General features: G+C 39.3%; 1 protein-coding gene across 2 annotated transcripts; it reads right to left on the reverse strand.

Annotated features, from left to right (window-relative positions):
• Window positions 1-20,678: 20,678 nt before the first annotated feature.
• KLHL4 (kelch like family member 4) lies at window positions 20,679-56,036 on the reverse strand. 2 transcript variants are annotated; one of them, XM_041485219.1, is made up of 12 exons: window positions 55,615-56,036; window positions 37,791-37,808; window positions 37,343-37,498; window positions 36,329-36,465; window positions 35,603-35,799; window positions 32,502-32,714; window positions 31,273-31,459; window positions 27,689-27,913; window positions 25,683-25,845; window positions 22,955-23,167; window positions 21,650-21,821; window positions 20,679-20,955 (listed from the first exon to the last, which is right to left on the reverse strand). In XM_041485219.1, the coding sequence occupies exons 1-12, from the start codon at window positions 56,034-56,036 to the stop codon at window positions 20,896-20,898; spliced, it is 2,163 nt and encodes a 720-aa protein (XP_041341153.1). In that variant the 3' UTR covers window positions 20,679-20,895. The 2 variants fall into 2 exon arrangements, with proteins under 2 accessions (XP_041341153.1, XP_041341152.1); XM_041485218.1 differs by lacking the exon at window positions 37,791-37,808 and having other exon boundaries at window positions 37,343-37,513.
• Window positions 56,037-60,948: the final 4,912 nt, after the last annotated feature.

Consider the following 60,948-nt stretch of genomic DNA (forward strand, 5'->3'; position numbering starts at 1 on the left):
GTTTCATGTCACTAAAATCGCCATGATTACAGCTCTTACCTACTGACTGCATGTTTGGCAAATTACCTATTTGTGAAATTTGACTAAAATTAGCATCAAATCCTGACACATTCAGTATAAAGGGAAAGCTGCTTCTCAGGGAGGTTCTCACATGCCAACTTGTATTTCATCTGCAAGTTCTGCACTTAATGTTTAAGTCTTGTGCAGTGCAGCTTCAATAACTTGTGTTCACTGTGGAGCTGATCTGGATTTACCAGAGGTAAAAATCTGGTGAATCTGGTAAATCTGGTATGTCCCACAGAACTCCTGCTTGTCATGGTCCCAACACTGCTGACTTTGCATCAATTGTGCAAAAGGAGATTTCAGTTATTTTAAAGATTTTTTTATCTCAGGGTGCTAAAAGAGAAAGCAGGGAAATCCAGTCCCTTATACAATATTGCAAGGTGATTTGATGTGATAAAGGAAAACAGGAAAAGAGTTGTTGGCAGGGAGATTTTCTGCCGGGGCACAGGAATGGGAATGGGCATTTGAGATTAAGATAATTCAAGATTTTTGAAAATTATAGTATTAATTTCCTGCTCTTAAAACTCTCTGAGATTCTTGCCACAGAGCCCACTAGCAAAAATTGTCTGGAATCATTAATTCTCTGTTTATCACTTGTTAACAAAATATGCATTTAAATAATTAGAGAACACTGTCTCAAAGGAAAATATAGACACCAGATATCAGTTAAATTTGTTGAGGGAAAAGCAATATGATACAAAAGCAAGATGATACAAAGCAAGAGTCTATTGCAAGTATTACATTTTCTAGATATTCCTACTGCTAGAATTTCAGAGAACTTAGAGCTTTATCAGAAGAGGATGTGGTGAAGAGTTGGCACACTTGGTAATGTTATATCAGAGAACTTTCCACGCTGAAATAAAGCTGGATTCCCATGTTTTATTGTCACTGAAACCATATATAAATCTGTACATGGGAGCAAGAGATAAACTGTCCAGGAAAGTACCCCCTTTTAATATGGCTGTTCTGTCCAAGTGAGAGTGAGTTATGGTGTAACCAGGGGATTTCAGCTAAAAGCATGAAGTCACTGTGTATGCTAAAGCACATTAAAGTTCTTCATGGTATAAGGGCAAGCAGTAATCCCCAAAGAGTGCTTCCACAGAACTGCAACATCCATTACTTTACAGCAGTCTCACTTCCATAAAATCAGATTCATAAAGTGAAATGTCATTTCTTTAGGTAATTCTTTTAAAATATATTTTAAAAGACTCAACTCTTAACAAGTCATGCTTTCAGCATAATTAAAAAGGAACCTTATTTAGCACCTGACTATTGCAGACCTGCTGCATTAAATCCAGACTAGTTATGTGATTTTCTGGCACCAAAAGTGGAAATGTAGGGGTTGCATAGCCATCAAATGTAGGGGCTGAGGGAAATCTCATCAATCACTAATGCCTGAACTCTTAGAGTCCAATGGAGACCTCCAATATTTTCCCAGCCTCATTGCAGAACTCCTCACAGGTTCTGCCACAGCCAACCTGTAGATCCTTTAGAACAGAGAGAGCTGGATCTGCAAAGCATCTCAGAATCATTGGTGGATACATTTCTGGAGGGACTCTTTGTCATAATGCTTAAAACAATTCTTCTTTTTCATCTGGGTCATATATTAACCAAAGCACGGTGGAACTATTAAATCAGGCATTTACTAAAAGGCCCTCAGAATTAGTTTAAAAATTGAGTAATTAGACCCATGCTGCTCTGGCATTACTTTTGTGATATTGCTTCCCACTGAAGCCCAGTTTCACTGCAGCACTTTCATTAGCTGCTCCATGGAAATTAGCTGGGAAAGAATGCCGTATGTTTTCAATTATATTTTAATAGTAAGGAACAAGTTATTTTCTTCCAGACTCTGAGAGTTAGCAGTAGAATGTGTAGCATGCATAAAATCAGCTTTGCAATCATTTTCATCCGCAGGAGATTGGTTTGCAATAGTTTGTCTTTGTGAAGGGCTTATAATCAACTGGAATTTAGATTTACATGAGATTGGAGTTATTTTTAAAAATACCTGGAATACAAAGTAAGGCCTAGCACCTTTTGATGAGCTCTATTAGGATTCTGTGACTTGAATGGAAGTTGCAAAAAGTCTAATGAGAAAGGTACTATAAAACCAAATTAGCTGATCTTAATGACTGACAGAAGCTAAAAGAGCTTCCATCTTACATCCGTTCACTTTGGTACCACATGAAGTACTGAAAAATGTAGCAGTTAAATTGTGTTAATGTTCAAATTTAAAAATAATAAAGGTAATAAAAAAGCATAAGGAAAAAATAACTAAATAGCAGAAATACTTGTGAGTATACAGCTGTCTAAGGGGGGGTTGAATAAAGAAAATTAAATTATACTGCAGGTCAGAAACAGTGATTAGTTTATCTGAATTTTCTTTATTTATATGCCCTAAGTACCTCTTTTGTGGATTTTCTTGATTAGATTGTGGATTTTTCCATTTCTAATGTGATTTACTCTCAGTGAACATATAGAACTTTGAATCATTGCTCCATTCCTTTTCTATACCCACAGTCTGTTTGCAGTACAGGAGCTGGATGAGGTTTGAAGTCAGACAACAACTGACAAACAGTTCTCATCCAGCCTATATCTGCATTAATTTTGATAGATCTCCAACATTTCTCAGTGAGCTCATGAAATTTACTGTCAGCACTGGAATGCACAAGATCCCTACAAGGAGGAGGTGGCAGCTGAGCCTGTAAAATTTTGTAGCATTGCATGCACAGGTTCCCATCCTGCAGCTGCATCAGCTTTCACATGGTCACATATTTTTATTGCTGACTCAACAAACACAGCGATCGGCGCAGCTTTCAAATTTACATGTGGCTTTTAACACAACACTCTCCCTCCAAAGTCACTGGATTATCTTCTATCTTCATATATAGCACAAATGCAATTGGGGATCACAAAGAGTTCGCTGGATAACTGAGGGGAACCACCTTTGTGCTGCCTCATTTCCCACAGTTATCACCTCTTGTTTCCCTATTCCTCTGCATTAACAATTTCTGTAATCCTTTCCAGCAGGCAGCTTCAAAAGATTAGAAATGTTTTTTCACTCTAAAGTAGTCAAATGAAAATATTGCCATTTAAAATGAATTCTGCAGTCTCTGTCCAGCAACTGTTTTGTACCACTTGAATTAATGGTGAAGAGTGGTTGCTGTGATTATCCCACAGCTAACAAAGGAAAAAAAGAGAAAATTGCAGCACTCACTTAGGAGGAATCACTGTAATATTTTGGGATATGAAGCCACCTTTTATTTCACTGTAGCCCTTGTGTCAAAACATGAGGTGATAATAAACTACCAGCATTTAAGTAAAGTTGACAGATTCCAAAGTTTGGTGGCACTGACACAGAGCCCACACTGGCCTGGGACAAAGGGCATCACCCCAGTGCGTGTGGGGAAACAGCATCCCCAGCAAAATTCTGTGGGGAGGGCAGAGTTTAACAGCTGCAGCATCAGAAAAGACAAAGATGATATTTGTTGTAACCTGAAGAAATATTAAATGTCAAAAAGAAGTATTAGATTGGTCATTCACTGGAGAAAGGAGTCTGGTTGTTTTAAGAGGAAGGTAGCAAGGCTCACTTGCTCAAAATATATGTGGGCAAAATATTCTGATTTCAGGACAAAAATAAATAAATCCAAGTATAACAGAGCTTTAAAACTGAAGACACTTACAAATAACATTTCACTTTTGAATTTTTTTTGATAACTTCAGTGGTTTGGGAGTTACTGGGAAGGTCCTACAGCTCCCAAGTATTCTCACTGTTTCACTTTGAGAGACATGTTTGAGTAATGCCCAATGAAAAACTTTTAAAAAGCTGGTTTTTACAGTGGCAAAATTAAAATATAGATGTTCATTTGCAGGTGTGCATGCTTAAACAGACACTCATAATTAAAAATAATGTCTTATAATTTCTCTTCTACAGTGGCTGTTGCTACTGGACAAATTATTTCTTTACTGTGGATTTGTATTTTGACTACATGTGATTATTATGAATGTGCTTGCTGTAAATTTGCCTCTCTTGCATGGCTTTATCAGAGAAACAAAGGCACATTTGGGTTTTTCTGGCTACCCCATGAGTTTCTGCTCCTGGATTTGTGGGCTTCTGGGAGTCCACCACCCCACAGTGGCACAAAACTCGAATAGCATTGAAATCTCATAAGAACAGCTTTTATAACCTATTCCACTTCTACTTTTAAATTAATCTGTAAAATAAGCAGCTATTAAATCATTTAATTCTGTCATCATACAGTAACTACCTTAGAGAAAATGTCATTCCCTAAAGTTATACAAAGTGAATATCTGCAAAAAAGGATGTGCTGAAATTTTGGGGATGGAAAAAGATGATTACTGATAATACCTTTGTCTGGTTGCCTGTCAACACACAAGTACTTCATCAGAAAGCTGCCAGGGTTTTGTTGCATCTCACTGTAAATAACTCAATGAATCGTTTTCCCTCATGGATTGCTAAGGAAGAATTCCACCCCACAGGGAGCTGAATATACTCTTTTTGTTTAATGTCATTCAGTACATGAACTACAGGCTGTAAATATGTCCCAGCTTGGAAAGTCTTTAAAACACTTTCACTGTTGTCATTCCACTCTTTATTCATTGTCATCTGAGCATTTTGGAGGGGTTCAGTATTTTCATTTACAATGATCTTTCCTGCTCTGCCTGGGTTTTTTGTTTGTTTGTTTTTGCCGTTGTTGTTTTTTGTTTGGTTGGGGTTTTTTTCAGTTCTTCACAGTGTAGGGTTTGGGATTTTTCTTCAATTTGTATAATTCTTAGTTGTTTAAATACATCATACACATTTCCTTTACATTTATTGAAAAAATTCCACCACAACCATTCTCTGTAAGCACTGACATTATAATTAATTGTCTCAAGGCTGTTAATCAGAATAGAAGTGCAAATTTGTATTTATTTTCATGTATATATGGGTAAATGGGGGTGCTTGGAAGAAATTTGAAGAATTAGTGAAATATCACTGATTTGGCCCCTTCTAAGGGACATACCTTTCCTTTCATATTTTTATTACATAGTAATAAACAATGCTTAGGGCTCAGCCCTGCTAATAGAAGAAATTTGGGGAAAGTCTTAGTGAAACTAATTTTCTTAAAGACCATGGCATCAAAGCCTGTTTCTCTAGCTGTGCAAGAACCTGTTTGCAGAGAAAGGAAACAGAACTGCAGCAGAAGGGCAAACCTGAAACTTTTGTGTGTGCATCAGCTTTATTGCATGAACCACCCGAGAACAATAACAATGACGGGTCAGGTTTAGATTTTATATCCTGAAAAACATCATAATGCTCTTTTAGGATTATTTTGTGGCACTGTAAAGGTGTCCTGCCTTTAGGGATTTTTGTTTATGTTTGTGAGCATGTGTATAATATCTTAATCTGTGTATAGAGGCACAATTCAGCAAAGACTTTTATTTTAAATTTGAACAGTTCTGCAGTGGTCACTTCCTGTGGAAGCGAATTATGAACTGTAAGTCTGACAGTAAAACTTCTTTCTTTCATGATTGCAGCAAATATTTGCAGATAATTCTGTGTTAGTGAGATCTGGTGCTGTTCGAAACTCTGGAGATATTGCTTTTCAAGGACTGCTGAACTAAATACTGTTTGAGGGAGCTCTGCCTGTGTGCTTGCACAGTGCCTCGCCTTGCTGAGCCCGCCAGGTATTTTAGTGCCTGCTCAGAGCAGGTTTTGCTGCAGTGTTCTTTACAGTGAAGCATGAGCAGGTTTTGCTCTGAGTGACAGAGGCAATGGATGGGCTCTGTTCCCTCTCCCAGGACGCAGGAGAGAGCACAGAGGTGCCCTGCAGTTATTGCATCCCTCTGCAGCTTTCTGACAGATGCCCTGACAAACGCTGGGGAGCTCTGAAAGCTCATTTTATCTCCACTTACATCTCGCCTTGATCCACCTAGGCAGCACTTATTTAATTCAAGAGCCAATTTTTCCTTGATATTGGGAAAAGCTGCGTGCTCTTTAGCTGATTCTGGGACGGATGGTGACGGAGCTTTGCTTTTGCTCCAGTCCCACCAAATCCATCAGTTCCTTCCCAATTGCTGTGAGTCCAAAATAAAAAACAGCAAATCGCTTTTGTTTCTCTCCCTGTTCCTTGGTATTGAAACAGGAATGATTTATGAACTGCAGGGTGGAACACTGTGGAGCAAATACCTGCAGAAAAGTCCTTTGGGTGCTGCTGTTGTTGCTCCTCTGGCCTGTGCCAAGGCAAAGCTGGTGCTGCCCCATCCTGCTAGTGCTTAACTGTGGCTGAACAAAACTACAGTGGTATTGCCCTTTTTAAATTATTATTCCTGCATTAAATGCTATAAATAAATAACAAACTGATTAATCAGGAGTCTTGAATGTGAAGGCTTTTTTATTCAATAGAATTGCAGTGTAAATATTAGACCAAAGAACATGAAAATTAATATTTGATGGAAGACAATAAAATACACCTTTCTCTCCAACTTTAAACAAATTGAACCAAGACAGAAATTGCAATAAGGAGAACAAAGCAGAAAAAAATCCTGGTATCAGATAAAAGATCTGAAGTCTCAGGAAAAACAAAAGCTGTCATTTTATCACAGTTGCCATCTTTTTATCAAATATTTCAGTCTTTTAGCTTATGCCACCATCTACTGGTCACCAGCTCAAAGTGTTCAGCTCACTCCCCAGTGCATGCCCTAAGGTTTTCACATAGATGTCTGCTCTTGACCTGATAGGAATAGATTTATTTTTTTTTAAATGCCTTTTTGCATTGGCATAAAAATGAAAATTGGATAGAGTGGCAAAAATTGCTTCTTGATTAGACACGTGCTTTTGAAAACTTGAGCAGCTTATATTTCTGTGTGCAGTGTGGGAGCTGGTGAGAGTCACCTGTTGCTAGAAACTTTGGTGGAAATGTTAAATTTTAATTAATGTCTTGCATGTGCATTGAAGGTTCCCATGGCACTTGCTTCATTTATAATTCATAGGATTTTTATCCTTTGGCATGATTTAATGTATTGCATGTGCCACATCTAAAGAACAGGGTTCTGGTGTTAACAATCTGTTTTACCCTCACCTTCTGCTTTTTCAATAAGCCGAAACAGAGAAATGCCACAACATAGATCTTAAAATGTCAGGCCTTTAGATACATTTCTGCAGAATTTACAATCCCTTACTGTGAATTTGGGGTCTTGGCAAGTGTTTTCACTCACTGCATGTGAGAAATTGGATGATGCAGCACCGAGTTCTGCATGACTGGGGAGGGAATTAGGTAATTCTGGTGATGTATGGATGTATTTTGTGTAAGCCATGAAGTTTACATACACACAAAACAAATAGAAGAGATGTGATGTCACTTCATCCTTTTGGCTGGTGGCCTAGAGACGCTTCCTCAGCTCTGGCTGTTCCTGCTTTCCTTTTCCTCCGTGTCCCAGAGACAAGCCTTCCTTTCCAGCAGGAGAAGCAGGAGCAGTAATCAGCCTTCTGGAAAGCCTCCACCAGCAAAGCAGTTTGACGCTTTTGGATGTTAGCCAGAGTGAGGCAGGAATTGTGGCAGAAATCTCCCTCCTGCTCTACCTTTTGGTGGCTTCAGCATGATCAAAAGATGTTCTTTGTCCCAGCACAAGTCCTGGGTGCTGTTTCTGTGCACAGCCTGGGACATTTGCCCTGAAGGCCCCGAGTTTCAGCACTGGGCTTGAGCTGGAGTTCCTTTCACCTGGGAGGATGTGAAACACTTCACAGCCCTCACTGAGTTCAGGAGTGGGTTAAATCCCCACCACTGACAAAACCACTTTCACTTCAGAAGACCCCTGTGAACTTAAGCCAGTAATTCATTAATGGAAATAGAAGCCTTTATTACAGACTTTAATTTCCATGCAGCTATAACCACAAATGAGTGTGTGAGAGTCCATCCACGACTACGCCTGAGTGGCTCATCCACCTCCATCCCCTGGCCTGTGCCCTGGCAATTTCTGAGGTGACAGCAGCACCCGAGCCTGCTCTCACACTCCCCATCACAGTTTCTATAGTGATAACTTCAGGGCTTCGTGGTAATGGACACAGCCAATTAATTTCCTGTCTGTCCTTTTTGCCTTGCTTAGCTTTACTAATGCCAAAACTAAATGTCAAGTTGGAAAATCTGTTTTGTCCTTCTAGCTTAGAAACAGTAGATAAGGATAAAATCTAAGCCAAACATTGCATCTCTTGAGATTTCACATATGACTAATTGCAATTTGGAAGCATATATGCTTTTAATTAAGCTCTATATTTTACAGGCAGCACATAGTCAGGACTGCAGTGGTGAGCACCCTTAGGGTTGTCAGGCTGTGAATTCCACTCTAAAAATTGATCTGATAGGAGAGTGGGGCATACTTCCTCCGTGCTGTCTTTTCCAGGCTTTACCTGAGGGAGAAAATAATCTGATGTCAGGTCTTTAAAAAGCTGGAGGATATCCCTGCAGTCACAGCCCTCACTGGCAATTTGTCCTGAGGTGAATCACCAAGGTTTGGCATGATAATGTCCTGTCCAGTAGCAGCTCTGGGATTGTACAGCAGGAAATGGAGGCAGCCTAATGCTGAGCCAGATTTGTGGCTAAATTGTTATTCCTTGTGAAAAGTGCTCCTGCCTCCTCTCTGTCACTGCAGCGGGCTGGTGCATGCATCACTCTGACAGGTGATCCTTACAGCAGCAAGGTTGATGCGTAATTTGTGCTTGGAAGGCCAGAAAGCAGGATAATGGGAAGGGAGGTGATTTTGAGTGGTTCTGTCCAAGAGTTCATTGATCTGCTGGTGTGGATTATGATGCAACACTTGCACAGGCTCAAAGCTGCCAGCCCCACTTAGACTTTTTTTTTGAGAAAGAACAACCCCGATTCATGACTTGAAAATAATGTCTTGTTTTTTAAACTTCCTTTCTAAGAAAATTCAATACTGATTGGCTCTGGGTTGTTTTTGAATCACTACGCTAAGTCCAAGAATTTTTTTCTGAAAAAATGTCATCAGGATATATTGAATTAAAAAAAACAACTTTGGTTCATTATTATGAATTTAAGCATTCATTATGGCTACAATAATAGCAGGGAGATCACAGAGTACATGGAAATGGCATTAATGACCCTTAGCAGGAAACTGCTCTAAAGTTGATCGGGCCCTGTAAGTGATTTGCCTATAATTGACAATCAGTAAGATGATAATTGTTCGCTAGCAATTTTGGAATGAAATGAGTAGTATTCACACAACTAAAGCTTTAAGTGTGCAGTTGATTAAGGAGGATCAGTTTGCAAAGCCCTCCTGTTTAAAGCGATCGGGTTTGAAGAATGAAGTCTTTCATCAAATGATTAGTTGGATCATTTGGAATGGCAGCAGAGGTGGCTGGAATTTGCTGTTAAAAGCACTGAAATGTGTGGGAGGTTTAAAAGTTGATGGATACTCTCAGCCTTGCCTTGCCTGCAGGGCTGCCCTTGCTGGCTTTGTGTCCATAACACTTCCCTCGTGTCACCTTGGCCCCAGTCCAAGGAATCCTTGGGTAAATACACCCGGCTCTCCTACAGCTTCAGGAATTGATCTCCAGCCCTCAGAGATGACAATCATGACCGCCTGCAGTTAAATATGGGCCCACAAGGAGCCATGCTCACATCCTGCTCCAGCATCAGCTGATCCTGCTCATTCCTGGGCAGTCACTGAAGCAGAAATTCACTGCCCTGTCACTTCTCGAGGGCTGGGCCCCAGCACAGGCAGGGTTCAGCTGCTCACGAGAAACTCCTCTCATTTCTATTTCCCTTTCCTTTCTCAGCCCCCAGTATAGGCTGTGAATTAAAAATGCTACAGCTCAGAAGATGGTCTTACATGTGGACCAATGTCTTTTACTGAGAGTGATTAATATTCAGAATGATTGTTGAAGATAAAAGTAGCAAATGCTTTCTGGGGATTTTTCTACACCTGGTGGGTTTTTTTTTTTTTCCCTTCTTTTGTTTTCTTTCATTGGCTGCCACTGACATGAAGTGATTTACCAAGTTAGGCGTACAACCTTGAAACACTGCTAATGAATTTCTAAATACACTGAGAGCATGATCAGAAGTGTGCTATAAACATAAAGGAGCATCCCATGGAGGTATTGTTCAATTTTCCAAACAGCATTTTGGCTCCTGGGGAAACTCTAGACAGAAGAAAAGCACAAAAAGCTGAGAACCCTCAGAGAGGCTCCCAGCATGAAGAGCCAGGATTTTTGGGCTCCCATCCTGTGCCACCTGAGGCTCAGGAGTGCTCCAGCTCCACTGGGACCTGCAGGAGGTGGCAGGGCATGGATGGAGGTGTTCTCTCCCTCTTTGGAACCTTGTGATTCACCTTTGTCTTTGAAAGGATGTCTTCATTAACCCTGGCATGGGTTTTAAGTACATGAGAAGAGCCGGGAAGTTGTTAGGCAATCCCAGAGCCAGGCTTTAAGGATGCTCTTTCTGTAAGAACTGAGTGCTGGAATAATTCATTATTATCTCAGTCACCTGAAAAGTTCCAAAATGAAGGCATACATTTTTTTTTAAATGGGAGCTTGCACTAATGAAGCAACATCAGAGCAGATAAAATGCTTTAACAGATTTAGGTCTAAAAGCTTTTTCACATCTCAGTTTAATTGCACTCACCTTACTGCAGGTAACACTTAAATCTCCTCTCAGATTTCCAGTGCTCAGAAGAGTATTTTTTGTATTTACTTCATAAAGTCTTAAACATTTTTATGAAAAAGAAATATCCTGCAAGCAGAATCACCATTCTGCAAAAGAAAAGCTTCAGAAATTGTTATGGAGGAGTCATATTCTGGATAACGTAAGTGGAATGAATTAATCTCTCTCAAACTCTGGTGATCAGAAACTACATTCAGAAATTGTTATGGAGGAGTCACAGAGCATATTCTGGATAACGTAAGTGGAATGAATTAATCTCTCTCAAACTCTGGTGATCAGAAACTACTTTATTATGTCTAGGACATATAGTATAGTGCATGTCAGAACAGAACATAAATTCCTTTGACATAAAATTACAGGGTTTAATGAAAATAAGCTACAGATGGATGGAACTTCTCCTGAATCCTCTGTCAACCCCACACAATTCTGAGAATTGTTGGCAACAATAAATATGGAGAAGAAGTGACGATCTTTTACCCAATTTTACACATCATTTACTGTTCCTGTACCATTTTCCTTTTAAAAATGGACATTTTCCAATGTCACATGCAGTGGTTTGGAGGAAAAGTTAGTTTGGGAGTTGTTGGGGCTGTTCAAAGTGAGCAGCTTGGACAATACTGGGCCCACTGAATCCACAAGCTCCCTTCTCAAAAACAGCTGCACACTTTTCTTCATGAGAATTGAAATAATTTCATTTTACTCATATTATTTATTAACAGATGTTCATGGAAACCTTGCGTTTCATAAAGGAACTCAATAAAAGAATTTAATTTTGTTACATAAAGAAAAATTTACCAGCGAGGGAGAGCTCACAGAGAAGCAGCAAGGCAAAATGGGTCTGCCAGGAGGTTTTTGAGTTCATGAAGTAGATTTTTGTGTCTGTTAAATCTTCTTTTAATAGGATAAATCTTAAGGCACTGTCACTCCTGTTGCAGCTGTAGTGTGATAGGCACCAACCAGTTCTGAGTGTGCTTGAGGAGTATTCCTAACTAGGATTCCTTATTTTTAGTGTAGCTGATAGAATAGAATTATGAGGGAAGAAAAGCCAAAATTCTGACTTTCAGATGTCTGTGTTTCCTCAGAGCCATCAAATGGAGTGCACATGAGAATATTCTCCATCTAATGAGCATATTCTGGTTTCACACAGGCTGCAAGGGCTGAGGGCTCAAAGGCAGAGTCTGACAAAAAAACTAAATACATTTTCTTGCTTCTAATACATTTGGAGTATTTTAAAACTGAAATCATCCCCATTTTTGACTGTTTAATTTCTTAAGGTAAAAATATCTGGACATAATAAAAGGAAGGTGTTTTGGGGAAGTTCTGTTTTGATCTGGGTGCATATTGATCCCATGTCCTAGTTTTCATAGAATTCCTTGAAGCTTTTCTGAAATTATATCTGCACTTCAAATCAGAATATTTTTATTCTTTTAAAAATTCCAGTAATGCCAACTTTATACCTGTATCAGTACATACTTCATGAAATTATTGAGCAGCCTTGTTGTTATGAACTTGAGATAAATTCTCTGCTATGTTTGCCTCTGTGTAGGGACTTGTGAGCAATAATTAATGAAAACAAAACTGCTACTGACAGGTGGGTTTTGAGAAGCAATCTTGCAATAAATATAACTATAAACTTAAACTACAAAACAAATATAAACTTCAATAGATATCTCACCATTGATTCATAAAGTCTTTGTGAGCAGCAAAAAACATTTGCATGAGCCCAAGAGGATCTTTACACCTTGGCATTGCCAGGTTGGAAAATGCATTTACATATGACATTTATTTGAAGATTTAGAAAGCTGAGGATGAAATATTCTGTTGGATTTCATTTGCTTTCTGTTTGTTGATTAGATTTTCAGTTCTGTAGTACATGGGGAGCAGAGGGAGAAGGTTAAAGGTTTTTTATACATTCATTTTCTCACCATGTTCTCCTTCTTAAAATGGTGATGCAACTGCCATTTAGGGTCATATTTTTCTACAGAATTACCTTACTGTTTAATGACCAGAGCCTGCTTTTTTTTCCTCTTCTTTCTCTTGTATGATTTTGTGAGTTAATTACTTTGAAAACCATATTGGTTTCCTTGCTTCATGAAGTTTAATATATGGTCATTGGGGTTTAAAAAAAAATTAATAATCTTATACTTCATCTGAATATTTGCAAAGTATTTAACGAGTTAATGACATATTTTAATTCACGGATTATATTTAAATATTGTATTTAAATATAAACAGCATAGGGCTCTTGGGTAGAAAATACTGCATTATACTCTTCTGATTTTGTTCATCAGTGTCATTCAGAATGCCTGTCAATATCAAGATTTTTGGTCCATTTATATTTCTAAGAGAGGAACAGTGTGACTGGATCATAGTTTTGGCCTTCATAGCAATTTCTGCACTGAAATTTAGAGCAGTTGATGGAGTTTTGTTCCAGCAGAACTCTCAGTGTGCAGCTCAGCTGAGAACTGAAACTGGAATTTCAAAGCGCGTCCACTCGTTCTCGTGACTTTACAAAAATCCACCCTGAGCTGGGAGAGCATCAGCTGGGCTCTGAGCTCCTGCTTGCGCTGGAATTTTTGCCAATGCAAGGTCTGCATCAGTGAGCTGCTGCTGGGTGTAAGGTCAGCTGTGTGTTTCATACTCCAGCTGCAGAGGCAGAGTTTTATTGCTTTTCACAGTCGTGGTGCAGTGAAAAAGGTGTTTTATGATGCCACAGACAATTAATTGAGGTGCATTACCTAGGAACTAAAAAGGTCACATGTGGAACATAATTGACACCTCATAACCCCTATTAATGATTACAGAAATGCAAATTAGTACTTTTCAGTTTCCAACAAGTAGCATAATTCTTCTCCAGCTTTGAATTATGTGTCCGTTTACTTACAATCTTTACACTTTAAAATGTTTAATTTACCTTTCCTTTTAAAGTAACCTCAGTCTGCATTAAAAATTATACTCTATATAAATTATACTATTCAGAAGAAGTCTATTAAGCTGCAATTATTTTTCTGTGCAATAGGCACAGAGAGAAAGAACTGATGCAAATCACACATGTAATGCTTCAGCAACCTCCCTTCAAGGCTACATGTGCTGCAGCCTTTATGGGATTGCAGAAAAATGGGTTTTCCTTCCTTATGAAGACAAACTTGAGAATCTAAGGGAATTTAATGTACTAAAGAATAAATTATAGGTTTATTTAAAGGTGTTTTGTTATTATTGTGTACAAAAGGAGTAATCCTAGCACAGAGGATGGGGAGTGGATAACTAAGAGTTAGCTACTGGATTTCCTCCAGTCTTAAAGTCCAGTTGTGTGTGGCCACTCACACACTCAGATCCTACAGATTTTACTGTAAATAGTGGTGCAGTTTATTGTTACTTTCTGGTGATTGTGTTAAAACATCACAGCAGGACATCAAGGTGTGACATCACTGAGCTGTGAGATTTCCTTTCCTCCCAAGCTGGAACATTTTTAGTGTGGCCAAGACCAAAGAAACATTCAGTAGAGCACGAAAATTCTTTAAAAGAATTTTTTTTTAATTATTTAAATTTTTTTGGTGTGGCTGTACCTGGAATTGAAATCCTCTGAAATAAAGTGTCAGAGCTCATTGCACCAGGTCTGCAGCTGCTGGGAGCTCTCTTCTTTCTCTTCTTTCTTTCTCTTCTTTCTTTTTCTTTTCTTTTCTTTTTCTGAAATGCTTCAGCCCTATTTTGAAATTTCTATCCAAGGCAAACATTCATTTCTCTGGGGTTGAAATGCAGTTTTTTCCTTTCCCTTCCTTTGAACTATCAGCCAAACAGTCTGCTGTTTGGGGTATTTTTTTCCAAGTCAAAATTAAATTAGTGATATTGTAACTCAATACCATATATAAAAATTGATTTGTTTTGTAAAAATAGCTTGGAGTGCCATTAGAGCTGCACTGGCTAGACTGGGTGACTTTCTGAGCTATCACCTGTGGCAGACTAAAAATAAAGTCTGTCTGTACTGAAATTTCAGACATGCAGGAGGCTCAGGGTGTGGGGGTTTTACAGATAAAATGTGGAATATCACCCTTTGCTCTTTGGTCCTCCTCAAATCATTTGTTTGCTGGTTTGTTCTTGTTTGATCCTGTTAGGTTCTTCACAGAGGGAGCCTGAGTTTCAGTTTTCTCTTCCTCTTATCCTCTCACTTCTTATTTGAGAGAAAAGATTGACCCCCACCTGCCCACAAAGCTCCTTTAGCTCCCTCTCCTTCCTGGGCTGTGCTCTGAAAAACTGAGAAATAAATTATCTTAACATTCCTTATTTAATACTCCAGCAATGGGACCACATTAGAATAGGTGTCTGCTTCATTTTAAAATGAAGTTATTGTTTTATGAAGTGCATCTGGGCTTCTCACAGGTCATGAAACAGAAAATAAAATCTGTTTATCATAAGGGTCTGATGTATTTGATAGAACAGCTTGAACTCAGTTTATTTGACAGTTTATGACAGAAGAGCAAATGAGCTTTTAATAATGGAGAAAATAAACTTTTTATACACTGCACAGAAATGATATTTTAATTTGCAGATCTCTTTTAGATTCTTGCAGTGCCCCTTGAATCCTGACTCTGTCAATACGAAAGTACAAAAAATGCTTTTAGCTGAAAAAGAAGTTATTTGCATGCTCAAATCAAGAGCTTGCTGCTTGCAATTATCAATCAATATCCAAACACAATTCTACAAAATTCTGTTTAAATTTAAATGCTTACAAATGTAGTTCTCAAAAGAGAATTTGAGAGTAAAACATGTAGCTCTGCATTTTAAATAATAACAACAATGAGCTGTGTCAATAAATTAGGGGACTACAAACCGTTCAAGATAATGAGAATTATCAAAACGGTTTCCAAACAATATTCCTGAAACAACTTTAGTAAAAGTTTACTTTCATCTGTAGCTGCATACTTTTATGAGAAGATGCCAGCCTTGTAGTGGACTTTGCATTATATCTGTCTCTGGAGGGCTGACTAAACTCAACAGCCATAAGAGAATTATAAGGGTTTTATGATGAAAACCCAGTGGAGGAAATACAAAAATAAAATTAAGTAAAAAGGTTTGACCAGGAAATAAAGAAAAGAAATACCAGGAGATACCAAACAAACAAAATATATGTGAAGTGAAGTTCACAGAGGTTGATTGTTAAAACTTAAGAAAATTACATTACATTTTAGATCTTAGATCTTTTAACCTTTTTTAAAGGCCCTTCAGCTCTTTATTGCTAAAGGAAATAAAAACCCCTTGGCATTTAATCACCATGAATTTTAACTCTGTTGCTATGTCTGCATGCTAGGTAATTGAAATGTGAATTTATATACAATTTTCATCTCTAAATTACTAAGCATAGCATGAAAAGATTCCAAATAAAATGTTTTCTGATCTGACAATTGTGTTGTTGGAAGGAAGAAAGCAGGAAAGAAGGCTGTAAGAAATGCTCTTGTATGCACTTAGAGCTTCATTGCTCCTGCTTTGCTTCATGGCCCTTTTTACTACTTGTAGTAAAGCCCCAAATGAGATTTTTATATTGTATTTCATTGTATTTTAAGGATCAAAATAAGTTGTACAGGTTCCTCAGAGGAATTACTTTTCGGGTTTGTTTTTTCTCTCCTCTGTAGCGTCTCTTTTAGCTCCTGACCCCTTCTCTCCCGTCTCTCCCAGTTTTGCAGGATATTGTTAATGAAGTGTGTACAATGCTGCTCGGGAAGAACATGCCATAGTGATTTTTCTTTATTTTTGCAGCGTGTTTGATTCCATCCAGCAGCTGCAGGCCCCTTTTCCCACAAAAGAATCTGATTACTGAGTGTGATTAAAATGAATTTTTCTTTATATGGCACGCTGTTTTCCCCAAGTGAATCAGACAAGCACATGTTTTTTCTGAGCCTCGTGCAGTACTTAAGGTTGTAAAGACACAATCATCACAAGACTTTTTATTTACTATTGTTCAGCACAAACAGTGTAGAGTGAAAGAAACTAATGAGGTCTTTGATAATCAATTCTTATCAGAGATGCCTTGGGCAGAAAGGGGTTTTTCAATTATCATCAGTTGTTCAGTAGCTGTACATAGGCTTTTATTTTTTCATCTAGAAGTGCTGATTTTATCTTTATTTTAAGAAAGATTAGCTTACATTTGAATGCTTGAAATTAAAACTGTTCCCACTTGGACTGGTTTGGTGACAATTGGCATTATTTTCTCGTGCCTGATTTTACACGTGAGCACTGTCAGATAAAAGCTGAGCTTTGGGAGGGGAATCTCAAAGGCAGGAAAGCCTTTGGCACGCAGGGGTTTGGAGGATTTGGGGGCAGGATGTTTGTTTTTAAGAGAACAGGAGATGTTTTTTGTAAGAATAGGAGGGAGGTAATGCATAGAGGTGCCTCTAGGGAAATGATATTTCCAAGCTTTTTGGAAGAAAGCTCTTGTTTAGTGAGGAGGGGGAGGCAGGGGAATAGCCACTGAGCCTTATTATGTAAAAAGCTGCATCCAAATATTAGCTCAGGCTTTTAAAAGGGACCAGTTGGACACTGAGGAGGTTGGGAAGATGAGGCAATAAATTCGAATTTTTGTCTCTCTTTCTATCTCTGCTGCTTGCATCACAGAAATAAAGAGGTTTTCTTATGGAGTTTCTTTTGCTCCACGGTTGTAATTATTGTCTTTGGTAGGGGGTAGGTGTCCTGAAAAAACAAAAGCAAACTTTGCCATGTAATAGTGGTGGTTCACAACAGATTATTAATATATTTGTGATGTTTTAACTTCTCTACAGAACATAGTCAAATGTCTCTGAATGTCACAGAAATCAGTGAGAAATCAATCCCTTTAATCAAAATTATAGCAGGAAAGGGTCAGTTTCAAGTGTTCTAACACTTCACTTTCCCCAACATATTTTAAATTATTGTTTGTATTTAGAGCTGTCTTATAAACATTATAAAGCTGATTGTCAATTAGTCTCTATTTTCTGTAAGGAATAATTAATAAACTGTACTTTTTTAATGTTTTGCTTCAGAACCTTTTTCTGAATTCTGGAAGCAGTATCATTGAACTGTCTGTAAATTGGAGGTGACAGGAAGAGCTACACATAAAGGCAAGTTGCAGTTCTGTGTTTACAGGGAGGTGGGGCGAGACTGCTGACTCCTGGAAAAGTTACATCCAATATCTGGGAATATTCAGTATTCCCTGTTCCCTGCTGCAGTGGAAGGATGAAGCCCTGCTTTATCCCCTATAAAAACAATTGTCAGGACTGTATGAAGTTTCCTTGTCTTTCATGTAAAGCACATTGTATTCACCTCTGTTTCATGGCTGTCCTAGTATGGACAATGGGGAAACAGGGCAAAAACCTTTTTCTATTTTATTGATGGCTTTAACACCTATGGACCTGTTGTGTGCATTTTCTAAACGGCAGAGCTGTGCAGTTTTACCCCACATCAGGAACTGCAGTTTTAAAAGGTCTGGATGAAGTCAGGGGTGGGTTCTGTGGGCTACCTGGCTGGTTGATGGGCTAATGGGCCAAAATAGACCCTTCTCTTCACCCACCTGCCCACATCCTTGGCTTTTCATCCCGAGCCTTTGCAGCCAGAGAAATGGGTTCCATGATTTGAGCTCAGTGAAATCAAACACGGGCAACTAAACTGAGCCTGAGCTCAGCTCTAGTCTCACCCAAATCCCAGGTGCTCAGGACTTTGCAAGGACTGGGGGATGAGAAAAGTTTTATCCAATTTGCTGAGGAAGAACGCTCATTATTAAGGAATGGGTCTAAGAGTGTCATGTCTGCCCTGAGTGAAAAATTAAAGGGCAAACATCAAGCAACACTAAGGAAATTCACACTGAAATATCCTACGTGGAAAATGCAGTATGTGTGACACTGTCAGGGAAAAAGTCCCATGTTACTGAGTCAAGCCCATTGGCATTGTCAGTCTGTCCTGATGTGCCTCTTACCCATGTTGGCATCAAGTTGCACATTTTTTGTCATTTTTACGTTGGAATTTTAAAAATGAGCATTCAATGCCATTTTCCAAACACATGGGGCTGTGCTGGTTCCTGGAAGCACTGGTGTGCTGTTTTAGGAGAAAAATATCACTTAGAGCCTGAGTGAAAAGCAGCAGGGACCCTCTCCCTGCATCCACACAAGTCTTTATTCATATAAAAAACTTCACATGGCTGTTGCAGGACCAAAGCAGGATGACAAAGAATAGGGGGAAAATGTTAGAATTGTTATTATCAGTGTTTAAAAGGTAGTGTTTGCTGCAAGAAGATGTTCTGGGTAGGTGGACATTCAGCTTCCCTATGGACAGGGAGAGAGGAACAGCACCCACCTCCCACTGCCCAGTGCCACTGGGCAGATTCTCTCTCTGTGCTTGGCCCCTTAGTTTCAGATCCTTGATCTGCTGAGAAATTAAAATATTTAATTATATTCTTCTGATGTGACTTCTGGAACCCACGAGCTGGTTTAGGGTTCATTCCCCACTTGCTTGGCAAAGGGGGTTTTGTGCACCTTTTGTTCTTTTAGAGTACAAAAATGAGATTGATGCTTCTGTGTCTTCTAGTTTTGAAAGTATAGTCCAAATATAAAATACAGTCCAAAATTTTCTTAGCAGAGAAAGTAAAGTTTATTTGAATGTAGCATGCTATATATAAACATAATTGATTTTTAAAGTTAAAAATGTTCTTCTTTTTATAAATATGCTTATGAGATTTTTTTTCTTTAGAGGCATTCAATAGGTTTAATACTATAAATTTACTTTAAAATAGCATATTGCTAAAATCTGAAACCACAGTATTCTAACAGGAAAGTTGGCCTACACATTCAGAGATCTTTGTCTCTGTCCTGAATTTTCTGATACTGACCAAACAACAACATAACAAACACTGAGGTGGATACTGACCAAATATTGTGCTTTACAGCATAGAATATCTTACATACATTCATTTTCTAGAATACACTTTCAGCATTTGAAATTATAAAAAATGAAATTAAAGCAAAACAGTAGAAATTGGCACACAAAAAGAAAATATCATGCATGTGGAATACTATGTGCTGTTCTCAGGTGATCCTTTTCCTGTTTGCTCTTGATTCTTATCATTCCACTAATTCCAGATAGAACATAAACAGGTTTACATAAAAGGTATCTAAAGTTACACAGTGGGTGTGGTTTATTCCTTACCATATTTCTACTGTACATGAGAGAAAGCTGGTAATCTTCAGCTGAGGTCAAAGATTGTCATATCAATATGATATAAAAATTTCATTTTTGTAAGTTATATTTAAGGAATGTAATCATGTGATTGTTTTAAAATTTAATGCATGGTTATTATCCCAAGAATAGTCAGATTAGTTTAACACATACTGACAGCTGGTTAGTGGGCAAAGAGAAATCCATGAGTAACCTGACACACAGAGCAGCATTAAAATATCACCAATCTGTGCACTGAAAATTGTTGCAAATTATATTTGCATTGTGTTTTGACAAAAGAGAATTCTTTCTGCTGCCACACAATAGGATAAAGGTACTTTAACCCTACTATTCAATTCAATACACTGCTAAAAATGGATATTCTGTCACAGTTCTAGCAGTGCTGGATGGTAAAGAACAAACAAATTATCTGCTTCTCTGATTTGATTTTGAAGTTAAAAATTTAGGAGTTTAACTTCTGAATATAGAAATTAAGTTGCTTCTGCAGAGAATATTCTGTTGAGAGTAATATTTAGGAGTAAATATTTCTTTTTGTGCAGTTCCTTGTTGGAGGTGTTTCATAGTAATTTTCATGTACTTAAAATATAAAAGCTTTTTTTATAAACTTTAGCATTCCTGACAACATAGAAAGAAAAAAAGTTTTCGAAATCTCATACACATCTCTCACTGCTGCAATTTATAAATAACAGATACAATTTTGTAACAAACCTGAACCATTCAAACATTTAAACCATTTTACTGGATTTTACATATTAGGCATAACAAAGTAATTCACTTCTGCAAAGTTTTCTGATTTTTATGATGCAAGAAGACACATCTGTGCTGTAATGGTGTGATGGCTCAGGGATAAATATTGTCTGTAAGGGAGGGCTGCTTAGGTGTGTGCAGTCTGTACTGCCCTGGAAATGTTTCTTGACTTCTGAGACTCCACTTAGTTCAGTTTCACGAAAATTTACAGTCCTCAGGGCAACTTCACAACAACAACACATGCTCCAGCTCTGCCAATGTTGACAGGAACTTCCTAGAAAGGAAAAGGAAAAAGGAAAAGAAAAAGGAGGAAATAGTTTAGTAGCACCCTATGGATAGGACAAGAAGAAATTACTTTCAGATTAATAGGAAAGCAATTTGTTTATTCAAACTGACGTAATGCTAAAAAAAAAATATGTTTAACTAAGGTATGAAAACACAGTTTGGGCTTTTTGTCAAAATTCAGTTACAAGTGTTTAGCCTGGAGTTGTCCCCCAGACATCTTCAAAGGTTTTCACATGTAGTGTTCCAAAACCAGGGACTGTGCGGCTGCAAAAGGATCCTGGCAGTGCAGGGATTTCCTCTTGGTCTCAGTGGCGGGGGGGGCATAAATATAAAAGTATATATAAATATAAAAGGTGCCTCCAGAAGAGGGGAATGGCTGACAAAACACCAGATCAACAGGGAATTCGAGCACTTAAAACCCAAATTGATTCGTGCAAGCTGGTTTGCTTGCCCATGCATTTCCTCCACCCTTCAGTGTGAAAAGTTTTACGTGGTTATTTTACAGGAGAGGACACTGATATTTTATTGAAGCCCACCTACAGTATCATATAGTTTTACCTACATCCTTACACGTCGCTTTTCCCCAAACCAGCGATAATTTCACGGTTATTCGGACAGAATTATTCCTAGGTGCAGGAAGAGCCCCTACCCTTTCTGAGGCATCACCTGTGGTCCCATTTTACCTCTGTCCACTCGTTGTTCTGAGCATCGTAGGACTCCACGGTGTCCAGGTAGGAGTGGCCGTCGTAGCCCCCCACGGCGTAGAGCCTGTCCCCCAGGGGACAGATGCCCACCGCGTCCCGGGGCACGCTCAGAGGGGCCACGGTGGTCCAAGCGTCTGTTTTGGGGTCGTACCTGGGAAATGTGGGCATCGAATTCAGAAAAACGCGTGGTGGAGACACGTTTCAGGTTTAAATTGCTGACTTTCGCTTGTCTTCTCCTGTGTTGCTTTTCTGAACCGAGATGTGATTCAGTTTTTGATTTAGCCACTAGAGGGGCCTTCAAGCACACAGAAAATGCTCCTGGTTTCACTTTTTTGATTGCAGTCTCTTCATTTCAATTACATTAAGCTATCAATATATTTTAAACACAAATGGGACCTGAGGGATGATAGCATGGCCACCAGTTGACTCAGCAAAACTAATTTCAATATATTCTTATTTTCTTCCTCCATAGAGCACTTGGTTTACTTTTTATTGTTCAAATTAATGTTTCCAGAGAAGTTTACTCTAAAAGAAGTTAAATATCTTGTGTAGTAGCTCTAAGTTGCTCACATGAAATGCGTGGCAGCATCTTACATTAATATTGATCTTATTTCTGATCTATTCCAATATAAATTGCAGTGAATTCCAGGTAATTCCTACTTTACCCTCTCTAGCTGAGAACAGAATTTGACTGTTGTTCACAGCAGGGTTTAACACCCGCTCAGTTTTCCTTCTTTTTCCCCAAATGACAAGACTCTGTGATATTTCTTATATTTTTACAACTTTTATCAGTATCAGTCGAATTACTGGAAGAACAACTGAAAAGTATTTCATTCCTACAGCTCATGGCACAAGCAGCCCAAACCTGAGTTCTGGCATTTGAGAAATAGGAAGGTCACATGTTGAATTTGTCTCAGTACCTCAGCTGCGTTACTTGGCTCTTGGGTAACTCAGGCAGAAGGGAGGAATTTGCTGCTGAGGTTTAATTCTTTTGTTATTACAAAAGTATTGGAAATCAGTTATTCCTGCTCAAAATATTATTTCAAAAAGGCGGGATATATTTTACAAACACAACGTTCCAGCTGTGAAGAGAATTCATTCTAGAATCCCTTCCCGGAACGTAAACAGAAAAGAAAAAAAACCAAAATCATTTCTTACCTCTCTACGCAGTCGGACAGGCGGGAGCAGTGGTACAATGTTCCAACTGTGAAGAGAATTTATTCTAGAATCCCTTCCTGGAATGTAAACAGAAAAAAAAAAAAAAAAACCAAAATAATTTCTTACCTCTCTACGCAGTCGGACAGGCGGGAGCAGTGGTTGGAAGCAGGAGCATCGTGGCCTCCCACGGCGTACAAAAACCCGTTGTAGGTGGCCACACCAACACCACCTCTCCTCTTGGACATGGAGGCACACAAACTCCACTTGTTCGTGTGGGGATCAAAACACTCCATGGATTTCAGGCAGGAGCTCCCGTCTCGCCCACCGACTGCGTACAGCCTGGGACAGCAACCCACAAGCAGGAAAACAATTTCAGTCTTTATTCTCCCACTAATAAGAATTTTATCTGGCTGACTTCATTCAGACCACTTGGAAATTGTCATTATTTGCTGCTCTCTGGAACTTCCTTTGCTCAAAGGCAAACATGTTAGATGTTTAGCTAACATAAGGCCATGTTAGATCAAGTTTCATTGTTCACTTAGAGTGGAAATGTTCAAGCAGCCATATATGAAAGTTAAGCTTAAAAATTCATGTCATGTTCTCTAAATGTGAGCCAGTAGAAAGAGCTGAATTGAAAGATGCTGCATATGTTTGAAACATATGGTGGCATTTCCTGGGACAGGGTTACAGAGTATTCGACATATTAGCACATTAAAAGTTTCTTCCTGTTCAGTTAACTTTAATAACTTGAATATATATCAAAAACCATATAGTAAATATATTTTCCTCTGAGTCTATATTTAAGAAAATCTGCTGGACAGAAGGTACCACCTTGTGTCATCTTGTCTGTTCAGCCCAAAGGCACTTAGCAAACGGAGATTTAAACAGCTGATGTTGGGGCAACTTTTAGGAATAAATTGTGGTAATACATGTTAAAAAAATCAGGGGTTGTGGCTTTTTGTCAATTAATTTTCCAAAGCCTGAACTTCTTTCTGGTCTCAAGCTGACTTGGATGCTGCTGGACTAGGATGGACTGTAATAGAAGATGTGTTCAGGTGTTGAGTGTGCTGGTTTTTCTGCTCCCTTTCAGACCCTTGTTATTGTTTTCTGCCATGAAATTGAATTTATTTAGTGAAGCTTATTAGAGACCTAGAGAAATGTGGAACTTGCCCAGAGTAAATCATGTAAACCAGATCAGCTGAATTTTCCTTTGGAAGTGCCTGTTTTATTCCAGAGACTTAAAAAGTTTACAGATTTCTCTAGTGCATATTTTAACTAGAAGATTCTTCTAGTCACCATTAGGCTAATAAAAAAACCCCAGCTCTCTCTCCCCTAATGTTTGTTCCCTTGATAAAATTGAATTTGGTTGTGGAGTTTGTTGTCTGATCCATACAAAACTTGAGGCTTTGATTTATTTTCTTTTCACATCACGCCATTGATACAACCTGCTTGTTTACACAGCTTTCACAGGGCAAGGAAATCTCTGTACAGACAAAGTGATTGGGTGGGATCCTTTGTTTTCCACAACATGTCTACAAACACAGTGGTGTTTCCCATTCTCTAAGGAAAAGACCAAATATAGCATTATTGACTGATATTTTCAATGGACCATTTATTGGTCCAAAAGTGCTGCTCCACAGATATGCAAAGGCTTTTCTGGTGGGGTGAAACAGGAAAAAATATGGTGTGGTTTAGGGAAACAGGAAAAGGAGAAGCATTCTCTTGGTGGAGCGCAGCAGTAGCACTGAGTGATGGACATTTGATCTCCTGGTATGCCAGAAATTACATCACCAGACTAACAGACGTGATTTAAGCCCTGCTGGAGACAGTTTGTATCAGCAATGATTGAGAACAGAGTCAGGATTGGGCTGATTTCCTCTTTGACAAAGTGGTTTCCTGCATGTTGCTGCCATGGAAGGCACCAGGAGGAGTTTCTGCTGGAGTTTCTGCTGAGAACATTTCCTCTGAGGTACAGCAGGGACCTGGAGAGGCACTTCTGCCTCTCTTGCACTTGTGAGCTATGATTTGAATCCTGCCTTGTATGAATGCAAACCCCCAGCTTGCATTTACAAATATCCCTTTGCTGACATCTCTGTTTCTGCTTTTTATCCCTCTCTTTTCTGGGTATTTACAAAGAGATCAGGGAAGCCAGTGGCAAAGGTTCCAGGTAAATGCAGTTGTCTGCCTGTAACTGAGTGTTCCCAGCCCCTACAAACTGCTGAGATCTTCCCACAGAGTTAAATAAGAAATGTTGGCTCAAACTGTATTCTCCATAACCAGAGGATTTTTACAAGTTTTTTGTAAAATACATAGTTGTCTGCGCCCATGTAAAAGGGCTTGAGTGGCTTTAGCATCTCAGCAGATGCTAAAGATGCACATTAACACTTGATTTTGTGTATTTAAGCAAGAGATGGAGGGCGGAGCAAATCTGGATAGGATAAGATTTATAAGAGGCTGTTTATTCCTTACCTAATTAATAAACTCATTTTCTTTCTATAAAACACTTCACATACCTTTTTAAAAATTGGCTGTGAATTTGAATTTTTTTTAAGTAGCTGATTTTATACCCCCATATGTTACACTCTAGGTAAAATTCTGATGCGCATGTAATAACATTTTCACATTGCTACAATTTAAAAGGGCTGAAATGTTTTTAAAACCTGACTGCAAGCCTGAAATGAATTTACCACACAGCAGAGGAAAGGCTTTCCTTCCTTATTTCTATGCATTACATTTTCCTCTTTGTTTCCTTGAGGTCATTAATAACCATAAGCCCGAAAATAAAATTCAAGAAGCTGCATTTGCAGGGAAGGAGGAAGATGAAAGGCCAGAGAGAGGTTTTCCTGTGCCATACTTGCTGTTGAGGGCTGCGACCCCGACGGTGCTCCTCGGGGTGGACATGCTGGCCACGTAATTCCACTGCCGTGCCTGCGGGTCCCAGCGCTCCACCGTGTTCAGGTAACTCCAGCCATCGTGGCCCCCAACTGCATACATTGGTCCTTCAAGCATTGCTACTCCTTGGGAGATAGAATTAGGGACAGATTATCTCTTGGTTTCAGTGACCAGCAGTGAATTCATTCCGTGTGTTAATTCCCTGTATGCAGATAAGCAATTCCGGCTGGTGTTAAATGATCTGAAAGCTGCCTTTTCATTTGGAAGAATAAATAGATAAACAAGCACTTCACATACAGTGCTCTTCTAAACAACCATTATCTGTTGCCAAAAGATTAGAGGAAAGCTGCTTTAGTCCTGCTGTTCTCTTCTTAGACTTTTATTTCTTTCATTTCTGGTGACCTTGCTCTGAAACACGTTTGAGCCCCTAACTGGGGAACGATGTTGTTCTCCTACAAAAAGGCAAAGCTTGAGTCAGGCAATGAAAAATATGCCCAAACCAACAACCTCTCCTAATTCTGAGCCAGCTGAAGCTCTGTAGTGCTGCCAGCACGAAGCCTGGGTGGGTGGGTAGCTGGCTGTCCTTACCAGCTAAAGCACCACAACATTTTAATGCCTTTTGGATAAGAGCTGGCTCCTATCTGCTGTCCTTGAGGCACAGGAGAGCCAGCTTGGCTGTCACTGCAAAGCTCTGCGTGGACAAAGCCTGGGCCTTTGTGCTTCTCCAGAGAAGGGCTTTGGTGCCTTCCCTTTGGGAGTGCTGCTGCTCTTTGCTCCCTTTGTTAGGTGAGGCAAAATGTTTCAATACAGCTGCTTAAAAGTTTTCTAAATCTGTCTTTCAGGCCTAAATATACATGGCCTGATTTCTTCAAAAGCACCAACTCCACTGAATCTCCCTGAAGGTAATGGGGACTGTAAGAGTGAGGCAGCTTTGCAAACCAGGCACAGATCGAAGCCAAACTTTGGGCACTCCAATTTATGGCTGTGACCTACTTGTTGGGGACAATTATGCCCCTGCAGTCAGGAATTATAAAGATTTCAATGCAAATTATTTCATCTGTTTTGTCTTCTTCCCCTTTGCCACCTACTAGTATTTGGTTTCACAAATTTTGTGCTCTAGCTGGTAAGAACCCTTCACAACCCTTTCTCTGTCAAGCAGTGGCATAGGCCACATTGTTTTGCCAAATAAATCTGTATCAATCTTCCTCTATTATCCATAAAAATAAAAATATTCCATGACATTTAGCCATACTGATGATTTCAAGCAATACCTGTTTCTGTAACTTAAGAGAAGCCAGCTTTTTCATAAGGTCTGGGATATATAAATTCAGAAATCATCATATTCCCTCATTACAATCTACTCATCTGTAAACTTAGCCTTATTTTTTATAGTTCTGGAAATAAATTCCAGATTTCATATTCATATTATTCCTTCATTGTGAATAATATTAAGGATTATTTTGCAATAAAAAAAAGCCAAAACATAGATACTAAGCCACAGCAGAGCTCTGTAAAACTTCTTGTAATTACAAAATTAGAACTGGTGTAGTTGTACTTATTTCCATACACTGTTTTCTTCAGTGTGGGTAATGCCCTGATCTGAATTACAGAGGTGACTGATACCTCTGGGCTTAATTCATAATTTATTTGTATAAAAAAATAGAATCATGTTGTTATTGTATTGCAATTGTATTGACCAGTAAATCACGTGAACTTGATTATTTTCACTATAGCTTATATTTTGGAATTTCCTACCGACAAAATTAACTCTGGAACCCCAGTGCTAGTTAGGTGGGCACTAATAAAATCATCAAAATATGGCAACGGGCAAATCTCTCTTTGAAAAACATCCTCTACGAGCATTGCTGCGTGTCACTGCATGCTGTTAGAAGTTTTCCCCAGCAGTGCAGGAGTCAATCAAACCCCTCTGGTGTGCTGGGGGGTTTGCAGAGGCAGAGCCCCTCTTACCCAGGCCGTGCCTGTGCGTGGACATCGGGGGCATCACGGTCCAGGCCTTGGTGACGGGGTTGAAGCACTCGACGATGTTGGAGGTCTTGAGCCCATCCCTGCCCCCCACGATGTAGAGCTTGTTGTCAATCACTGCCACCCCAAACTGCAGCCGCCGCCCGTTCATGGTCCCAATCTGGATCCAGCTGTTGGTCCTCAGGTCGTATTTCTCAATTGTGGTGGTGCCTGTGGAAAACAGAGACAGCCATGGAGGGAGCAGCGCCCAGCAGCCAGCAGCCAGCTCAAAACGTTATAGTATGATAAAATATTGAAATCCTGCGTGTGAGGTTTTGCTGTGAACACAGTGAGAAAGCTGCATTAATTGCATACATGGTTGGCAAGTCTGTCAGAATATACTGGTGGCAAGAAATGGAGAATTAAATTGTGGCAGTGTGGCTTCACATTCTCTGAAAAAATTCCTTTGCCTGGGGTTTTTTCCTGGGAAGCTGAAAGGCACCGAGAGAGGCCTCATAATAAAGGAAAACAACTCTTATCTCATTGCTTCTCCTGTGTTGTGCTCATGTGTGGAATGTGTTTGGAGATTGTTTACCCACAGGTGGTTGTTTCATTGGATTCTGCTGTGAGTTGTTTTGACTCTTTGGCCGATCAGGGCCAGGCTGTGTCAGGACTCTGGAAAGACTCGAGAGTTTTTATTATTATCTCTTTAACATTCAGTCAGTATCTTTTCTGCATTCTTTAGTATAGTATAGTATTCTTTAATATAGTATATTACAATAAAGTAAGAAATTAGCCTTCTGAGAACATGGAGTCCTCCTCGTCATTCCTGCCTTCGTCGGAGGTGCCCGAGCTTTTAGAATATGGCAATTTTTATAGCACTGGAAATTTTGGAGATGAGTTAAATCTGTTGCTTAAATACCATGACAGTAGGGGGTTTGTGGGTTTGTTTTGGGTTTTTTTTTAATATTCCTTATGAATACAGTGCCTCACAACAATCTACTCTTTAACCATGTTTGTGCCTGAAGCATTAGTGATGTTAAAACCAGACTGCATGTATCTGTCTGAGGAACTGGACAAGCATCTTCAGGAACCTTGGTGGGTATTTTCCCTTTTAGGATGGAGTCAGGCAGGAGGCAGGGCTGTGTGTGAGTGCACACCTGGTTCCCTCAGGTATCTTCCCTGAGGCTCAGCCCTGCAGGAGCTGCTTGGCCGCTCTAACACACCAGCCACATTTTCCATTTCTTTCAGGTCACTGGACCTGCAGTAACATTTTACTGAAACCCTTCCTAAGGCAGGAGCTCTCTGCCATTCAGACTGACACTTCTCCATGCCCTGGCTCCCATCAGCACTCAGGAGCCATAATTGCTCCTCTGAGAGCTGCTGAGCACAGCGAGGCCACGGCTCAGTGACATCCGAGGCAGAATTGCCACTGCACCCTGGAGCTCAAATTCAGCTCAGTCAAAGGCAACCAGATGAGGAACACAGAGCAGATTTCTTGTTCCTTGACTGGGATTTGAGACCAGACAAGTGGTGTTTTGGAGATAATACAGGCACTTTGTGGCTAAGAAATTATTTTTACAACAGGAAAACAACCATGCAATAAAGCAGAAAAGAAAGGTAGGATTTGGTTTAGAGATCTGTTAGAGATCACCTGATGCACTCCAGAAATTCAGTGAAATAAGAGTTTATCTCATGCTGTCTTTTCTCTTATCGATATGTTTTTCCACATGCATAGGTTGGAAACTACCAGCTCCATCTGCAATAAAAGACAGAAATTCTGCTTTCTCCCCTTTATCCAGAGCAGCTGGCTTTCTTTGCCTGTTCTTTCCATCTTGTTATTCTGTTTGCTGCTCTTTGCTTTGATTCTTTCTCATTTATTCTGTGCTAATACATGAGTGCCCCAAAGTCCTCCACTTCAAAGGAAATCTCCCACACTAACTAAAACATGGGGAAAATGCAGTCAGGTTTAAGTGTGTTCAGCCATACCCTGTGGGCTGTAATTTTTACAGAGGCTCGAAGATTTGAAAGTCACAAAACCTAACGTGGTTTAGGCACATTCCCATTTTTCAAAATTCCAGCCCAAAAGCACCTCTTTGATCCTCTTTTGATCAGTGGAATTTGAGATTTGCCTTTGTATCCCACCTGAGATAAGCACAAAGGCAAAGCTGGCGTTGCCTGGTGTCTGTCTCTATCACAGGCAGTGTGTTATTGCCAGGGGTGGGAGATATTCCCTTCTCAGAGCTGTTCCTCCAGAGCATCCTGGTCTCTTTCTGCTGTTCCTTTATCTCCCAAACCAGCCCAGGCTCCAAATCTGAGTCAGAGCTGTGGAGGACAGCAGGAGGAGCAGAAGTGCTGTTCTTCTTACCCATCAAAAGGCAAAAGTTCAAACAATTGGCTTCACTCCAAGGTAAGAAGTAAGAGAGGCAGCAAGAGGAAGTGCAGATGTTGACTGAAATAACCCTTTCTTTGCATAACCTTTACTAGGAAAAAATGATTGGAAAACTGCATTCTTATTTTAGGGGAAGATACTTGAAAGATTACCTGGTTGTCTGATATAATTCATAAATACTCAGTATCGCTAATGAATCTACTTAATTGCACCAGATTAACTCCAATTTGCTAAATTGTGCTAGGAATGAGTGTTTTCATGTTGTGCTGGCGATGAATGTGTATTCTGCACTTGATTTGATTGCACAGAGATAGGGAGGTAGCTCTGCAAGGTCTCTCATGTGGGGAAAAATCAGTCGTCAGCAGCTTTTTGTAAACCATGAAATGGATTATCTTCTTTGTGATTCTATTAAAAGTGAACTCACACAGCTAAAAGTAATTCTGTGCTGCAAGTCGCTAGACTTTAAACTAATTAGAGTTCTCTGGCTCCAAGCTGTGGGTTTGAAGTTGAGGTTCCTGCAGAAAATTATTTAATATTCTGCCACCTAAATAGAATAGTGCAATGTTTAAAGCTGTAACCTGATTGCAGTTGTGAAAATCAAATAATAGAAGCTGGAATATATTTGTAATAATTAACTTTCAACTACTAACCTGAAAAAACCCCCCGTGTTTGAAGTCCTGAAGAAAAGCTGTGTTCATGAAAAATACAAATCTTTCCACCTGAAATGTTCTAATAAGGATTTATAAGCATTAGGTAAGAGTTCTCTGTAGTTCAGTGATGCTTTTTTGTTCTATTTTTCTGCTTCTCTGAAATCTTAGCTTTCTTACTTTGTCAGAATATAGACCACAAGGTTCAACATTTAAAAAATCCTGAAACATTTTAAATATTTACTTTTCTTTCTGATTTGTAAATTCAACTATTTTTCGCAACAATTCATACAAAGTTTAATCTTAAAAATCACCATATGAATAAAATTTCTTTAGTCTGCACTTAAATGTAAGAGTATTGTTTACAAATATGATTCTTGCAAGAGGAAAGCACTTCTGACAGGTAGGATTCTGTTCTGTAATTTGCTTTTTCTTCTTTTTTACCCCTAAATTGACATTTTCCTATGGGAAATATTTAACTAAATGTCATCTATTCCCAGGGTGTCTGTAATACAATTAATTAACCCAGACAAATTAACTTGTGGGCTTACCTTTAGTGGCATCCATGCCTCCCACAGCATAAAGGGCACCCACTGTGGATTTTCTGGGCTTGGTTCGAGGGCTCTGCATCATGGAGCGTCTCTCTGGCAGCAGGTGGTACTTCATGGCCTCCATGAGAAGCTTCTGACACTCAAGGTCATCTGCAAACATTGGGCTGTTTTCTAGATCAGCCAGTAGCTAAGAAATGGGGGAAAAAAACGCATCTTGATATACAGCTAAATCATTAAAATTGCATGTACTTGAATAATTGAAGTATTTGTAGTGACAAATACTCATTTTGAGCTCACCACTCACTTGTGCTTTGCTGGGAACTCTGCTTTAATGCAAGCAAAACTATAAAGGTGGAGGGGAAAATTCTATGAGTGTGATGGCTTTGATTGTTATTTTCCTACTCTTAACTTTTAAAAATTATTCAAATCAGAAATTTGTAGTACTGCACCCTCTATGCAAAACTCCTTATGTGAGTAAATAAATCTACCACAGAGTACTGGGCATCTCTGTGAATATTAGAAGATACCAAATGTATTTAAAATTAAGTGTGTATGGTACTTTTATATGTTATTCAAGGCAGAATATTTGCAGCATCAGTCATGCAGATTCATAAAGTGTCCTGACTGACAGTCTCAATATTCTATATGCAGTTTTGAGGAGATATAAAGTTTCCTCTCTGACACAGACACAGCAGTTCCACCCTTCTGTAAAACAGAATGTCCAGCTCTGGAACTCGATGGATGAATTGTCTCTTTCAGAATTAAGGGACAAGTAATGTCAGTGCTCAGAATTGCCAGCAATAATTCAGGCCCTTTTATATTTGTCTGCTTTTTATGGCAATAAAGAAAGAAGAATTGTGGCTTATCTGTCCTGCAGTTTGGTAAATCTAAAGAAATATCTTTGCATGGTATCTAAATTGCTGTGTTGTTAGAGGAGAACTATTACAATGGAACACTTGGCTTTTGGAATAGACTGGCATTTTTTAGAGGTAATTCTGAGCCTGGTAATCACTCTGGGACTGGAGGGTTTCTTTTCATCTGTGTAAAAAAAAAAAAAATATATATATATATATACTATATAATTTAAAAAAATTTAAAAGGGTGAAAAAATATCAATAATCTCCAGTCCCAACCAGAACCTTTCCACAAAGCTCTCCTCTCTGCCTACAGGATGCCCAAGACAGGCATTTCAGCTGGCAGAGTTCCCTGTTAACCCTTCATATTCCTACCTGGGGGGGCAGCAGGGGCAGTCTGATGTAGGAGAGGAGCATCCCCAGGTCCTGCTGTCGGGTTTGCAGGTCGTGCCTCACCCACATCATCAGGGCCTGGAAAATTGCCTCTTCATCTGGCACGTTGATGTCGTCGCTAGACAAGAGCTTGGCAATTTCATTAGCTGGGAGCAAAAGAAATTCCTGGTTTTTTATTACTTCTATGAAGTGTTCCTAAAAATAAAAGAAGATTTCAATGCACTGGTGATTTTCACAGGTAGAAATAAATTTTTCTTAGATAATGTAGGCTTTGTGAATATTTCATTCAGGGAAATGCTGTGGATGTTCTAAAGACCACTGAATGTCCTTCTACCATTGAAGGGAGATTTTGGTTGCTTTTTGCTGCCCTACTCTTGCAGAACTGAGGAATAATGCTCATCTTCACACCACCATGCTGCAGATGTCTTTGTCCTGGCTCAGGGATTTGCCACTGGCACTTTTATTAATCAGTGTGATCTTAGCTCTGTGGCTTGATAGAAATACTGTTTGAAGATAAAATGTGCATTTGAGAAGTGCCAAGTGGGCACTCAAATAAAATGTGTCCCTTCCGTTGCAGATTCAAAGGTTTTGAGCCAAATAAACCAAAACCTTCCAATCCTTTTGCAGCGAGCTGTGCCAGCTGTTGGCTGTGTGACTGTGCTCTGAGGGCAAGAAAATCCAGCAAAGGAAATCCAGCTCGCTTTTCTTTTGGGCAATGCAAAGTTGGCCAAATCCCAGTAAAGGGTTATCAGCCTTTTAGCTACTGTTGTGATCAAACTCCCCAACTCCAGAAGTGACCACGTGTTAAATTCCTAGAATTTCATAGAATTATTTTTCATTAAAAAAATATTGAGTTACAACAATATCACAGTTGATGTCAATATATAGGGTATAAATATATATATATTATCTCATTTCCTATCAAATTCCAAAGGAAAAAAGAAATTTGGTGAAGAGAGAGAGGGGGTTATGTTACTTACAAAGAGATGCTTGTAGGAATTCATGACTGCATTTCAAATAGAATTTCTATTGCTATACCTAGAACTAATATATCTTCTTTAGGAACCAGACTGAAATAGGGCAGTGGAAGAAATTTTAGTAACTGATATTTTATTGTTTGTTTTCAGCAGTTTCTCCACTTTCTGGAACTCTTTTCAAGTGTAGCCAGGATGCAAATACAGAAGTATCAGTGATTAAAGGAGATGTCAACTTTGGTCTGTTATGCATATCCTGCTTTAATATTTGTGACATTCAGAGAACAGGGACAGGAAGGCCAGTCCACTTCTAGTTACAAATATAGCCCAAGTTGTTTATCAGAATGAGCTCTATCTGCACGAAAAGATACCAGCCAGGAAATTGTTAATACTCTGCCTCTGTAGCCAAAATATTGCAGGGAAAGGTCCCCATTGTGTCTGGTTTTATTGAATGGATCTGGTGTTTACAGCACATCTGAAAATGTTATGGGCTCTGTATTTACAGGACAATTTTCTGGCCTTTCCCCTAAGTTCCAATTTTCACCAACATGAAACAAACCTGAATGTTTTACTCATCCCCCTCCACAATGTCTATGTGTTTATGCACTGTTTTGATCTCCTGTTCTCCAAAGGCTTTTTTGTAATATCACTGCAAGGGTTTGATACAGATTTTTATTTCAGAGGTGCAGGTTTCCTCTTCTCTTTCTAAGCTGTCAGTAGCAAACGTGGTGGGTGGGTTTGTGGTCCAGGTCCTGTTTCATGGCAGCATTTTCACTCTGTTCCATGCAGGAACAGGAGATGGTTCCAGAGGTGGTAGAAGCTGTTTTCAAGGAAAATAATATAAAACTTATGCCCAGTGCTGCTGAGTGTCACAGAGTCATCATGATTCTTCATTTTAGGAAGTTCTTAATGACTCAACCCTCAAATTTTTGACATGTGGTTCCAAAAAATAATAAAGGTTTAACTCCTGGGAAAGACTGGAGTATTCAAATGGTTAAAAAAACCCCTATAAACAAAAATTATTGTCATAAACTCCTTGTTGTTTATTGTCTCAACATCTCTTACTGTCATAAATCCAACCATATGATTTTATTTCAGTTTTGCAGAAATCTGGACATCTCTTACTGTCATAAAATCATAAATCCAACCATATGATTTTATTTCAGTTTTGCAGAAATCTGAACCATAATTTTAAATGGTTAAACTGCCCCCCCAGTTTTTGCACTGGTGGGAGGAAAGAGGCAACAGTAGAGGAGGATTTCCTGAATTTGGATGAGTATAAAAATGTTTGGAGCAGCAAGGACAGCACTGTTTTATACAGGTCTGAGCAAACCTCTATCTCAAATGCCCCGTTTCAAACTGTGACATGTAAAGGGGGTGTAATTGCTGCTAAACCGAGCATTCATTGCTGTGACAGGGAGGAGCACAAGCAGTGCCCTCATCTGCTCATGCCACTCTCACCTCCTGCAGCAGGTGGACAGGCACAGTCCCCTGCTGGAGTGTTCTCAGCATTATGAAGCCTCTAAACTGGTTCTGCCATCCCCCCCTAATATTTCAAGCAGAAAGCTGCCATGGGTCTCCTAACAAGTAGTTATTTTTATATCTATTTAGCTGTAGCAGTTGCCATTCTTTTTGTGTGTTTTAAGCTGTGATAGCACATCTTGTTGCCCTGAATATTTATCCCTCAATGTGGTTTCATAGCAAGTTATCTCACTTCTCTGTTTCCCATGCTCTGAATATTCATTTCTTGCTTTGAGCCAGAGGAGGATTATGTTCCAGTCAGGGACGTGCTTCTTTTTGGCATTCCAAATCTTCCCAATACGTTCTTTACTTTTACTCTTTTAATGCGTGTCTCACCTTAAAATCAGCTTTAGAATTTTCTTTGTGTGGAATCAAAGGTACAAGGACTGCCCACTGCTGTTTGTCTCTAGACACGAGCCGCGTTAAGGCCCTATTACATTTTTTGGCAGGAGTAGGTACCACTCGTACTGCAAATTTAAGCTCACTGAGGCTGCCTTTCTACAGGGCAAAACTCTGAAGTGGCGAGCACCAGAAGTGAGTATTTCTGTAAGTAATTGTGACTGCAGAGCTGTCAGCTGTTCACCTTACCATGGTGTAGGTGTGGGCCACCTTCAGGAGCTCGGTGCAGCCCTGGGCGTCCCCGAAGGAGCGGATCCCCAGGCAGTTGGAAGGATGCAGCTGCTTCATGAGGAAGTTGCAGCACACCTCAATGACCTGGGAGAGCTGCAGAAGGCATGCAGCAGCCAGCAAACTCTCTATTGTGTCTTCCTTCAACTCGAGGATACCTGGGCAGTTTTTAGAAAAAAAAAAAAAAAAAAAAAAAAGTTAGTAGAAAGTGATTTCCCTCATATTTTCATTATTTGAAACTTTGTTGCTCTTTGGCTTTTCTCTGAGATATCCTGTGGTTCACAAATCCATGTTCCTTTCTAGCTGAAAGATTTATTAAACAGATATTTTAACTTACAGGGTTTGGTCGATTTTGAATACAATGACTGGGACATTTTTATTGGAACTTTAACAGCTTTAGATCCAATCTGGATTGGTTAAAAAAAAGAAAAAAGAAAAAAAAAAGAAAAAAGAAAATTGTAATTAGGCAAAAAACCTTTCCCAAAACAAGGCTCTGAGTAACCTGGTTTTGTGGAAGGTGTCGTGGTTGGAGATGGGTGTTTTTTAAACTTCCTCTCAACCTAGAGTATGAAAATTCATATATCAATGAACAAAAATATATATAAATTTCTATAAACAGAACTTTAATATGAAAATTCATATATTAACGAACAAAAATCTAAATAAATGTCTCTGGGGCAGGGTTACCTGTGTAGGCGTAGCGCACCAGAGCCTTCAGCGCCTCGGGATCCACTCCCTCCATCTTGATCTCCTCCTGCTTTGCTTCCCGCACATCGTTGGTGAACATGGCAGCAAAGTAATCAGAGACTGCACTGAGAACCAGCCTGCAGGGGAGGCACAGTTAGCAGAGATGCCTCAGGTTTTAGCTTTTATATTTTTCAGATTTTGTACTGCCTTAGTGTCTGGGCTTCTTATTAGGGGATGCTGAGCTCTCTGCACAGGGCAGGGAGACAAAGCAATTCCTTCTCCAGCTGGGGACCGAGGACAAATGATCCAAATCTCAGGCTCAGGAGCATAAACAATGTGGACTGAAGGGAGAAAAACAAACAGGATGGGACTTCATAACCTAAAACTATAAGTGGACAATTAACTCCAATATGCAAATGGAGCAGAACTTATAAAAGTGAGAGACCCTGTTAGCGGTCATGAATTTTGGGACCATTTTGGTTCATCTTGGGTGCAGCCCTGGCTGGGCTCTTGTGCTGCCCAAGGTGGATCCCTTGAGGCCTCCTGATAAATCCCTACTTTATTCTTTAGCTCCATCTGGCCTCTGTTCTAGGGCAGCCTTCACAAGGCATCAGCAGGACAGCAAATTACCTCATCATCTCAGTACCAGGCAGAACAATCCAGCTTTATAATGTTATGAATTGTGTGTACCACGGAAACAATTAGCATAGGAGTCAAATCTTGCAGCAGTGAAGTTAAAAGAGTAATTAGTAATCTAATTTTCTCCCAGAGTGCTTATCTGGGCAGATTTTCTTCTCTGATCTTGCTGTAGTTTGACAGCAGCAAGAAGAGAGGGTGGACAGTGCCAGCAATTTGCATTTGAATTTCATTGTGTTTAAAATAATAGATATGAAGTGTTGATCACGTGATTAGCTGGAATCCTAATTAGAGTAACTCTTCATTCATAACTAACCAGGCTATTCCTAAACCGAGCTTTTTGGGGATTTGAGGCAGAGAGGATCCTGGGAGCTGTACCTGTGGGCTGGGATCTTTTGGTCGCCAGCGATCAGGAGCACGTCGCAGAGCTGCTTCTGCTGCAGGTAATTCTCCATCTTGCGGAAGGTTTGCTCCGCGTGGTTCGTGGACTGGAAATACTCGTCAGAGCCATTGGTGCTCATCCCAAGAGAGCTGCTGGTGCTGGACAGCCTGCCAGGGATAGAGGCAGTGATGAGCACAGCGTTAGAAATGCAATATAAACGCTGATGACGTTGATTTTTATTCAAAAGGCAGCACAGAAATTTTTAAAATTATGAAAGTCCCACTATCCTGGTCTTACCATGCCTTCTCCCAGCTTTTTCTCTTTGGTATCTGGAAGTTTTCATTCATACACCTGCACATAAACTGTACTGTACTACAGCTGTGTGTAGTAAGGGGTGCTACTGATTTGTCTGCTTCCATCAGTTTTGAGTGGATTGCACAGCACTGACATGATAAATACAGCCTCCTGATCACTCACAAACAGAATCCTTAAAAAAATCCTATTTTCCTGTGATACTGACAGCTAAAATACCTCTTGGCATGAAATGTTGGATATTACATCTTTAGGTCTTATTTCTGATCTCTGCTTACTTTGTCCATTAAATGACTTGACTCAATAGCAGTGAATCTGAGGACAATGTAATGAGCACCGTATAACTCTGGAGAAATTTCCAAATTAAAAGCTCATGGAACCTGTACATGGCCTTTAGAATCTGAATGCAAATAATGGAGACAAATTAATTTCTCTGCCTTTCATGGAAATATACAATAAATATATTCATCCCACTCCAGAATTCTGTTAGCTTTCCCACTTATGGACAATCAACTGTTTTTTCAAAACATTCCTTACAGACTTTAAATATGGATTTTTATGCAGATTGAAACACCTTCCTGACACTTCCTTAGAAAAATCTTTCTTTTTCTCTTCATCTGTTTTTAGTAAATAATAATGCATTTGTTGATATAAATATATAACACATACTTTGAAAATGCTGCAATATTTAACACTACTTTAGCCAAAGATTATTTAGAAAAACATTTTCTCAGTTTAATATAATATTTTTTTAGAATGTATAGCACCTATTTTTTTTTAAATTTCCAAGCCCAACTGGGAAATAATGACAGCTTGTTGACTAAATTTTGTGGTTCTCCTTGATATTGTTAATGCAAATCCATTAACGATAAGGAGAGACAAGGTCTCTTCACAAAATTAGCATATTAAATTTAGCAGAATATTGGATTACATCCACAATTTAATATCTAGCTCAGAAAACAGAGAAATAAAAAAGGGTAAGTCAGGTTGAATTGGTAGTATGATAAAATAGAGATGTTAGATCATTCGTTTATAAAGAACTCATAGAAGTCAAGGGAAATAATTAAAAATCAAATTGTAATGTAATATTGAATTGAGACAGCAATTTTCCATCCCCTCTGCAAAACATTTCTGTCTTTATTACAATTTCAAATCCATTTTACCTCAGTTTAGTTTGGTTTTAAAGAAAAAGGGAAAAACCAAGTTCACCTCTAATGTGTTTCCTTTGTCATTTTTGACTCACAGAAATGAATTTGTCTCAGTGCGCTTAATGACTCCACTTTCTTATTTGTTTTCTTTCAATGCTTCATAGACATTAACAAAGCTGCAAAATTGGATTATATGCTCATTAGTTTTGTATCAGCTACGGGGTGCCAAATTCACACTCTGGAATGTTTTGTTATTTACCTCTTAAGCATCCTTTAATGTTTTTCAGAAAATTGTTTTTTGAAAAATTTATTTTTTCAGATTCAATATATGCACTTTAAGTGTTGTATCTCAGTACATTGCACTTAGTCTTGACATCTGCAGAAAAAAAACTCAAATAATACACAGCCATCCCATTTGTAAACAGACAGTACTGGTTGTGGGAAATAAATAATTCCCCATAGCATGGATTTATTTGTGGTTAGAGAATCATTTCCAAGGGAGTGAAAGTCTAATTATTTAATTTAGTCATGAGTATTTTTTCAGAAGTTTAGTGGAGTCACATTTAACTACACCATAAATACCACTAATATAATTAATTATTTCAAAGGCAAAGGTCTTCAGAGACTGAAAAATACTGGAAGCAAAAGCAAGTTCTCCATTAAAATTAATAATATAATTTCTGGTTTATCTTCAGCAGCTGATTCGAAATGGTAGATATAATATGGAGGGGGAAAATTAAATTCAAAGATAAATATTTATATATTTTCCTTAGTGTATGACTGTCAGACTCAAATATTGACCTTCAGAGTGTAGTACTGGGTAATGATGAACTAAAGTCAGAAATCAAAATATCCTAAAGGAAGGAGTCAGGAAAAGTCCTCTGGAGTCTGGTGCAGAATTCTGGCAGAGGTTGCTGAGGGTGTAGCACAGATAAAATTTATTCCTAAAAATGTGCACAAGTTTGGACAAACAAAAGCTGAGTATTCAGGGATAAAAGTCTCCAAAAGTGCATTAGCCAGGGAGGAAAAATATAAATTATTTGGTCTGAAGAATCAGGAACCCAAATTGTTTCATGTTATCTTTGTGCTGGTGTTCACTGCGATGAGAAGCTGTAATTAGCATTCTTAATAAAGGCTTAAAGCGTGGATTAGCCTGGAGAGATAAATCTATATTTAAATTATTCTGAAGTCACTGATTTATAGGAATTTCATTTCAGGTAGAGAACCAAGTGAAATCATTCCAGAGTTTTGCTGTAAGGATTTGTGAAGGATACTCAAAATATGATCCATTTTAAAAGAAACATGGAATTATGAAACAGAAAATATAAACTGAAAACTTGAAGAAATAATCAAAAAGCATTAAGTGTCTGGATGATAAGAAGGACACAAATACCAGCCAGCATGGCTGGTCAGGATGAATCATGTCAGAACATTGTATTTTATTCTGGTTTTTCCAAGGTACCAAAGCTTACTGGGAGAAAAACATGAATTGTCAGAAGTCATCTCGCCTTCTGGATGACTTCTGACACTATTTCACATGACATTTTCAAAATCGAGCTGGGATGGCAGGTTTTGAGTGAAATAAATACAAGAGATAGGAATAACTTGTTTAGCCACGCTTGAAATCTGTCAGGGGTTCAGTTCCAAAGGCAGACAAGGTGCTGAGGGAATTCCAGGCAAATCCTGCTCCTGATGCTGCTCCATGGTTTTATTACAGAAAATCATGTGGTAGAAAGAGGGTTTACTTGTTATTAATATTTCATTATCATTATGGGTAATTATACTATATTGTATATATTTTCTTTTATTGCTATTATCATAGCAAGAAAAAAGTTTTTTGGGAACGGAATTTAAATTCAGAGAGGGAACAGGATTTAAATTCAGAGAGGCATCTTTGCCTTCTTCTCATTAAACTTTGGGGAATTTTTTACTTTTCAAAGAGCTGCTTACACCTCTGTTCAAATAAATGAACTGAATGAAACACAGGGGAGGAAATGACAGGTAACAGCAAGATTTTTCTGGATCCTAAGAAAACTGGGACTCAAAAATGGTGTGTGGCATGGAGGTAAAATTTCATCTTTTCTGTAATCAGAATCGATGGCATGAGTTTTCTGATTCATTACAGGCCTACAATTCTTTAAATTTATGAATTATGTTGAGTTTCTTTTCTCTCATAATGGAGAACTCTTCACACTAACCAGTAGAGTGCTCTTCATTAATCAGTATGTAAAGGATAAATCCAGATTTCCTCATTATTTAATTAGAATGTGATAACACATAAATGCCATTTATTTGCCACATCCTTTTTAAAATTCAGTGCTTTATTAAACCTCATTCAGTGTGCCTGTGACCAAAACTAAGAAACCTGATGACAAGGAAGCTTAGAAGCGCAATATTGCATGGAAACAAGGTGATTTATTGGATGATTTTAATTTTGTCGTTGTAGATGAGGTTATTATTTACATTTTTATGGTACCACTTCCCATTTGTTGAATGTACCTGTTTAAGATGCTGTGATATTGGAGAAATTCAGTTTAATCAATTTCAGTTATGGGTGTTATTTAGAGATTTGGGGTGTCCTTCCCTGTGCTCCGTGAATCCCACCAGTCACAGGTCCTGGAGTTCAGGGGCTGCAGCTCTGTGGGATGTGCTGCAGCTGTGCCGAGGCAAAACTGCAACTCCACCAGTCCAGTTTGTTTGTGCAGCAATATTTCCAGTGCAGATCATCATTTTTGTTTTCTCTCTTTTTATTTATTGCTTATTTAAGAGAAGTGCACCTCGGCCCCTTTTGCCAGCCAGCTCCACTCTGCTCAGCCCTGGCAGCTCTGCCCCTCTGGCTGCTGAGAAAAACTTTTCCTACAGAAAATCACAGCATCTGTCACAGCTAAACCCCAGCAGCTGGCTGAGAAATTAAAATATTTCACTTAGGAAAGAAAAGAGAGAAAGTTCAAATCCATTTCTGAACACAGATAAAATAATAACGATAAAGTTGATGTGCTTGTATTAATTGATGCTGATAAAATTTTAGCACATCAGTAACTGTCCCAGCCTCTGCCTTGAAATTTCTGCTGCAGTCATCTTCTTCATTTTTTATTGTTTATTGTGGAGTTTTTAGGGTATGGGTGAAAAGATTTGTCCTAAAAGAGTATGGGAAATTGTTGATGACTGCTGAGGTCGTAACATTAACATGAGGTTGTAATAATGATAGAAAATGATGTAGCAAATGGAGAAACAAGTAATTAAAATTTATAATTTTATTTCAGTTAACAAAGAAACTCCTGACTTCCCAAATAAACTGAAAGCTCTGACAGTTCCTCTAGAACTTGGAGCTCTTGAAACTGCCTGTTTTTAGCAATTTTTTATTGCCAAGGCTAGCATAAACCGGCCACTTCCCTCCGTTGGTGTTAGTTAAAATAACTTTTCCCACTTGGGATTACAAGTGTAAATGTGCATGTCATTAACTGCAAACCACTTTTAGCTTGTTTGAGTTTTGTTCTTCCCCCAGACACGACAATGTACAGACAGATGTCATCGTGATTCATAGCAGGATGAATTTGGGTGAGGATATTTTGAATCCTCCCAGAAATAGAAATCATGGATTTGTTGGGGTAATTCCACAGGGAAATGGAAGCTGCACCCCAACTGCAGAGCCCCTGAGCCCTTTGTGCCTTCTCTCAGCTGTGGCCATATTGTGATTTTAAGGTACAAAGATGAGTCAATCCAAACACTCTCCTCAGTAAGATGTTTGCCTTTGGAAATTGTATATATATTATTTTTTAACAGAGGAATTGACAATTATTTTCCAGTCTCTGCAGATTAGTGTGTGAACTCTCTTGATTGTTGATCTACTTTTTCTACTGTTGAAAGATCTCATGTCTCCAGAAGGGTTTTATGCTCATTGTTTGTTTTATGCAGATAATTGAGAAATTGAATAATCCTACGTACATAGAAAGGAGTTTCTAATGGTTCTCCTCCTGGTACAGAACTAATCTGAACATGCAACTTTGCTATAAACATTCTTAAAATTACTGAAAAACCTTATTTCTGTGGCATAGAAATTGGAGCTGTAGCAATATCCAATCATCCTGGAGAGAACACTGCCTGTACAACCTGTTTTATTTAATAGAAATGTGTCTATATTCAGGGGTGAATTGACTGTCTCAGACAAATAATTTCAATTAATGCCAGTTTAAATCACCTTTCAAGAACATTATCCTCCAGGAGAATTAACACTGTATTCATTTACATTATATAATAAAGAATAACTGAGTGAAACCTTTCAGGTAAAAGGATAGGAGTATTTTATATATTATTTTATGTATTATCATCTTATAATTATCCTTTTTTTCTGATAATGCCAAGTGGTCACTGCAATGCATGAATTCCAAAATTACATTTAAAGTACATGATTGTGTTGGAGGGAAAATAAAAGGGAAGGAGAAACTCAGGGAGTGCTTCCTGCTTAACTTTCAGGGAGCAAGTGATAATCTTTCTAAAGTACAAAAAAATGATGTGACCAGAAGGCATGATATAGCAGGATTTTGAGCTGTCAGAATGTACAAAATGAAAAATAATGGCTTAATGCTGGATCTGAGCCTGTGGCATTTTTCTTTAGAGGACACAGAAAACAAAATACAGGCCAATGGCAAGAAGAACTGGCTTTCACTCCAAGCAAAGCTATTGCCAGATGAAACTAATTAACTCCATGTTTGTTCCTTCATTAAGCACTTTTCAGAAAGACTCCTGATGGCAGAGCATGAGGGGAAGAAGACCCTGCTTTCTGCTGTCCCTTTTGAATGTTATTGGGAAAAGTGGAACAGCGAGGAGCAAAGGGAGATCCAAGTAAAAGAAAAAATGAAATGTGAAGTGGTTGTGCCTCCAGTGAGCAGAGCTTTGAAAAGGCAGAGAGTAAAAGTCTCAATAGCAATTATCCCTGCCCCTGCCAATCTGAGCCTTGCAGCTCATCAGATATGGATCCTGCTGGGAGATTTTTGCAGATATCTTGATTTATTAAAGCTCATACCACTACCATAATACCTTCATACATGCTTCTCACCTCTTCTTTGTTTTTCATCAAAGGCAAGGGGACACTATTCTTGGGCTTCTCATGACCATTTCATTTTTTACATTTTTCCTTTCCTGCATTTAGCTGGATCCTAACTAACAAATAACAAGACTTATCACGTTTTCCCTTTCAAGTGAAACATGATCCCCCAGATGAAGGCACCACTTCAAATTTCATTTTGCTATATGAGACACCCCCAGTCATGTAAAAATCTCCAGGCTTGTTCCAAAATATCTCCTGACCTGGTTCAGCTGATCTGCTGGATACCTCATTCAAAGCTAAACACCACTGCACTGGGGAGAAAAAGTGTGATTTTTAACCTATTTAGCCAGAGTGTGCTGTCATAATTACAGATTTATTAGAAATGAGGGAGACAGGATGTGTATAAAGGACTGGGCAGCCTCACAGTTAGAAATAGAGATGAGAAGTAGACTGAAGTTTTCTATTCTGTTTGAAGGTTTTGCGAGCCACATAAATTTATCTGTGATCAATTCTCCCCTTCTCTTAATTGTGCAATTACACCCTGAGAGAGTTTCCCTGTGTTAAAGCCAAATATTTCTGTGTGTTCCTAGGTACAGATATGCTGATACCAAAGTACTCTCCAGCCAGTTGTTATCTTCTGAGCTTCTGTGTCAGAAAATATAACTCAAACCTAGGTCTGGAAAGGAATTCAAATAACTTAGCATGCTGTATTCATTTCTGGCTCAGTTGAGGGCATTTTCTTGCAAGTCAGTACAACCAAACCAGCATATTGTGAATGCCCTTCCATATTTACTGGAAGGAATTTTGAATGTTGTAAATTATGTAGACTGTTGTGCTTTAGCTCCTGTTTCTACCTCTGGTTACTGACCTGCACTTCTTAACACCTGAGAAATATTTTAGCATTTATTATTATGTACATCATTGCTAATGTCAGAAATAATATCCACTGAACATCACCTGTGCTAGCTCAGAAAAGAAGGGGGTTGAGGCAGCACCTTACAGGAATTACTTATTGAGGAAACCTCTACTTGTGAGCCCACAGCACCTTTGTAAGACAGAGAGAGAATTGTCTTTACAACCTTTACAGACAGAACATTAGGGCTGCTTTAATTTGACAGTATCAAGTGTATTTAACAGTATTTCTGACAACCTGGCTTAATAAAATCTGTTCTCTTGATGCCATTAGTGACTTGGCATTTATCTGGACAGATAATAGTGATAACTTGCTCCAACAAGCCAGGGTTTGTGTCAGCCTTACTCACGGTAATTGAATCGGAATAAAAACACCAAATCTAAATAAATGTAGCACATTAAATCAAAAGAAAAACAAAGAAAGGCTAAAAGTGTGTAACTGATATGAACTGTGAAAAATATTGCTTATATTATTATTGTAATGACAGGTTTTTTTTCCTGGAGTGCCAGTAGTAATCACTAGGCTGGAGAGAGGCAAATTTACATTGAAATGTGGTTATACAAATAATAACACAGCGATTTTATTGCATTTATTCATAAAATACTGTCCTTCCAGTCCTGACTTTGTTACTTTTTAAATTGTGCTCAAGTCAGGTTTGGATTCACTTTAAGTGAAAAAGTATAAAGAAACTTTAAACAGCTGAGGAGTAATTGGGCTCTGTTTGAAGGAGGAAGGGAGAGGGACATTGGAGCTCTCCTGCTCTGTGACATCCCATGGGAGCTTCCTCCCCAGCAACTTCATTGGTATTTTGTACCACCAAGCCACTCTGCTTCTCTTTTTTAGCAGAAATTGGGAATCCTTTAAGTGAATAAAACAAATTAAGGCAAAAGAAATTAGTCCTGACTTACAGCCTTGTCCTGTCTGTGCTGATCTCAGCAGCGCTCTGTGTTGTGGTTGAGCAGCCTGGCTCCTGCAGGATCACCAGGCTGGAACTTCCCAGGAAGTTTTCTTGCTCTGCTCCTAAATCCCCTGTGACAGCACCAGGGCACTGCATGGCTGCTCTCTGGGGGACTTTTCTGGGTCAGGCATCTCAGCCAGAAAGGTCAAAAGTCCATCCTGAGCCACTGCACCAGCACACAGAGCAGGGTGGGGGTAAGGAATGGCACAGGAGGGAATTTCTGCCTTTAGGTGCAGTTATCCATAAACTGAATGATGAGCTGGAGGGAATCTTTTGTGAGTGACTTTTGTGAAACAGAAGTGAGAGCCATGACCCAGAACCAGCATTTTCATCTTTAAATGATCGCTATAAACATGATAGAGCACCCCAGTTTTTGTTCAGAGTATATGTTTATTCTCTGCTCAAAATACTGTTTATATTTATATATATATATTTATCTCCCTGCTCAAAACGGTGGCCAGAAATGGTGGCATCAGAACCAGCCTCTCCTTTGCCTTTTCCCAGAGTGCATGACAAAGGCAGAGCTCCTGCTCTACAAAGATGAATGTCTGAACATGAGCCCCAATGGATCCAAACTGAAGGCAATGCTTGAACAAATATTCTCAGACTGGAGTCAGAGCTTTTGATCTGGTGGTTATGGCAGAGAGGGGAAGACGGAGCTCCCCCCAAAAATGTGGAACATGACTAAGGTAAAATTGCTGAGGTATTTTTGCCTGCATATGTGTGTTTGTGCATCTCTATTTCCTCACATTCTGCAAGGTTCTGAAATGGTCTGACATGGAGACAGAGCTTTCCTGAGCATCTGTGCTAAATGAGCACTGCAAAAGAGGTTTCCCTAGCAACTCAAACCATATGTAATAGCTTAAAATAGCTTTTCTCCAACTCCTAGGGTTTCTTAGTGGTTTGCTCACAATTTCCATTTAAATCAAGGTATATTTGCCCCGTTCAAAAAGGTTCTTCATTTTCCCACCTTCTATTAAAATGAACAGGGTTTGAAAATGCTCATTTCTTGCTAGAATGCCTCCCTTGCTCTTGACTTGTAACTTACCAGGTAAACTGAAGCATGGCAAAGGGTGGAGGTGGCTGTTCACTTTCTCAAATGTGTTGCCTTTGTTTGCTGTTCAAAATATTTTATTGGAAGTGTACTGGTCTCTACTTATTGTAATGGGAAGTCCCAGCAGACTTTGATTTCTGTGAGGTCAGTATAATGAGAAGATAAACTGTGCAACTCTGAAATATAATGGATCAATCACAGTGAATTCCACTTTGCTTTGCAAAGCTGTGTGAAGGCAAATCTGAATGTTTGAAAAGCCTGCTCAGTTTGTGTTGTGTCCCCAGGAAAATGCTCTTTTAATTGAGTGAACTGTGATACCAAGAGGCTGGGTGATGGCTCTGAGGTAATAAAAGAAGCAGGCAACAAATCTGAGACATAACTCCTATATTGATTTTCAGATCGTAGTCATGAAGCTGAAAATTTAGGCTGAGAGCACTTGAATTTGAATAAATCAAATGTTAATATCCAGGTAAGAAATCTAGATTCTTGTCCCAAGGGTATCAAAATATGTACAGCAAAACTGAAGGAAGGGCCAGGTATCAGCCATTGCTTTCCTTTCCACTAAAAATGTTTCTTTGGCCTAAATGGGTTCTAGTGGAGAATGTGATGAGGCAAACCTTTATCTTGTAAGCAGCATGAGAGCACAGTACCTATCTCCTGACAAAACACTCTGAAACTGCATTCATTTAGATGCTCTAGCACATATCTAAACCTGAAGTGAAGGCAGGATGTTCCTTTATATCCATTAAGTTATCCTCTTGTTCCCTGAGAGCAGCAGAAAGGTTTTAGTGAAATATCCTGACTTGTCCCATGGGATGGAAACAATTACTACAATGAAATCAAAGATGTTTCAAGCTAAGAATTCTTGGATGGGCAGAATTTTTGTGAACAGCCAGGCTCTCTGGTCTTGTTCTAGCTATTTTAATTTGCTTTGAACTGAGTTTTTACTGTTGAGCATTTGCTTGGAAAAGGAGGGAAGGAGGTGGTCTGGGAGCAGATTTGCTGTCACAGCAGGGTGGGATTTCCAGCGCTGGTGTTTGTGTTGATGGAGTCACTGAGGGGGAATCTGGTGTCACAGAGGTTAAATTGGGTTATAACTTTGTTTTAGAGATTATTTTCTTCATATTTGTATCCTCTATTTCAGCTCTTTCTGTGAATCCCAACAGTGCTTCAGCTTTATTTTTTAATTCTTTACCCTGCACACCAACAGGTGCACAACAAGTAAGCCACAGCCTTATTTAATTGCCTGATATAATCATTCTCTAAATACATTAGAGAATGATTTTATTCTAGCAGAATAAAAGGAGCTAAATCAAACTACTCTAGTTTAGTTGGGCAAATTTAGCTGCTTGATTATAACAAACAAATCCCTTTATTTTTTAAATGTGTAGGATTTTAGTAGTTTTCCTCAGTACAACATTCCAAAGTAAACAATTCAGCCACAAACCAAGGGTGAAAATAAATAGTTTCTTACTGTTAGGATCCCATGTGGCTCTAACTTTGGAACCAAGCAAAACCTTCTCCCCCTTTTCCCAGAATGTTTCACCAGCCCTCTCATTTCTTGTTGATCTTTCAGTTGCATAATCTCAGTGGGTCTGTAAAAACTGCTCTGCACTGGGCACATGTGTTTAATCATCTCCTTTAACTTTTTCTGGAGACATTAAGAAGTGATTTTAAGAACAGTAATAACTCTTTAAAAAGTCATTTAACAGCTGTCTTTGCTGAGAGCAAGCTCTGTGGAGTGAAAATGAGAAGATAATTGAATCATAAAAAAATTGTTTTGAAATGACTGGAATTGTCCTAGATTGTTAAATTACTATTAAATGACTTTTTTTTCCCTTGCCTGTAATAATTCATCTTTGAAAGCTTGGCTTGTTAAATGTAGGCCTGTAAAGTACTGTGTGTTTTCTAGTAAGTCAGATTATTTCTCATTATAGACTTCTTGGTGGGTAGACAGGGTTAGACTTGATGACATCCAGAGCCCCTTTTCAGCTTAAATTTTCCTATGAGTCTATTTATCTAGCTGTGGGAAAAAAAAATAAAATTGAATATCCAGTCCTTCCACAGGGCAGATATAATATTAAATTCAAAATACAATTCTTCTCATTCCTTTCATCTTTAATAACTCTTTCAACCCACTCAATACCCCATTTTTTTTTGCTTTCAAGTTCTTCAGAAGATGTCATAACAGAAGGTGAGAGTAGGAATACATCCCAAGGATGCCTTTGAGACATTGTGATTCCAGTTTCTGTACCAAGAGCTCTTGTATGAGGTCACAGCATTGTTTAGTCAGAATTAATTCATTGGTCACTGTGCAGTGCATTTGCTCTTGGCCTCAAAAGGCCTTTTCCTCTTTGTGAATTATCAACTGCTGGAAACAAAAAAAAAAAGGTGATTTTCCTCTTAGATTTTAATCCTGCATCAGATACCATTTACTATAATTTTATTGGTTTTCCACACTTAGCAAACATAGATATCAAATTTCCTTGGTTACCCCCAGCTACCCTATTTCAACCAGTTGTGAGTGAATTTCGATAAAATAATGTCACTTCTGACCCCTCTCAAATCAGCTACAAACATCTTAAACAATCCACTTCCAACTCATATTTTGACCTTTAGCTAAAGATCAATGTTAGAAGAAAATTAGTTTTTGTTTGTCCCTGAGGTAACAAGGGAACATTTTGGTTGTCCATTGCAGGCTTGCAGAAAATCATCTTTTTAAAACATGCTGCTGGAATTTATATTAAATTGTTATAAATGCTATAGAAACTGAAAAATTCTCAAGATACAAACATAATTTCTTTTTCTTGTTGCTACTTCTTGCCAAATTATACAGTGTAAAATCCATATAATTATTATTTCTAAGCACTTAGAAATAGAACTTAAGTCAGCAAGAATTTGCCAAGAATAAGAAGTCAATGTAAACTGAAGTGCCTCATTAACAGCTTTTACTAGAAATTATGGAGAACAGAAAATAAATAGTTGTCATGCATACCTTGAACATAAGAGTATTATTTTTCAGTGTGTTCTATCAGAGAGTGCAAAGTTCTGCCTCAAGGATTGTCTGCAGTAACCCATTTTGGAAAAAGGCTGAAGCTGGTTTGAAATCATGCTATTTAAATTATCACTGACAAATAGGAAGGTAAATCAAACTGGTTCCTAAGGAACTTAGCACTGAAGCCCCTCTACAGCTTCTCATAAACTTTCTAAAATAATTGAAAAAAATGAAGAGAAATCTTTGGTATGATATATTACAATTGGAGATCAAGCTGAGAAGAGCTGCATGTATGGTGGGGTATTGGATCAGGACTGAATATTAAATCACTGAATTCAGAACTGAATACTAGCTCAGCCAGCTGGAGACATTATCTGATAAACACAAGATGGAATTTATTTGTGCAAAGTGCTGGTTTTAGGAACAAATAACTGCAAAAAAATGTACAGATGGTTTGGGAACAGGCCTCTGGTACACAGGCAGGAGTTTCACATGAATCACAAGGCAGGCATGAGCAACAGCACCACATTGTTGGTAAGAGAAAAGCAACTACTGAGGACATTGGAACAGATTTGAGTCAGGATGACACAGAAGGAATCCAGCTCTGCACTGGAACTGCCAGACTCCAACAGGAGCACATCCAGCTCTGCCCCCTGAGCTGCAAGTCCAGACAGACCTGCTGGACACAGGCAGGACAGCAATGAAATATCAGAGCTGTCAGGGTAGGAATTCTGGGAGCAGACTGCACAAATTGCAGCTCTTTAGGCTTGCAGCAATTTTCAAACATAAGCAGAGGGTGTCAAGAAGAAAAGTGTGGCAATAAGAAGAATAAGGAGAACAATATCTATATTATACAATGTGTGTGTATATGTATATATATGTATGTATATATATATATACACACATACTCTATATTATCCAATGTGTGTGTATATGTATATACACTATATATATACAATGATAGGGAAAGAACAAGGCATTAATGAGCTTAATTTATACTGTAGACAAACAAGGAAGCACCTAAACCTAGATGGTCCAGCTTTGTCACAGAAGGATTGAAATGCTGTCTGACTACATGTCCAGCATTCTTTATCGTGCTTCTAAAATACTTATTGGTTAAACTTAATTTTTTTAGAAAGCTTTTTCAAAATGCTGGAGGTTCAGTGAAAATAAAATTGGAATAGTTCTGTTTTAAAAAATAAGGACTGCCATGATGTGCGATTGGGAATTGTCATTTCTAAACTTTACTTTGGGAATGGAACTGAATTCTTCCCCACCACAGGGAAGCAGTGTGGTGATGTTCCCCCCTGAATGCAGCCCTTTATCACCTTCTCTGCCCGGGGCACATCTCAGTCCTCCCTTTCCCTGCTGCCTTGGGATGCTTTATCAGTCATTCCTGTGCTCCACTGTTTATTTGGGTACCCAGAACTTCCCTCTCAATCTGGTTTGACCAGTGGCTTCACAGGATAACTCATATCTTCCATTTTTACTAGGAAAATTATCACCTGTTTTTCTTTATTTCACTCTGGAATGGGAGCCAAGGCTGTTGTCTGCTAGTGGAGCTAAAAGCAGAACTCAAGGCAAAACCCTCAGATAGGAGACAACATCTGAAATAGTCATGTACATGTGTGTGTGTGTATATATTTGTCAGAGGCAGTGAAGAAAATAGTTTGATTGTTATTTCCATATGTGTGCCAGAACCAAAAAATGTGAATTTTCAAGTCTTGAGATGAACTATCAAAATAGCTGTACGTCAAAAATAGCCACCACAGAAAAGGATTGCCTTTGGGAGGATGCACCTCCCAAGTATCTGTTTCCATGTGCATCAGTAATGACTGTCTGGATTATGACATCAAAAGATACTATTAGAATTAATTAGAAATATATTTTGTCTCATGTGGGAAATTAGAAAACATTTGTCCTAGAATTTGTCCCAAGCTAGAGTTTGTCAGCAATTTTTCAGCCACATAATTAAAAAAAAAGTTGCAGAAGAGAAAAATGATGAACGGATGCTACATTTACTCTTGAAATCTAAGTGCCTTTGGGCAACTAGGAAATACTTAACCAGTGCACGTGGTCTGCAATAGCACACTTGTGGAATCACAAACCTGGCAGGCATGCAGGAAGGGAGGTGATAATATGGCAGAATGTTAAAAAATGCTGGGCACAGTGCTCTCACGGAGAAGTCAATATCTGTGAGCCCAGAAATTTTTAAGGGAAGCAATTGAAGTAATTCAATATATTTTTTTTTTTCTTTTTAGGAGGTTTCAGTGCTTTGTCAGTCTGTGTGTGCCCAGTTGTGTCCATGGGGTGCACACAAAGTTTCTGTTGACTGTCAAGATCTAACAAACAAATCCTCCCAGTTGTGCTGCTGGCTCTGGACCACTGCCACACCACTTTCTTTGAAAGAAATGGAAATTCTTCCTGGTCCCCCTGGCAGAGGAGCCTGAACCTCACAAGATTCCAGTAGGATAGATCAGAGATGTCAGATAGATCAGGACAGCTCAAGTGCTCCTCTCCCCCAGCCCTGCCTGCTGAGCCACCCACAGGTTATTTCCCATGGGCTCTTACAGAGCTCACTTCAGCTCCCTCTTTAAGCCAAACCTGAAATCTCTGAAGGTGTTTTCCCTTCCTTGGCATGGCCATATTCCACAGGTTTAGCTTGATGACCACCCCAGTAACATCAGAAAATGCTGCATTGGGAAATGCACTCTACAAATAAAATAACTTGGTGGCTATGCAGATTTGAGCTGGTTTCTCTCTTTTTCTCCCATGCAGAGGTGCCAGTCCTCACTCAAGGAGCAGATTGGTGAGAATCAGATGAGGTCAGTCAATAAAGGTTGTCTGCTGTTTATCTTTTTTCCAAACTACAGGTCTAACTGCCATAAATATCTCAGAGGAGGTCAAGGCCCTAGAAGGCTGTTTGAGCAGGTTCCCTGAGCAGCGCTGGACCAGGCAGTCCCCAGGATGCTGAGAGGCTTTCCTTACCCTTGTGCCAATAAACCATTTATTTATGGCCCAAAATGTATTGGTTGACCACACATTAACTGGTTATGATTAGAACAAAACTAAGGAGTTTTAATCACTTGAGCCTCATTTACTTTGTCACTTGTTGTGGGATGTAATTCGGGAGCAAACCCGTGGGCCAGAAGGGTTTCTTTAAGTCTTGCACTATTTTATCTGGGGACAAGAATACCAAAATGGATTTAAGAAAGCAGAAATAAGAGTATTCATGGTCTTGTTTGGTACTTTATTATTTAACTTTCCTCCTCAGTAACCAACCCTTATTTCATCAAGCCCCAGGGTGCTCTCTGTCCATCACTGACAGCATTCAGTCCTGAGGTTTGAGAGAAAGCTCAAGTTTTTCTGAAGAAATTCAGAATATTGTTTTTACATTTCTAAAGTTTTCCATGGGAAGCATTAAACTCTTAGTAGAAACTCTGCTTTTATATTCTGCTCAGGGTTGAGGTATTAGCCAGATTCTCTCTCCTTTTCTACTATTTTGGATGTCCATGTGACACTCAGCAGAGTCCTGTTTGAGTTCCACCTAAAAATGGGACTTCTCCAGGCAGAAGAAAATCCACTGGTTGAGAGAGAGCTGCTTTGAAGGTGCAGAGCTTTTGTGGTCTAAAAGGCAAATTTATCTTTGGTGTCCTCAGGTGTGGATGTGAAATTTGCTCAATTGACATTTGAAATACCTGCACAGCCCCTGCTGTGGTGGCTTTGGCAGTGTGAGAATGTGGGCTCAGGGGATCCTGCAAAAATCTGATTTTTGTGTGCTAATCACCAGCAGAGACCATTGATTACCACTGATTGGGACTATCTGGAACTTCTAAAGGAAAAGGGGACAGGGAATGATGTAAAGGCACAATTTTAAATATGTGACATTGTTTTGAAGAGATGAAGATATATCCAGCTACCAATATCTACATCCTAGATGTAGGTAGATGTAGCTATAAGGCTGCTTCTTATTTCTTCTCAGTATCTCATTTTTACCCAACCAATTAATGTATTAATTAATGTGTGGCCTGTGCTGGATGCTGTATGGGAAGGGAACAGAGCTTTACTTGATGATTTCTGTTGATATATATTTAAGAAATTTGAGCTGCATTGTCCTTAATGGTCAGTTTTATTTTCTTGAAATAAATTTTAATTCTAGTGAAACTCATAGCCATGAATCACTTTATAAATAACCAATTACCAATTCAGCTTTTGAAGATGTATGTTGAAATAGACTTTAATCTACAGCATGCAATGATGGCCTTTACTGAAACCTTAAAGAAACCCACTTATTTGACTATAACAATATGTGATATATGCAGTTCCAAAACTATGCTAAAAGCTGCAACTTTAAACAGCTCAAGAGCAGAACTTAAATTGGAATGGATATGAAGGTACAGAACTTCAGGAGGTCTTAGCAGAAACTTTGTACATATAGCTGGAGAAAATGTCACATCTTATTTTAGAAGGCAGTGGTTTATTACCTCCAAACTGAACTGATTAGGGGTTTTTTTTACCTCCTTCTTCACATGGTGTAGAATCTTATTTAGATGACTAAGTGTTCCTTATTTTTCTTCAAATTAAATCAATTTTCCTTCTAAGGTGTGTCTAAAATTACGGTTTTTTTCAGGAAATTTGTACTATCATTTGGAATATTGTACTGAGGGTCTGCTGCTTCCCCATTCCAAACCAGTGCCCTTGGAAACAACAGAACTCCCACAGTCCTTCCTCAGTACTTTTATTCTGTCATGATTTTATCTGGTACCTATTGACTACTGGGACTGGTTTCCAAGTGACATTTTGGAATGCAGTTTTTGCTGCTCCATCTGCAGATGTTCCCCACAGCAGATGCACAACTTGAAAAATAATAACTGCTAAAAATATGCGAGCTGTCAGCTTGGTTTTTACTGAGAGAACTGTAACTTCAAGTGAGATAAATTTGTATTTAAATGCAATGTAATACATTTAAATTATGTCCAAAGATTGATAGCAATCTCATCAAACAATGCAAACAATCATATCATAAATGTTTGATTTGAGTCCAAGGTGGGGAAAGGTGGGGTAAAAATGTTGCTGGATAAGCTAAAAATACTGACATGAGTTTTGAAAAAGAAAACATAAAAAACCTCTTAATTAAATAAGTGGTATTAACATTGTATTCTTTGTTATTCACAACTTAAAAATAGCTCTTCCTTTGCGTTTACACCTTTAAGGTCTCTTAGCTAGCTGTAATGTTTTTTCACCTGACCTTGCAGAAAATATTTGTCTTAGCCTACTAAATAAGCTGTGAAAGTACTGGGATTTCAGACAAGCCTTTAAAAAAGCAAAGAATGATGCTTCCTTTCCACTTAGTTCAAGGTTAATTTTACTTGCCAGGAAGACAGTAAAAGAAAATCAGTGAGGAATTTGAGAGATCAATGGCAACCACAGAGCCCATGCACCTCCAGCAGCTCCCATTTGTCAAAGTTGCACCCATTGATAAAGTCAGAATGAGGACAGGATGTCAGGAGGCTCCTTTTTTTCATTGCACTCACACACAATAAATCAAGAGAAGGAATTGATATGCTGTGAATGTTGGTAGAGCAAATTTGACAAACTGGCAGATTGTATGCATATGGAAGAGTTATGGAATGATGTACCTTAAGCAAAGATCACAATTTCATGACAATGTTTCTGTTCATTTTTCTGATGCAGGAGTGTTCCTTCTCCTCTGAGTGTGGGTGTGCACAGACATAAAGTGAGATGAATGCAGTAAGGAACTCTGCCTGAAAACAAAGACAGTTCTAGGGAATAACTTGGAAACAAGTCTGCCTTCCCAAGCGCAGACTCTAAAACTCCTACCTCTCTGCAGATTCATCTGCATTTTGTTCTGTGATCATCTGCAGCTCCTGTGTGGCTTTACTTGAGTCTTCTTTGCCGGAGTTTTGCTCGGTGCTGGCTTTGGGGCTCTCCTGGCTGGGGCGCAGCTGCTCGATGAGGCTCTGCTGGTGCCAGCTGTGGATGGAGCGGTGGTGCACCGGCGTCGGCCCGGGCACGGGGGCCAGGATGTTGTGGTGCACGGGGCTGCTGTTCTTCTTCAGCCCATTTCTGTCCCGAGAGTGGCTCTTCAACCTGTTCTGCACCGGAGTGCCCCTGTGCTCGTAGCCTTCCTGCTGGTGGCAGCCCCCGGAGCCGGCGGAGCCCTGCGAGGGGTGGCTGAACCACCTCCAGCGGAGCCTCAGGATCTGCTTCACATCAAACTCTTTCTTTCCAGAGACTGACATGGTTTTTCCAGAGAGAGAGAGAAAAAAAAAAAAAAAAAAAAAAAAAGGACAAAAGCCTGTTCTTTCACGAAGGAAATGGATTCTTTGTTATCTCTTCTGTTTCAACTCCTCTTCTTAAGGAAAGACAACAGGAGAACAAGCACCGGTGGCTCTCTCCCTCTCTCTCCTGATGAATGCACCGCGAGCTCTCGCAGGCGATGCTGAGCTGCTGTTAGCTGTATAGGTGGGAATCCATACTGACAGGATGATGAGGTCAGACCTTAAACAAGTAAATCAGCTTAGCACAGGAAAGCAGCAACCATAACACTCCCCAGCTGCCAGGCTTACACACTCCCAGCTCTCCAGCGCGGCTCCCAATATATAACCCAGCCTCACATGATCCTCAGGGAGCCCGGGCTGCAACTTAAGATGCAGGGAAGCATGCACAAATCAAGTGACAAGACTTTCTAGCTATCTCACGGCGTTCTCCATCGAGCCTGCTAATTAGCAATGCTGCTTTTCACGGGGGGTTTAGAGAGGATGCTTCCAGGCGGGTTTTTGGTGGCGATTCGCTGCGAAACTCTCCCGCAGCTCCCGCGTCTCCTTAAGGCTCCGCGTTTGTTTGTCTTGCTGTGTAAAATTCCTACAAATGGCCTCGGTGTGGTAGCACTTACCTAAAGGAGAGGCAGCGTTTGAATGCATGGTGCAGGACTGGCTGTGTTTTCTCACCTACGGATGGGTTTCTCCATATAATTCAGGGCTAGGAGAAGAGAGGGAGGGAGCTCAGGAAAATCGGAGATGTGCTCCCTGAATGACTGGATCTGTGGCAAGCACAGTTTCCTGGCTAAGTGCCTGTGTAAACAGCCTTTCCCATCCTGCTCTTGATTTCTCACGGACAGTGAAACACTCGTGGGGGTTTTTTTTTGAAAACACCTTTCTTTTCTTTCTTTTGATAGCGTGCGCTGTAACGCGTTTTCAGCAGATTTAATAGGGGAGATATTTTCATTCCCATCCCCTGGTTGCCAGGCAGGGCTGTGAGAACTGTCCCCTGTGTGGTTTGAAATAATGTACACAGAATGTTTTCATGTGCAAGTTGAAAAGAAATGAATGGACTGGATTTTTTTAAATGTTATATTCTCCCAGGTTGGCTACTGGTGGTCTGTCCAAGTGTAAGCAGTGTGCAAAAATGGCAAAAGCTGTAACACAAAGTCAGTAGAACATGATTCAGAGAGAACCCCTCTCTAACACACCTCTCAGACCTTCTGACATTATTTTCATTTTTCTCTTTTCTGCGAGTTTTTCTTCCTTTCTTTACCAAAATTCTATGATGGAACACTGAACCTTCAGATAAAATCTTTCTTTTTTATTCTTTTGGACTTCCTATAATACAAGCAAGGAAATGTGAAGTTTAAAAAACCAAAAGAAGAAGAAAAAGCAAAATGAGAGGATGAGACTAAGGAATTTCCAGTTTTTATCCTGGGCTCTCCTGCTCCTGTCCTATTCATGGTATTCAAGCAAAGGATATGCAGCATTATGGGCTGAATGCATGTGAGAGAAATTTCAGAATGAGTGAAGAACTCATCAAAATTGAAAGATTTTTCCTATCTAAATCCATAGAGGGAAAGACTTTGTACAAAAGAAAACCTGTGTGAAAGGCTTGGCCATAAAAGGCAGAAAGGAAGGAGCTGAGGGAAGGTTTGACAGACGCAGCCAATGCATATTTGTTGCTATAGAGAACACTGAGGCTGAGCTGTTGCAATTAAATGTACATTAACAAGATTTCCTTGGAGAAGTTCTAGGAATAGAGAGAAGCTAGAAAACTTATTCAACTTCTAATAAGTTAGATTAAGAAGAAGGTGTAAAATGCATTTAATAAGGGGGTTCAATTCAAGTTTATTGAGGATATGAGCTAATAAAGACGCTGCTACCAAACTTCAGGCATATTAAAAGCTTTATAGAGAGTGAGTGGATCAGTGAAAAGGCTGGGCACTGAGCAAGAGAGATTATTGTATTTCCAGAAGTCAATATATGATGTTTTCACACTTTTTTGATGACCTTTTACAGCAATCTAAAACTTTCTGAAGACCCAAGTGTTTCAGGTATTTTTTCTTGCATTACAAGTATGTAATATTCAATATTCAATATTGAATATATATAATAACATTAATATATTAATGTTTCAATATTGAAACATATATTCAATATAATGTTTCTTGACTTCTCAGTTTCAGCCTGCACACCTAAGGATGTTTTTCTTTTCAATTTCACACAAGTAATGAGGCTCAGTGGTATCTCTATATATTCCTGAGTATGGCCTACATGGCAATTTGACATCTGTTTTAGGGAGGGAGTCTCTATCTACCAAGTTAATGAAATAATTTATGATGAAATCTTGTAGAGGTGGACAGAGAACACAGTTTCTTTAATCAGGTCATTGAGCTATCTCAGCAGCTCTGTCAGCTCCTCTTAGCAACAGCTCTGATACATTTAATCCATATTTTTTCTCCATGTCACAAAGCTTCTGTCGGTTTTCTTCCCTTAAATCTCTTTTGCTGAAGTCATCCTTTGCTCTGAGATATCATCAAAAGCATATTCCTTGCATTTTACTGGGGAATGTACAAGCAGAACTTCTGCTTGTGAATTACTCCTGTTCCTGCTAACTCAGTACAGGTTTTAGCGGATGTAGTGAATCTAGCTAAAATTAAAATAGTCAAACTGGATATTTGCTGAAGAGACCATCTTGCTCAGAAAGTCAGCTTGAGTCAGCACAGGATATGGTTCACGTGGGGCATAAGGAGATTATTTTTTTACAGAGCTTATTAGTGCTCTGGCTAAAATTTCAGTGTGCTGTACCAGGTCAACAGAAGTGATTTGATAACCCAAAATTTCAGGCCTGAAATTATTGGAAGTGTGGCATATATATGTATAACCCTGGAGGAGCTTTATGCCATGCACTGCTTTTCACCTGCTTTTCTGGTGAGAAAATTATTTCTCTTCAACCTGAATGCAATGAGTGTTTACTTGTGGATGATTTCTTTCTGCATCTCTCACATAGGTGGATCTCTGATTGGGTTCAACCTTCTAAATGAGAAAGGAGACAAGATGTAAGATTTTTCTGTTATTGCTATCCCTAATTTAAGACCTTGGGTCTCATTTAGATGAATAACCACGTAACAGCATTATTTTTTCCCCCTCATGGCTGGAAATCTCCAAAGAACAGGATTTTCTAGGACCACAGCAAGTCCAGCCAGGGCCACCAAGAGGGTCAGGCAGCTGAGCATATGATGGATGAGGGGAGGCAGCTGCAGCAGGATTTGCTCAACCTTGTGAAGAAAAGGCTCAGGGGCATTTTGGAGCTGCCTGCAGGTACCTGATGGGAGAGCAGAGACAGAATCAGGCAGTTCCTGAGCAGCCACGGACAGCACTGGGGACAGCAGGCACGTGTTGGGCCGTGGCAAAAGCTGAGGAGATGTCAGAAAAACTTTCTACCTGCGAGGGTGATCAGGGAGGTGGGAAGAGGCTGCCAAGAGAGGCTGTGGCATCTCCTTCCTCAGGAAAGTGAGACCCACTGAGGGTGGGCAGGCCCTGGCACAGTGCCCAGAGCAGCTGTGGCTGTTCCTGTGTCCCTGGCAGTGCCCAAGGCCAGGCTGGACAGGGCTGGGAGCAGCCTGGGACAGTGGAAGGTGTCCCTGCCACGGCAGGGGTGGCACTGGATGGGATTTAAGGTCCCTCCACCCCAAAGCAGTGTGGAATCCTGTGATCCCAGGTGGATCTGTGTCGCTGCTCTAACTGGGCTTGCTTTGAGTAGGTCAGACTGGCTGAGCTCCAGAGGTCCCTCCCGAGCTGTCCTGTGCCTGTGTGACATGCCAGGGACTCTTTGATGTCTTTATCTCATGGCTGTGGTGGAGCCAAGTGAAATTCATGTGGTTGTCAGCTGTGAGGAACAAATGCATCTCCAGAAATCTGCCCTGCAGTCCTGCAGCAAAGCATCACTGCCTGCAGGGTGCAGCGAGGCCAGCTGCTCCTCCCAGGGGAGACTCATCAGGACTTCGAGGAAAAAAAAGTCTCTATCCACAAAAAACCCTCCATTCTATTCAATGCATGCAAGATTTGGAGAAAGGTCTTTGCTCCCATTAGGAAAATACATTAAATTTGATGGTAGACTGGCATCCAGCAGAAAAATGGGAATGATTTGAAAAGCTTTGTATGAACATGTTGGACTTGCAGATAATTTGAATGATGTGTATTAAGAGCCTAAATAGGTTCTGGTAATCATTTTAAGATTACATGTGTCAATACCTGATGCACTGCTTGATTTAGGAAATTACAAAAGCACTTTGGTGATAATCTACATATAAAAAGAAATTGGTAATTTTGTCACAAATCATATTTTACATAAGCTTGAAAAACGACTTTTAGCTACAGCTGCCTCCCAAGTTCATCTGCCACCAAAGCACTTAACAGAAAAGAGTTTTGTAATATATTTCAAAATGTCTGAATTTTTCAGTTAATAACTCACTAATTTCTTTGAAAATTGAAGCAAGTGGAATATATCCATACAGTTATACAATGTTTATTCTCTTCTCAATACAGACACAGAATTTTTTTTTTCTTCTTTTTGCCCTGAGTCTGGTAGTAGAGTGCATGAATGGAGAGCCTGTTAGAAAAATATCTCTCTGATCCAACAAACCTAGACAAGAGTAACAAAAAGAGGAATCATTCACTTTTCTTGTAAAATAATCCCAGAAAAATGCCACTTGTGGAGTCTGAAGCCAGGAGTATTGCAAGGACTAGGTTAGTAGCAAGAGCTGATAAAGTAGTCCTTTGCTGGATATGAGATGGTCAATTAAAAAAAAAAAAATGATTTTTTTTTAAAGTCAAGGATAGCTTTGGAGCAGAGCTCTCCAATTCCAGGTAACTGAGTCAAATAGGG

The sequence above is a fragment of the Pyrgilauda ruficollis genome, unplaced genomic scaffold (genome assembly GCF_017590135.1).
Source record: "Pyrgilauda ruficollis isolate IOZ18807 unplaced genomic scaffold, ASM1759013v1 scaffold7, whole genome shotgun sequence".
NCBI lineage: Eukaryota > Metazoa > Chordata > Aves > Passeriformes > Passeridae > Pyrgilauda > Pyrgilauda ruficollis.

What these genes read in the sequence shown, in the direction of transcription:
- KLHL4 (XM_041485219.1), bottom strand. Translation starts at nt 56,036, where the DNA reads ATGTCAGTCTCTGGAAAGAAAGAGTTTGATGTGAAGCAGATCCTGAGG. An exon ending in GGTGCGCTACGCCTACACAG is followed by an intron (nt 35,800 to 36,328) that starts GTAACCCTGCCC and finishes AAAACTGCCCAG; the next exon opens with GTATCCTCGAGTTGAAGGAA. An exon ending in CTGTCCGACTGCGTAGAGAG is followed by an intron (nt 21,822 to 22,954) that starts GTAAGAAATTAT and finishes CACATTTCCCAG; the next exon opens with GTACGACCCCAAAACAGACG.